General features: G+C 41.0%; 2 protein-coding genes across 6 annotated transcripts; one reads left to right on the top strand and one right to left on the bottom strand.

Annotated features, from left to right (window-relative positions):
• Positions 1-10,484: 10,484 nt before the first annotated feature.
• Positions 10,485-35,984, bottom strand: LOC132605041 (protein BEARSKIN2-like). The gene is made up of 3 exons (XM_060318352.1): positions 35,588-35,984; positions 12,097-12,374; positions 10,485-11,216 (listed from the first exon to the last, which is right to left on the bottom strand). The coding sequence occupies exons 1-3, from the start codon at positions 35,748-35,750 to the stop codon at positions 10,662-10,664; spliced, it is 996 nt and encodes a 331-aa protein (XP_060174335.1). The 5' UTR covers positions 35,751-35,984; the 3' UTR covers positions 10,485-10,661.
• A 2,807-nt stretch (positions 35,985-38,791) lies between these two features.
• On the top strand, positions 38,792-45,754 carry LOC132606089 (uncharacterized). 5 transcript variants are annotated; one of them, XM_060319424.1, is made up of 11 exons: positions 38,794-39,087; positions 39,721-39,864; positions 40,013-40,106; positions 41,434-42,479; positions 42,556-42,879; positions 42,958-43,064; positions 43,150-43,420; positions 43,645-43,922; positions 44,136-44,191; positions 44,283-44,385; positions 45,325-45,754. In XM_060319424.1, the coding sequence occupies exons 4-6, from the start codon at positions 41,476-41,478 to the stop codon at positions 43,046-43,048; spliced, it is 1,419 nt and encodes a 472-aa protein (XP_060175407.1). In that variant the 5' UTR covers positions 38,794-39,087; positions 39,721-39,864; positions 40,013-40,106; positions 41,434-41,475; the 3' UTR covers positions 43,049-43,064; positions 43,150-43,420; positions 43,645-43,922; positions 44,136-44,191; positions 44,283-44,385; positions 45,325-45,754. The 5 variants fall into 5 exon arrangements, 4 of the variants coding, with proteins under 4 accessions (XP_060175408.1, XP_060175407.1, XP_060175406.1 ...); XM_060319425.1 differs by having other exon boundaries at positions 38,792-39,087; positions 39,704-39,864; positions 43,150-43,922; XM_060319423.1 differs by having other exon boundaries at positions 43,150-43,922.
• Positions 45,755-72,089: the final 26,335 nt, after the last annotated feature.

Here is a 72,089-nt window from a genome sequence, read left to right on the forward strand (position 1 = left end):
ATCTACCGGAGGAGGAGAATAGCCGATAAATAGGCACAGTCAGAAATAGTGACTCCTTAAAGACGAACCGACAATTTGGGCGGAAATCATAACAAACATTTATTCGAAGAAAAGAATCAAGGAAAATACATGTTCTATTTATACAAAGGATTTTACATCGGAATCCGCTACGAAAGCAAAAATTTAAAAGGCTAAGTACAGGCCCTAGCCTATCCAGAATGGCTGGAGCCGGAGTGTTCGGACACTGTCCGCTCAGAGTCGTCAGAGTCATCCCCGAGGGCACCCTTAGCCTCTTCCTCGACTCTTTTAGCCTCGAGAATAAGGGCCGGAAGATCCGTAAAGCCATGCTCGGCTTGCTCAAGAGTGATCCTCCGAGTCTTCCATTTTTCGTACTCGGCAGCGATAGTGGCATGAGCCTCGGCGGCCCACGCTTTTCAGAGCCTTCTCCAAATCAGCCTCGGCTTGGGCTAACTTTGCCGCCAGAACATCCCGAGCCTCTCCGAGGACATCTTGCATGTGGATGGCCGACTCAAGATCGGCCTTGAGGACGTCATTAGCATCGGCCGTCTCCTTAAGCTCGATTTTCAGATCATCGCATATCCGGACCCTCTTCTTTGCCTTCTCCTCGAACACCCTCATGCGCTCTTTGTACCGAGCACTCTCAGATTCGAGCAACCGGTTCTGTGACACCTTAGAAATTTTTCGTGAGCAAACAATGAATAGACCAACGAAGAGTATGAGTGTACGATGTTTTACTAAGAAGGGAATGACTACCAATGAGTTTTGAAAACGCGAAGGTTGTAAATTTGCATTGCGACCCAGTGGTCGTAAAACACAATACGGCCCGTAAAGTGATTTACGGACCGTAATGTTCCATCGTCCTCCAACTATCAAAGCTTCAGCTTTCTGTGAAATGTTGAAATGGTTAAATACGACTCAGAATACGGACCGTAAATCGAAATACGACCCGTAAACTGCGACCGTAAACCACCATGGCCTACAACAAACCTTTCTGTTTCTGATATGCTTAAATACGGTCGTGGAGGATGGACCGTAAACTAGAATACGGCCCATAAACTTGGTTTACGGCCACTGTGCATCCCGACTATTGTTCACAAAAATCAGATTTTTATGTTAAGTATAAAGGACCCCAAGCTCATTTCATTTCATTTCTCATCTTCACAATTCAAGAATTCTCTAGAATACTCCAAAACACTTCATCCACAAGAATTCAAGGGAATCAAGGGAAAATCAAGATCAAAAATGCCAAATTCATGAAAACAAGAGTGTGATACCTAGTTCAAGTTCATCTTCCTCAAAGAAAACCAAAAGAGGTGAAGTAGGGTTTTGGTGCTAGAGTAGAAACTCTACTAAAGGCTTGTTCCACCATCATCCAAGGTAAGTTTCATGACCATTTCATGTTGTTTAAGGTATTGGATGGTTAAGATACCCGAATTGTAGAAAAGTATAGCAAATGGGTCATAAATGAGTGAATAGTGCCCTGAGTGAATGGTAGTTGAATTGAATCATGAATGTTGGTGTATTGTGAGTATGAATGCGTTATAAACGACATGTAGACCATGAGATAAGTGTGATACATGAGAAAATACGATAGCGAACCCAAAACCATAAAGGTGGTAAAAATGAAGAGAAATGGTGGATCATGGTCATTGTATATGAATAAATGATTGTTAAACAAGCCTAAAGAGTACTAGTACGAGCGGTGCTCGGCGGTTAGCCCCGGGTACCCGTCGCGGCCCTTAGCCGGGTCGTGACAAATGTGGTATCAGAGCAGTTCGGCCCTAGGAAGCATCTACGAGCCGTGTCTAGTAGAGTCTTTTTTATGGTGTGTAGCGCGCCACATCAATAAACAAGAGGCTACAGGGCATTTAGGAAAAATGACCATCTTTCTTCTATGAGATCGTGCGATAGAGCCGTGTATAAGATTTTGTCCTACCTAATAGTGTGTTATGATTTCAGAATGCCGCCAAAGGGAAAAGCTACAGCCGCCCAGAAGGGCAAGACTACGACAAAGAGGCGGGTAGAAATAGAGCCCCCAATGAATATTGAAGAGGGTGAATCACACAACGAGGCCTTGTCTAATACTTCTTCTACCCCGCCTAATGTGGAAGAGCAAGGAGGAGCCCCAGCTCCAATTCCTCCGCCGGCTGCTTTGGGTCAACAAATGACCGAGGCCATCCAGTTGTTGACACAATTGGTTGCCGCACAAGCACAATGACATAATGTGGGTTCAAGTGACCGGGCAGCAAGTACAAAGGCTCGATATTTTATGAGCCTAAATCCTCTGGAGTTCTTCGGGTCAAATCCGGAGGAAGACCCATAAAGTTTCATTGATGAAATGTTGAGGGCATTGAAATTGTCCATGCTTCCGAGACCGAATCCGTGGAGTTGGCGTCTTATAGACTCCGGGATGTGGCGGTGTTATGGTACAACAATTGGGTATTATCAAGAGGAGAGAATGCGCCTCCTCCGGTTTGGCAAGAGTTTGTAGATGCTTTTATTCATCACTATTTGTCACCCGAGGTCCGCCGAGCTAAAGTGGATAGATTTCTGAATTTGAGGCAAGGAAACATGAGTGCCCAAGAGTATAGCATACAATTCAACTCTTTTGATAGATATGCCCCGACTATGGTGGCTGACATGGGAGACCGGGTACGTAGGTTTGTGAGTGGCCTAAGGCCACATCTATTCAGAGATTGTCTGACCGCTTCCTTGCAAGACGGGATGAATATTTCCCGAATACAGGCCCATGCTCAGAATTTGGATGGGTGACAACAACAACAACGGGGTGATCGCGATAGTGATAGAAGACAGGGCAAAAAGGGCTAGATCAATGGGCACAGGCAGTGATTATAGAGGGGGATCGAGGCAGACTTATTCCCGACATTCAGGCCAGTCAGCGACTAGCGCACCTCCCAGATTTCCAGATAGAAGATTAGACCGCTCCTTTCGCTCGGGATAGGGTCAGAGTTCGAGAGCTTCAGGTTCCCAGTTTGAGGGTGATTATAGTCAGGGGAGACCCCAGTTCCACGATGTAGTCGGTCCCGCAAATTACACTCAGGGCCATGTCATCAGGACACTAATGCTTGCTATGTTTGTGGGCAGACCGGACATTTGATGCGAGATTGTCCCTCGCGATATGGCAGAGGTGGGGTTCAGCCCACAGGCTCAGCAGCGGGTTCCTCATCAGCACGCTTAGCGGGGCAGACTCCCCAAATGACAGCAGGCCTAGGTAGAGGCCGAGGGGCAGCATCTACTTCAGGTGCCACTCAGCCCCGTGTATATACTTTAGCCGGACGGCAGGATCTCGAGTCCTCCCCGGATGTGGTTACAGGTATATTGTCTATACTCTCCCGTGATGTGTATGCGTTGATAGATCCGGGTTCTACATTCTCTTATATTACTCCATATGTTGCTGGTTGTATTGGGGTGAAACCCGAGTCAATAAAACCCTTTGAGGTGCTTACTCCTGTTGGTTATCCCGTGATAGCAAGACGAGTGTACATGAATTGTGTCATTGTTATATATGATCGATAGACAAAGGCTGATTTGATTGAGCTGGAAATGATAGATTTCGATGTAATCATGGGTATGGATTGGTTGGCTTCGTGTTATGCAAATGTTGATTGCCGCACAAAAGTGGTTCGATTTCAATTTCCGGGAGAGCCTGTGCTTGAATGGAAGGGTAATAAAGCATCTCCAAAGGGCAGGTTTATTTCCTACCTCAAGGCAAGGAAGATGATAGCCAAGGGTTATATCTATCACCTAGTTCGGGTTCACGACACCGAGGCAGAGCCGCCGACTTTCCAGTCAGTTCCGGTAGTGAATGAATTCCCAGATGTGTTTCCAGACGAACTTCCAGGACTTCCTCTAGAAAGAGAGATTGACTTCGCCATTGATGTGTTGCCGGATACTAAGCCTATTTCCATTCCTCCTTATCGAATGGCCCCGGCGGAATTAAAGGAGCTAAAGGCGCGGATGAGAGACTTGCTCGAGAAGGGATTCATTAGACCCAGTTCATCATCGTGGGGAGCACCGGTCTTGTTTGTGAGGAAGAAAAACGGTTCCCTGCGAATGTGCATCGACTATAAGCAATTGAACAAGGTGACGATAAAGAACAAATATCCTCTCCCAAGAATTGATGACTTGTTCGACCAGTTGCAAAGTGCCAAGTGGTTTTCCAAAATAGATTTGAGGTCGGGTTACCATCAAGTGAGAGTTGGAGAAGCAGATATTCCTAAAACAGCCTTCATAACGAGATATGGCCACTATGAATTTCAAGTGATGTCGTTCGGGTTGACTAATGCTCCGGTTGTGTTTATGAATTTGATGAACAACGTATTCCGGCCTCTCTTGGATCTATTTGTGATAGTATTTATTGATGATATTCTGGTGTATTCTCGCACGGAATCGGAACATGCAGATCATCTGAGAATTGTTCTTGGTATTCTTCGAGCACGAGAATTGTATGCAAAATTTTCAAAGTGTGAGTTATGGCTGAATTCTGTGACGTTCCTGGGCCATGTCATTTCAAATGATGGTATTCGATTCGACACCTAGAAAATTGAAGCTGTGAAGACTTGGCCAAGGCCTACGACGCCCACAGAAGTCCGTAGTTTTCTGGGTTTGGCAGGTTATTATCGAAGGTTCGTAGAGGGCTTTTCGTCTATTTCAGCCCCATTGACGAAGTTAACCCAAAAGTTAGCAAAGTTTCAATGGGACAATGCCTGTGAGCGCAATTTCCAAGAGTTGAAAAACAGGTTGACCTCAGCCCCGGTTCTAACACTTCCAGAAAGGCCAGATGGCTATGTTGTGTATTGTGACGCTTCCGGTGTCAGATTGGGATGCGTATTGATGCAGCATGATAAGGTTATTGCATATGCTTCGAGACAATTGCAGAAACATGAGAAGAATTATCCAACTCATGATCTCGAACTAGCTGCGGTCATTCATGCCTTAAAAATGTGGAGACATTATTTGTACGGTGTGCACGTTGATATCTATACAGATCACAAAAGTCTTCAGTACATCTTCAAGCAAAAAGAGTTGAACCTGCGACAGAGGCGGTGGTTAGAATTATTAAAAGATTATGATGTTAACATTTTATACCACCCCGGGAAGGCGAATGTAGTAGCCGACTCACTTAGCCGCCGATCAATGGGCAGTTTATGTGAAGCCCCTCCGGAAAGGAAAGAGATGGTTCAAGAACTTCATTGATTGGCTAATCTTGGAGTGCGTGTAATTGATTCGGGCGATGCCGGGATTAGTATAAATGATTCCATAATTTCATCCTTGGATATGGAAGTGAAAGAACGGCAGTGCGAAGATCCGCAGTTATGTCGTTATAGAGACACATCTCATGGGAAAGAAAAGTCTCTGTTTGAAGTTTCCATGGACGGAATTCTTAGGTACCAAGGCAGGTTATGTGTGTCGAATGTGGCAGAAATGCGCCGACAAATTTTAGAAGAAGCACATTGCTCTCGATATTCTATTCACCCTGGTGCAACCAAATGTATCATGATCTCAAGATGATGTACTGGTGGGATGGCATGAAGAGAGACATAGCAGAATTCGTAGCACAGTGTCCAAATTGCCAACAGGTAAAAGCTGAACACCAGAAGCCGGGAGGCTTATTGGAAGCAATGGAAATCCCTACTTGGAAATGGGAAGTGATCAACATAGATTTCATCGTGGGATTACCCCGTTCCCGTGGTAGGTATGACTCTATATGGGTGATCGTGGATAGGCTGACGAAAGCAGCCCATTTTCTTCCAGTCAGGATCACGTACTCAGCAGAAGACTATGCAAGGTTGTATCTCAAAGAAATTGTGCGACTCCATGGAATCCCATTATCTATTATTACAGATAGAGAAGCACAGTTTACAGCTAAGTTCTGGAAGTCTTTTCAAGAAGGTTTGGGCACGCAAGTGAAGTTTAGCACGGCATTTCATCCGCAAACCGATGGGCAAGCCGAGCGCACTATTTAGACCTTGGAAGATATGCTACGAGCGTGTGTGCTAGATTTCGGTGGTAGTTGGGATGATCATTTGCCACTAATTGAGTTTGCATATAACAACAGCTATCATTCTAGTATACAAATAGCCCCATATGAAGCTTGATATGGAAGGAAATGCAGATCTCCAATCGGATGGTTCGAAAGAGGAGAAGCACAATTAGTGGGCCCCGAATTGATCCAACAAGCGATAGAAAAAGTCCAGGTGATCCAAGATCGGTTGTTGACAGCCCAAAGTCGCCAAAAATCCTACGCGGACAACCGTCGACGGGACTTGGAATTTCAAATTAACGATTGGGTATTTTTGAAAGTGTCACCCATGAAAGGGGTGATGAGATTTGGTAAGAAAGGGAAGCTAAGTCCTAGATACATTGGACCCTACAAAATCATCCGCAAGGTGGGCCAGGTAGCCTATGAATTGGATTTGCTTTCGGAGCTTTAATCAGTCAATCCAGTCTTTCATGTTTCGATGCTCCGCAAGTGTGTTGGATATCCCACAAAGATTGTCCCGATAGATGATGTGCAAGTAACGGAATGGCTAACCTATGAAGAGGTGCCTATTGCCATCCTAGATAGGCAAGTGCAAAAGCTTCAAAATAAAGAAGTAGCGTCAGTCAAAGTATTGTGGCGAAACAACAATCGGGAAGAAATGACTTGGGAAGCGGAAGAGAATATGGAGTCCAAGTACCCACACTTATTCCAACCCCCAGGAGAGATCCAAGATGAAACACCAACAATATAAGGTATGTATCCTTTATCTTTATGCTTTTGGTCGTGTGTGGCCATAGATATGTCGATGTTGTGTTGTAGCCCTGTGAGGCAGTGACGCGATATTATGGGTTGTCATGGCAGGATGGTAGTACCATATTATAAAGGAAACTTTGGCGAAATTTTTCTAGAATCCCCAATGATCTAACATTCGAGGACGAATGTTTCCAAAAGGGGGGAAGAATGTGACACCTCGGAAAATTTTTCGTGAGCATACAATGAATAGACCAACGAAGAGTATGAGTGTACGATGTTTTACTAAGAAGGGAATGACTACCAATGAGTTTTGAAAACGCGAAGGTTGCAGATTTGCATTGCGACCCAGTGGTCGTAAAACACAATACGGCCGGTAAAGTGATTTACGGACCGTAAAGTTCCATCGTCCTCCAACTATCAAAACTTCAACTTTCTGTCAAATGTTGAAATGGTTAAATACGACTCAGAATACGGACCGTAAATTGAAATATGGCCCGTAAACTGCGACCGTCAACCACCATGGCCTACAGTAAACCTTTCTGTTTCTGATATGCTTAAATACGGTCGTGGAGGATGGACCGTAAACTGGGTTTACGGCCACTGTGCATCCCGACTACTGTTCACAAAAATCAGACTTTTAAGTAAAGTATAAGGGACCCCAAGCTCATTTCATTTCTCATCTTCACAATTCAAGAATTCTCTAGAATACTCCAAAACACTTCATCCACAAGAATTCAAGGGAATCAAGGGAAAATAAAGATCAACAACGCCAAATTCATGAAAACAAGAGTGTGATACCTAGCTCAAGTTCATTTTCCTCAAAGAAAACCAAAAGAGGTGAAGTAGGGTTTTGGTGCTAGAGTAGAGACTCCACTCAAGGCTTGTTCCACCATCATCCAAGGTAAGTTTCATGACCATTTCATGGTTTTTAAGGTATTGGAAGGTTAAGATACCCGAATTGTAGAAAAGCATAGCAAATGGGTCATAAATGAGTGAATAGTGCCATGAGTGAATGGTAGTTGAATTGAATCATGAATGTTAGTGTGTTGTGAGTATGAATGTGTTATAAACGACATGTAGACCATGAGATAAGTGTGATACATGAGAAAATACGATAGCGAACCCAAAACCATAAAGGTGGTAAAAATGAAGAGAAATGGTGGATCATGGTCATTGTATATGAATAAATGATTGTTGAATAAGCCTAAGGACTACTAGTACGAGCGGTTCTTGGCGGTTAGCCCGTCGCGGCCCCTAGCTGGGTCGTGACAGGTTCCTCTCAGCCAAGCTCGCAACATCAGACTTCACCGAATCCAGCTCCCCCTGGAGTTGAGAAAGGGTGGTTTCGAGCTCATCGAGCCTCCAGAAAAATTGAGCGTTATCTCGGCTAAGGCCGATCTTGTCCGCTTCGAGACTCCGGTTGTATTCAACCATCTCAGCCAGATCACCCTTTAATCGACAGTTTTCAGGGTTTATTGCATCGAGCTCGGGTCGGAGGTTGGAAAGAGCAACTGCTCGGTTCAGCTCCTCCTCTTTCTCCCCAAGAAGGTGCAGATATTTCTTTGTTTCCCGGCCTTGGGCATGCAGTTGGCCCTTGGGATCGTCCACCTCTTGTAGGGCACGGACGAAGGCTTCGTTAACAAGTACCACACTCTGCAAAAAGAAGCAAGTCAAACACTTTTCATAAAACGAGACAAAAATTCTCAAGAAAAGCATGCAGGGACAGTTGACAAAACTTACCCGATTGCCCGCGTGCATACCCTCATTGATGAGGAACTGCCAAGAGACCCCGTTCATCTTTCGTTTATCCGAGTCCGAGATAAAGGGCCTTAAGTAGCTCGCCACGCCCACTGGGCGAGAGAGAAAGCTGCAATCCTCGGGAACGGTGATCACAGCCGACCTTATCCTTTTCGGCTCCACACTTGGGGCCAGAAAGGTTCGGACCAAGCTATCCCTAGCACCGGACTCGGTGGCCCGACCAACTGCCCTCGTGGCTCGAGAGATCTGGAGATGTCCGAAACCCGCGGCTTCGCTGGTTATAGGAGGAGTGATCGAGAACATGTCCTCAAACTCATCCGGCCTCGAAGCCGGAGTAGGAGAACCTGGAGCGTCCTCAGCAGCTTCAGTAAAGACAGGGGGCTCCGTAGTTGCAGCAGTCTCATAGTCGGGTAACGGGCCAGTGACCATTGGAGCTTCGCTCTCGAGGGCAGGCTCTGTTCTTTGATCAGCTTCGGCAGCCGCCGCCCCCCCAAATCTACTTGCCCTTTGCAGGGGGGTTTCTTCGGAAGAAGCTTCACCTGAAATGTCGACGAAATCAATCGACCTTAGAGGTGTCGGGTAAAGAATTTCTTCCGCACCTGTGGGTAACGCCGGAATCAAAGGTCCTTCTACGGCTGAAGGAAGGGGTGAAGCGGCGATAACCTCTTCCAGAATAGGAGCCACGGAAGGGGCCACACTGATACTCCGGACGAGGAGCTCGGGCTCTGTTTCATCCCGTAAAGTCCTAACGACGCTCCTCACCCTTTTCTTTGTTTTCTGCCCTTTGTCCGAGGGCCTTTTCCTCTTGGTGGCGGCAGCAAGGATGCGAGATGCACCCGCTGAATCAAACTCGGGTACCGACGTTGTGGGTTCAGCTGAAGACTCCGGTCTGGGATCCACCGAGCCCTTTGGCAAACCTGAAAATCGAAGACGCAATGAATACGGGTAGTAGAAGACGCAATGAATACGGGCAGTAGAAGATGTAGCGAACACGGGTAGCAGCAGAGTATTACCGTGGTTCTGGGCGACCCATCGGTCGTGTGACAGGTGGCCCCACGTCCGGTCGTCGTGGACATACTGGCTAAGGAGTGCAGTAACCCATTCGTTCAGATTCCGTACTATCGGGACAATCAATCCATTGGCTAATATAAACAATAAAAGCGGTGAGAAAGTGGAACCAAAGTTCGATAAAACATGCAAAAGCAATTACTTAGAGTTCAGGCTTACGCTTGTTGTTCCACGCTTCCGGAAAAGGCATGTAATTGTCCGGAATGATGTCTGAGGTCCTCACCCGGAGTCACCGATTTCTTGATTCATCCACTTCCCGTTACTCTGATAAATCTACGGTTCGGAAAGTGTGGGGACTAGCTTTATATGGTAAAAATCGGATATGCGTTAAACCGGTGAGACCGGGAACCGATGGAAGAAGGGGACAAGAACATGCACGAGGACTTTTATTCTGAACCGGAGGAACGCATAGACCAAAGCCAGGGAAGGGCGTCATTTGATTCGGTTTCTTCATGACCGAGTTGGTCGTTGCCGTTGGTCCGTTCAGTCGTGGCCGTTAGTCCGTTTATTCGTGGCCATTGGTCCGGGAGATCCGTTGCGCGATTGCCACGCGTCGATAACGTCCTGCCATGTTCAACTTCCAATCGTACGGATGTTAGACCGTACGGCCAACCTAATCCAAGTCAGAGTTTTTCTTTATTTTTAGTTTTCTCTTATTGTATTGAGCCCATGAGGCAATACTATAAATAAGGGCCATTGACCACTTTTAAGGGGTTGGCTCCTTAACATCAAGAACATTCTTTTGTACTTGAAATATATACAAATCTCTCTCATTCTCGTGTTGCAATCCGAATTCATTGTGTTCATCTCTATTACATTTCTTCAATCAAGTAACACTCATATATTAGTAAACATACAAGTATATAGCAAACCACCGATTATTAGTTGCTTCTTCATAGCATATTCATATATTTCTTTTCTCTATCAAAGGGATTGAAGGCACAACCACATATCCTATATACCTCAGCCACAAATTTAATTGATTATCCAAATTCGGGGTAAACAAGAGTCACTCTACTTATACATTTAATAAGAATCCAGAGACCAAGTGTGGGTATTATTTATTATAACCCCAGAAATCCATTTCTTCCCCACGTACGGAAAGCTGATTGATTTGATTCATGGAGGAAGTATTTGCATCATGGTCGAACCTGACTCCGGCAGTTTTAGCTGAATCGTCATTCGCAATCATTCCCCATTCATTCAAATTCTGATGATCACAACTACTTCCCACCTCCTGCTGGTAAGGGAGGTTCTGGTCACTGCAACCGCTATTGGTGCTAGACATTAGTTGCTTCAACATAATAGGTGATTCAGTAGTTGTCCCAGAGAAGTCATGATATCCCAATGGCTTGTTAGTGGGAATGAAGTTTTGTGCTTGAAGTTGGACGTGAGAATTATATGGTGGCAAAGCTAGAGGGATGTGGGAATAGTTTAGGCCATGCCCCTGCGCCTGCGCCTGTTGTTGTAGCAGATATTGGCTGTTGAAGGCACGAGAGTGATGGCTTGATGTGCTGTTCAGTTGATCTGATGAGGCTGCGCCACCCCCTTCGTTACCAACTTTGAATAAGTGTTTCTTCTTGAAAACTCTGCAAATCACCCAACCATCATCCTGCATGCGCCGCATTTACAATGAAAAGATAAATACTTATATCAAAGGCTTCAAAACTATAAGGATTGTTTGATATTTTGATGAGTAATATTTTCCCGTTATGTGTTCTATTTCACTGCTAACCACAGGATATAAAGATATATGATTTAATTGTTTTGACTTTTTAACATGGGTTCATCCGATTGACATATTATACTTCAACAGATACCTACTACAATATTGGACGAATCATATCACACGGTTTTACAAGTAACCTAGCTTTCTATCTTAGGACAACAGCTACAATTGAATCTGAGTCTTAAATCCAGTAATTTTCTAAAAATTGATGCTCAGTTATTTATTTTGTACTTTTCCCTTTTAACAATCTAAAAGTAAAAGAAAAATACAAGTAACATTTAACTATATTAGCTCAGAACGTGCATGCATGCATTGACTTAATCACCGGTGTTCAACCGTTCAACGGAATCCCTACTCCATTAAATGATCCTCACTGTTTTTACCAGTATTCTGGCTTTCTGTATCTTTTTCTTTTAATTGAAAAAAATAAAAACTTATCCCAGCCAAGTTTTAATTAGGTATTGTAGGTTAAATACATAACTAATTAAATAAAAGTGGGATCTTTCTTACATTACAAATTTTTAGATGAGGTAGTCATATAATTTAACTTAATATCAAAGTAGAAAGAAGTCCTGAATTCGAGTCTCATCCCTATTCATTATCAAAAAGAGTTTTCACATGTTTTGGCACATAAAAATAGAATCAAACACATATGTTAGAGACGATATAATTAAGTAAATAAAAATATGCTCTTAAAATTTTAAATAAGCTTGACACACAATTCAAAATTTTGTTTGGGAATAAATAAGGAAGAGCGACTTACATTTTGATTTCCTTGAGGGTCATCAGCACCTTCAAGCCTGTACTCATGCATGATCCAGTCAGTCTTTTGGCCATGGGGAGCTCTTCCTCTGTAGAAAACTAGGGTTTTCCTCATACCTATCTTCTTGAAGCTATTCCTTATGCATTTGTCCCTACCAGTAGCTTTCCAAAATCCAGCATTTGTTGCTCGGTTTGTCCTTGAACCTGTCGGATACTTTCTGTCCTTGTGGCTGAAAAAGTACCACTCATTCTGTGGAGTTGATCCAATCTTGCACTTCTCTGTACATGAATGCATATGTATTAAATTAGTGTTGAGACATAATATAATAACTAATTAAAAGTATGTTTCATCTGAATTTAAACTTTTAGATAAAATGGTTACACATTTCAACAATTAACTTGACCTCTATGAGATTAAGAAAAGATATGAGATTAAGATTTCTTTTCTTCCTAATTAGGGTGGTATTATATTAAAGAATTCCTGAATTATTACATGCTCTGCTAGCCTAGATATAAGATTGGTGCCTCATGGAGCAAATGACTGCATACTAACTTTATACTCCCAAATTAGGTGTCATGTTTCGCTTTTCGGGAGTCAAACTATATTAGCTTTGACTAACATTGTATACGGTAAAAACCGGATATAAGCCAGAACGGTGAGACCGGGGACCGGAGATAAGAACAGACAGGCATGATCACTGAGTCTTCCCTTAGAACTGGTGATATTGCACCGGCTGCGGTTGACCTGAGAAAAGTGAAGCGAATTTTTTTGGTCCGGTATCACCGGACCAAACTTCGCATCACAGCCAGTCCGATTTAAGCATGACCGAATTGATCGTGGCTGTTGGTCCGGTTTCAGCATGACCGAGTTGATCGTGGCCGTTAGTCCGGTTAATCAGTTATAAATCGCCACGCGTCAACATCGTTCTGTCACATTGTATCGACGACCGTACGGGTGTCAGACCGTACGGCCCAACCTTATCCTTTTAGGGTTTACTTTATTCTGAAAAAGGCTTTATGTAGTATGCAAGGCCCATAAGGCAAAACTATAAATAGGAGGCATTTCTCTACTTTTAAGGGTTAGCTTTTTCAATATCAAGAACATTGTAATAGAAATTATATATTGAAGCTCTCTCTCCTTTGGTCCGGATCAGAGGCATTTTATGCTTATTCTTCCAATATAGTTGGCTTAATCATAAACATTTGTATCTTGATTCGAATCACTAACGCATATGTTCACATACACATGCTATAACACGCAAATTTATAATTATTTCCTATAAACCCAAAATAGATTAAAGTTCATCCACATATCCTATACCTCACTTACAAATTCAATTGATTACCTAAATTCGGGGTAAACAGTTTGGCACCCACCGTGGGACTAGGATAATAGTGGTCTTTGATCTTGGTTTCTATCTCCTACCCATTAAGATTGAAAAAATCTTTTGTTCGTCTCTGTGAAAACAGACCAAATGGCAAGCAGTGGACAATCTGGTCACGTCAACAACAACGAGATTGTGGCCGAAAATGAGAACTGTGGGCTACGGGGCTTACCAGCAGAACCCATTGACCCAAACTCCGTCGATTCGAGGGAGGGCCTCAACCGACAGAACACCGTGAACCGGGAGAATGCCGCCCTACCGGCCACCGAAACCTTAAATACTCCCAATTCAATTACTTTGTCCGAGGCACAAAGACGGAAAGTGCTGGATACCCCAGATGATATTAACTTACATTTAATTTTTGAAATATTGCAGGAACAGATGCCAGCTATTGCCGAACAAGGAGTCGCAATAGCCCAGTTGCAAAGCAAAAATGATGAAACGTCCCCGGAGAGGACGAAAGGTGTTGCCGATCCCAGAAGGGACGAAACACAGATGGTAGAAAGTAATGGGTCCGGAGCTAGTTCATCCACCGAGGTTCTAAGAATGCTCGAAACATTGGCAAAGCGGGTAGACTCGACTGAGAAGAGGGTGGAAACATATAACTCTCGGGTGGACCAGATCCCGGGGGCTCCGCCTATTCTGAAAGGACCGGATTCGAAGAGGTACATTCAGAGGCCATTTCCTCCGAATGTTGATCTGAAATTGATCCCGAAGAGGTTCAAAATGCCGGATATCCAGAAATATGACGGCACAACGCACCCTCAGGAACACGTGACTTCATACAGCTGTGCCATAAAAGGCAATGATGTTGAAGAGGATGAAATTGAATCCGTGTTTTTGAAAAAGTTTGGGGAAACTCTGTCGAAGGGAGCATTGACTTGGTACGACCATCTTCCCGAGCATTCAATCACTTCTTTCGAAATGCTCGCGAATGCATTCATTAAAGCTTATGCCGGTGCCAAAAAGATTTAGGCCCGTAAGGAGGATATTTTCTGTATAGCCCAAAGCGATGATGAGTTATTGCGTGAATTTGTCAACCAGTTCCAAAGGGAACGGATGGAGCTCCCTCCGATTCCGGAGGAATGGACTGCACAAGCTTTTACCAAAGGGCTTAATCCTCGGAGCTCGACGGCCTCGTTCAAACTAAAGGAAAACTTGCTGGAATACAAGGCTGTGACCTGGGCGGATGTCCATAATAGATACGAATCAAAGATTCGGGTAGAGGATGACCAACTCGAACTTCCCCCAGGGCCCGTAAATATGAACAAACTCTGAGAGATCGAGGAAAAATTACGATCCGGAGTCAACACCATCGAGGGAAAGATATCGGCCGTACTCTCAGTCGGAAAAGCTAAGCTTCAGGTCGGAAAAATATAGGGTTGGCCCGAGCTAATCCTCCGGTCGGGGTGATAAACGGACCGAGCACCCGTCAAACAGTCGAGGCCTCTCATTTAGGAGTGTTTTCGGAAGCTCAGCCAGCAACAAAGACTTGCCAAGGATATCGGAGTACAACTTCAACGTCAACACTTCGGACCTCGTCTCGGCTATTAGCCGTATCGCAGAAGCAAGATGGCCGAGACCACTGAGGTCAGACCCGGGCCAACGGGACCCGAGCGTGATGTGTGAATAACATGGAACCCATGGGCATAGAACTGAGGACTATCGCCAACAAAGAGTGGAGGTGGCTCGGTTACTGAAGAATGGCCACCTTCGAGAATTGCTAAGTGAATGAGCTAAAGGCCACTACAAGGAAAGGGAATCTCATAAATGAACCGAACCAGTGGAACCTCAGCATATAATCAACATGATAATCGGGGGTACCGATACCCCTCGAAGGTCGGTGATGAAACGGACAAAGGTTTCCATTGTGCGTGAGAAGCGCAGCCGGGATTACGTACCCGAGGGTTTCATCTCTTTCAACAACGAGGATGCAGAAGGCATCATTCAATCACACAATGATGCATTGGTAATCTCTATTCTTATTTTTAAATCGCAAGTTAAACATATTTTGATAGACCCAGGTAGCTCGGCCAACATCATCCGGTGGAGAGTGGTTGAACAACTAAGGCTACTCGATCAGATCGTACCGGCAGCCCGAGTGCTCAGTGGATTCAATATGGCAAGTGAAACCACGAAGGGGGAGATTTATTTGCTAGTCAACATTGACGGCACCATTCAGCAAACGGTGTTCTATGTAATCGAAGGGGATATGAAGTATAATGCATTGCTGGGTAGACCGTGGATACATAGCATGAGGGCCGTGCCATCGACATTACATCAGCTGCTGAAATTCCCGACCCCGTAGGTGATGAAAACCATCTGGGGAGAACATCCCGCTGCAAGAGAGATGTTCGCGGTGGAGGAAACATCACCTCTTCCCAAAAAACGGGATAAAAAAATGGTTAATCAGTCGGCGGCAAGGACCCTAAATAGCAACTAAAGTACACGGATTCGACAACGGAGTAGAATAGGTCGGACCCGGGGCATGAGGAGGATGGTTTCGGTGTACCCAGATCGTTCGTCTTTTCGGATGACTCGGATGCAACCAAGTCAACAGTAGAGGAGTTGGAGCAAATCATCTTGTTCGAATATCTACCGGAGAGAAAGGTATACCTGGGCACGGGGTTAACCTCGGAGCTCAAGAACAAGTTAATTAAATTTCTTCAAGCTAATGTCAATTATTTTGCATGGTCCCATATAGATATGACAGGTGTACTACCTGGAGTGACGACTCACAAGCTCAGCCTTGACGGAAGGTTCCCCCCGGTTAAGCAGAAGAGAAGGCCCATGGCAGAGGCAAAACACGCCTTCATGAAGGATGAGGTAACAAAGCTTTTGAAAATAGGGTCTATCCGGGAGGTAAAATACCCGGACTGGCTAGCTAACGTAGTAGTGGTGCCGAAAAAAGGTAATAAATTCCGAATGTGTGTTGATTATAAGGATCTAAACAAAGCATGCCCGAAGGATTCATTTTCGATGCCTCACATCGATAGAACGATCGATGCGACGACCGGACATGAGATGTTAAGTTTTCTCGATGCTTACTTCGGGTATAACCAAATCCGGATGCACCCGGAGGATCAAGAGAAAACATCCTTTATTACTCGGTATGGGACTTACTGTTACAATATCATGCCCTTCAGATTAAAAAATGCCGATGCAACTTACCAACGCCTAGTTAATGGAATGTTCGAAGAACAAGTAGGGAAAATACTAGAAGTTTATATTGACGACATGGTGGTCAAGTCCCTGGAAACAGAGGACCATTTAAAGCATTTGCAGGAAACCTTGGATGTACTCCGCAAGTACAACATGAAGCTTAACCCGGAAAATTATGCCTTCGGTGTCCGATCTGGAAATATTTTGGGCTTCATGGTGTCAAACCGAGGGATTGAAATCAACCCGGATATGATCAAAGCCATCGATGATATTGAGGTGGTGAATAATGTCAAAGGAGTGCAGAGGCTCACCGGAAGGACTGCGGCGCTGAGTCGTTTCATATCAAGGTCTTCAGATAAGAGTAACCATTTTTTCTCCATACTATGGAAGTAGAATGACTTCATTTGGACACTGGAGTGTCAAAGAGCTTTGCAAGAATTGAAAAGGTACTTGTCCAGTCCGCCTCTACTGCACACACCGAAAGCGGACGAGCAACTTTTTCTCTACCTTGCCATATCCGAGGTAGCGGTAAGTGGTGTTTTGGTCCGAGAAGAATCAGGTACGCAATTCCCTATATATTGTGTGAGTGGAACTTTAGGGGATGCGGAGACCCGTTATCCCCACCTAGAAACGTTGGCATTGGCATTGGTAAGTGCTTCTAGAAAGCTCAAGCCTTACTTTCAATGTCATCCGATATGTGTAGCGACTACTTACCCTCTAAAGAACATCATACGTAAACCAGAATTATCAGGTAGACTAACTAAATAGGTTGTAGACATTAGCGGATATGATATCGAATACAAGCCTCGGACGACCATCAAGTCCTAGATCTTGGCCGATTTTGTGGCAGACTTCACCTCGGCTATGATACCCGAGGTTGAGAAAGAACATCTGCTGACCTCGAGAAAAATCTTCGGGTATTTGGTCGTTACACACGGACGGGGCCTCGAACCTCAAAGGTTCCAGGCTAGAAATTGTCCTTAGAACTCCCGCCGAGAATGTCGTTAGACAATCCATCAGAACTATTAAATTGAATAACAATGAAGCCGAGTATGAGGCTATGATTGCAGTTTTGGAATTAGCTCGGAGTATGGGGGCTGAAATAATTGAAGCAAAATGGGACTCTCTCTTGGTCGTTAACCAGGTGAATGGCGTCTTCGAGGTTAAGGACGAACGGATGCAAAGGTATCTGGAAACAATCCAAGTGATACTACACCGGTTTAAAGAATGGACCATGCAGCATGTACCCACGGAGTAGAACAGCGAAGCCGATGCATTGGCCAATTTGGGATCTTCAGTTGAAGGGGAAGAAATCAACCCCGGGACTTTGGTGCACTTGATGAATTTGGAGATAGAAAACGGACATGCTGAAATAAACACAATGGGTTTAACTTGAGATTGGCGCAACAAATACATCGACTACTTGCAAGATGGAAAGCTCCCGAGTGACCCAAAAGAATCACGATCACTAAGGACAAAAGTAGCGCGGTTCTGTTTGGTAGACGGGTACTTGTATCGACGGTCTTTCTTCGGATCCCTGGCCAAGTGTTTGGGACCCTGAGAAATCAAGTATGTGATGAAAGAAGTACACGAAGGGACCTGCGGCAATCACTCCGGTGCTGAAGCCTTAGTTTGAAAAATTATCAAAGCCGGTTACTACTAGAACCGGATGGAGAAAGATTCGAAAAATTTTGTCCGGAAATGTGTCGGGTGTCAAAGACATGCCCCGATGATTCATCAGCCCGGGGAGTTGCTGCACTCGGTGATATCACATTGGCTCTTCATGAAGTGGGGAATGGAAATTATTGGTCCATTGCCATGGGCACCAGGTAAGGCCCGTTTTAGTTTATTTATGACTGAGTATTACTCCAAATGGGTTGAAGCGCAGGACTTCGAAAAGATTAGAGAAAAGGAAGTTATTGACTTCATATGGGACCACATTATTTGTTGTTTCGGCATCCCGGCCGAGATAACTTGTGATAACGGTCCTCAGTTCGTTGGCAGCAAAGTCAATGATTTCCTCGAAGGGTTAAAGATCAAGAAAATCGTATCAACTCCGTATCACTCGAGTGCGAACGGACAGGCGGAATCCACGAATAAAATAATAATTCAAAATCTGAGGAAAAGACTTGAAACATCAAAGTATTGCTGGAGGGAAGTACTACCGGAGGTATTGTGGGCTTACAGAACCACATCGAAATCAAGCACGGGAGAAACACCTTTCTCGTTGGTCTACGGGGCCGAAGCCCTCATTCTCGTAGAGGTCGGTGAACCGAGTCTCCGATTCAGGTACACCACCGAGGAGTCAAACGAGGAGGCCATGGCCGTAAAACTCGATCTCATGGATGAACTTCGCAAAAACGCGTTGGTCGGTATTGCAGCCCAGAAGCAGAGAATGGAAAGGTACTACAACCGGAGGGCAATTTTAGACATTTCCAAGTTGGGGACTTGGTGCTTCGGAAAGTTACCTTGAACACCAAGAATCCCAATGATTAAAAAATGGGTCCGAACTGGGAAGGGCCATACAAGATAACCGAGGTAAAGGGCAAAGGATCGTATCAGCTGGAATCCATGGACGGGAAACGGTTACACAATAACTGGAATGTGGCTCATTTGAAGAGATACTACTGCTATGGTATGGACACTTGTGTTTATTTATTAACCTTTTCTTTTTTGTAGGAAGTCGAGTACTGGATAAAGGTAGGTGCTAGGTCTGAAAACACGTGTTGCACTCTTTTCCTTAGTACGGTTTTGTCCCAAAATGGGTTTTTCTGAAAAGGTTTTAATGAGGCAACAAGTACAACGCGTTACTAGATAAAGACGAGGACAAATGCCCGGAAGTTCGGGGCCACACCCTACGAGTGGGGACTTGATAGTGCTTACCCGATCTTGCAGTTCGGATAAGCTCTAGGTGACTACTATACCCACATCAATGTTTACCCGGTTAGTCGAAAACGGAGGAGGTCAACAAAGCAAGTGAACGCTAATAGATGCTACCCTCGAAACATCCTCGAGATTTTTATATTTCCCATCTCCGCCTAAAACCGGACCTTCTATATTAGGTTTCGATGTAAGGACCAAACGATCAGAACGAATCATGTCCACTTAGTACTTGCTACGGCAAAAACAGAAGGAAACTGTTACACCTCGGAAATTTCCAATCTCGTACAGTGAATAGTCTAACGAAGAATATGAGTATACGATGTTTTAATCAGAAGGGTATGATGTTTGACGACCCTAAGTAATATTTCAATGGCAATGGGAAGAAGAGGCTGGTTATGAGCCCAACGACTATTTATAGGTTCTGAAAATATGAAAAGTTGCAAATTATCACTTTGGCCCAGTCGATCGTAAAATGAAATACGGACCGTAAAGTGGTTTATGGGCCGTAAACAGCCTTGTCGTCTTTCAACATTCCAAAACTTCAACATTCTGCCAAAGACTTAAATGATTAAATACGACTTGAAATACGGACCGTAAACTGAAATACGGCCCATAAACTGAGTTCGTAAACCACCGTGTCCTCAGCCTGACTTTCTGGTTCTGTTATGCTTTAATACGCCCACAGAATACGGGCCGTAAACTAAAATACGGACCGTAAATTAAATTTACGACCACTGTTGAACATTCAACTACTGTTCATTCCAAATCAGATTTTTAGTCATTAAAAGGAGACCCAAGCTCATTAAATTCATTTCATTTCCACACCACTTCTCCCTAGAAACCTCTAGAATATTCTTCAGTCTTCATCTACAAGAAAACCAAGGAAATAAAAGATCAATATCAAGAATTCAAGTGAATCAAGTGTATGAAACCTAGCTAAAGTTCACCTACACCAAGAAAACCCAAGAGGAGTGAAGTAGGGTTTTGGTGCTAGAAGAGTATTTTCATTCAAAGCTTGATCCACCATCATCTAAGTTAAGTTTCATGACTATATCATGTTGTTTACGGTATTGGAAGGTTAAGACACTTGAATTGAAGAAAGACATAGAAAATGGGTCATAAATGAGTGAATAGTGTCATGGTTGAAGGGTAGGTGGATTGAATCATGAATGTTGATATGTTGTGATTATGAATACGTTGTCAATGATGTTTAGACTATGAAATAAGTATTATATATGAGAAAACGCGATAGTAAGATATAACCAAAAATGTGGAGAAATTGAAGAGAAATGGTGGGTGGTGGTAAGTGTATACAAATGATGATTGTTGTTGCGATATTGTGAATATTGATATGAACGTTTGGGAGTTGATATAGAATATGAGAAAAGTAGTAGAAACAAAGGACATGCTGCCCAATTTTCCCTAGAAATAGTAGCTCGTTCTTATAGTCGATTAACTGACGTTAGTGCGAATTCTCTCTTGAAGACACGTGATATTGAAGGAAAACAAGCGAACGATAGCTTAGCTAAACGAAAGAGGTATGTGAGGCTAGTCCTTTCCTTCTAATTGCATGAATCCTACATCCTGACTCTTCATTCCTTTTCATGAATTCTTAAATTCCGGAAAGCTAAAAGTCTCTGTCCATGAATAGCTACATAAGATAAGAGACATATTATGAGCCCTTTAATGATGATTATGAGTTAAAGTATAGAGATTATAAAATGTATGATATGATGAATCCTATAACGTAAGTGAGATTATTTATTGTTTACACTCACCTTACATTCTAGTTCCTTCAAGGGGAGGAAGAATGTCAATGAATGCTCCATAATGAAATCGGGGGATCACGACCTTATGTCACCCCGATAATATATAGTTGTCTTTGAGTTTACATGTATGTATATATTATGATAAGCATAATGATGATCATATTACACTGCGCCTATATGGCCGGGCAGTCACCGCTAAGGCGGGCAGCTATACACCATGGCCAAATGGCATGGGCAGGCACCACTAGTGGGCAGCGTGAGATGATACCCCGGACGCGGGAGGCCTGGACGCAGGCTAATGCTATTGATTATTACACCGCTCTGATATAGACAGGCAGCTTATACATTTATGCTTATATGATATGATGATGAGTATGAGTAAAACAGCATGACTTATTTTCTATATACTTGACAGTCAGATATAGTTGTTTCGTATTGATATCTCCCTTTGTATCATTGTCTTATTCCATTGTTTATGCCTCTCATACTCAGTACAACGTTCGTACTGACGTCCGTTTTCTTTGGACGCTGTGTTCATGCCCACAGGTAGATAGGGAGGTGAGCTTAACCCTGATTCGTAGTAGCTGTCAGCTGATTAGAGAGCACTCCATTGTTCCGGAGGTGCTTATGATTTTTATTTTGTGTACATATATATATTTTGGGCTTGACGGGGTCTTGTCCCATTCTTATGTGTAGCATTCCAGTAGAGGCTCGTAGATACGCAGTGTGGGTTAGATGGTCTCACGAGAGGTTATTATGTATATATATTATTTTGATGGCCGAGAGGCATATATATATAAAAGTATTTATGTTTCCATATGAAATATGATTTTCCTACAACTTGAGTATAAATGTGATAAAAGAGCTAAATGAGCATGAAGAGAAATAGAACGAGCGGTGCTCGGTTGTTAGCCCCGGGTACCCGTCGCGGCCCTTAGCTGTGTCGTGACAAAAGTGGTATCAGAGCAGTTCAGTACTAGGAAGTGTCTACGAGCCGCGTCTAGTAGAGTCTTCTTTATGGTGTGTTGCGCGCCACACTAATAAATAGGAGGCTACAGGGCATTTAGGAAAACTTACCATCTTTCTTCCTATGAGATCGTGCGATAAAGCCGTGTATAAGATTTTACCCTCCCTAATAGTGTGTTGTGATTTCAGAATGCCGCCAAAGGGAAAAGCTACAGCCGCCCAGAAGGGCAAGACTACAATAATGAGGCGGGTGGAAAGAGAGCCTCCGATGAATGTAGAAGAGGGCAAGTCACATAATGAGGCCCTATCTAATACTTCCTCCGCCCCGCCTAATGTGGAAGGACAAGGAGGAGCTCCAGCTCCAATTCCTCCACCTGTTGCTTCGGGTCAACAAATGACCGAGGCTATACACCTATTGACACAGTTGGTTGCCGCCCAGTCACAGCGGCAAAATGAGGCCCAAGTGATCGGTCAGCCAGTACTAGAGTTCGTGATTTCATGACTTTAAATCCTCCGGAGTTCTTCGGGTCGAAGCCGGATGAATTTCCGCAAGGCTTTATTGATGATATGTTGAGGACCCTAAAGATTATTCATGCCTCTGAGACTGAATCCGTGGAGTTGGCCTCTTATATACTTCGAGATGTGGTGGTATTGTGGCATAATAATTGGATAGCATCGAGACAAGAAAATGCGCCTCCTCCGGTTTGGCAAGAATTCGTGGATGCTTTCATTCGTCACTACTTGCCTCCCGAGGTCCGCCGAGCTAGAGCGGATAGATTCCTAAATTTGAGGCAAGGAAACATGAGTGCCCGAGAATATAGCCTTCCATTTAATTCATTGGCTAGGTATGCCCCAACTATGGTGGCCGACATGGGAGACCGGGTACATAGATTCGTGAGTGGCTTAGGGCCACATTTATCCAAAGATTGCTTGACAGCTTCGCTACAAGATGGGAGGGATATTTCCCGGATACAGGCTCATGCTCAGAATTTAGAGGGGCGACAACAATGACAAAGAAGTGATCGTGATAGTGATAGAAGACAAACCAAGAGGGCCAGATCTATGGGAGCAGGCAGTGATTATAGATGGGGATCAAGGCAGACATATTCTAGGTACTCAGGCAAGTCGGTGACTAGTGCACCTCCTCGATTCGCAGGTAGGAGATTTGATCACTCCTTTCGTTCAGTATAGGGCCAGAGTTCGAGGGCCTCAGATTCCCAGTTCAGGGAAGATTATAGCCAGAGGAGACCCCCAGTACGGCGATGGAGCCAATTCGGTAGATTACATTCCGGACAGTGTCGCCAGGGTTCGGATGCTTATTATACTTGTGGCCAAGTTGGATACATGATGAGAGATTGCCCGTCGATCAGTGGTAGAGTTGGGGTCCAGCCTACAGGATCAGCGGCTGGTTCTTCTTCAGTGCGCCCGGTAGGGCAGACTCCCCAGATGTTAGCAGGCCGAGGTAGAGGTAGAGGGGCATCATCTACTTCAGGTGCCACCCAGCCCCGCGTATATGCTTTAGCCGGACGGCAGGATCTTGAGTCCTCCCCGGATGTAGTTACAGGTACATTGTCTATATTCTCCCATGATGTATATGCGTTGATAGATCCGGGTTCTACATTCTCTTATATTACTCCTTATGTTGCTGGTTGTATTGGGGTGAAACCTGAGCGAATCAAACCTTTTGATTTGTCTACTCCGGTTGGTGATCCCGTGATAGCAAGACAAGTGTATACAAATTGTGTAATTATGATATGTGATCACCGGACCAAAGCTAATTTAATTGAGTTAGAAATGCTAGATTTTAACGTGATTATGGGTATGGATTGGTTGGCATCATGTTATGCTAATGTCGATTGTCGATTGAAAGTAGTTCGATTCCAATTTTCGAGAGAGCCCGTGCTCGAATGGAAGGGTAATGTAGCATCTCCAAAAGGTAATTTGCTACCTTAAGGTGAGAAAGATGATAGCCAAGGGCTATATGTATCATCTAGTTCGGGTTCATGACACCGAGGCAAAGTCGCCAACTTTCCAATCCATTCCGGTAGTGAATGAATTCCCAGATGTATTTCCTGATGAGCTTCCAGGTCTTCTTGCAGAAAGAGAAATTGACTTCGCCATTGATGTGTTGCCAGACACCAAGCCCATTTCCATTCCTCTTTATCGAATGGCTCCGGCAGAATTGAAAGAGTTGAAGGCACAGCTGAAATATCTGCTTGAAAAAGGGTTTATTAGACCCAGTTCTTCACCGTGGGGAGCACCAGTCTTGTTCGTGAGAAAGAAAGATGGTTCCCTACGAATGTGCATTGATTACAGGCAGTTGAACAAAGTGACGATAAAGAACAGATATCCTCTTCCAAGGATTGACGATTTGTTTGATCAGCTACAGGGTGCCAAGTGGTTTTCAAAAACAGATTTGAGGTTGGGTTATCATCAAGTGAGAGTTAAAGAAGCGGATATTCCCAAAATAGCCTTCAGAACGAGATATGGCCACTATGAATTTCGAGTGATGTCGTTTGGGTTGACTAACGCTCCGGCAGTGTTCATGAATTTGATGAACAACGTGTTCAGGCCACTCTTGGACTTATTTGTGATAGTATTCATTGATGACATTTTGGTATACTCTCACACAGAACCAGAACATGCAGATCATTTACGTATCGTTCTTGGAATTCTTCGAGCCCGAGAATTATATGCAAAATTTTCAAAGTGCGAGTTTTGGCTGAATTCTGTGATATTTTTGGGCCATATCGTTTCAGATGATGGCATTCGAGTTGACACTCAGAAAATTGAAGCAGTGAAGACTTGGCCAAGGCCTACGACACCTACAGAAGTTCGTAGTATTCTGGGATTGGCAAGTTATTAAAGAAGATTCGTAGAGGGATTTTTATCTATTTCAGCCCCATTGACGAAGCTAACCCAGAAGTCATCCAAATTCCAGTGGAATGATGCTTGTGAGCGCAATTTCCAAGAGTTGAAAGGCAGATTGACCTCAGCTCCGGTCTTAACACTTCTAGAAGGGTCAGATGGCTATGTGGTGTATTGTGACGCTTCCGGTGTTGGATTAGGATGCGTATTGATGCAGCATGGTAGGGTTATTGCATATGCTTCGAGGTAGCTGCGGAAACATGAAAAGAACTATCCAACTCATGATCTTGAATTAGCTGTGGTTATTTATGCATTGAAAATATGGAGACATTACTTGTATGGAGTGCATGTAGATATCTATACAGATCACAAGAGTCTTCGGTATATTTTCAAACAGAAGGAGTTAAATCTGCGGAAGAGGCGGTGGTTAGAACTTTTGAAAATTTACGACGTGAATATTTTGTACCACCCCGGAAAAGTGAATGTAGTAGCTGATGCGCTTAGCCGCCGATCAATGTGCAGTTTATGTGAAGTCCCTCCGGAAAAGAAAGAGATGGTTCATGAGCTCCACCAACTAGCTAATCTTGGAGTACGTGTAATTGATTCGGGTAATGCAGGGATTAGTATAAATGATCCCACAATCTCATCCTTGAACATGGAAGTGAAAGAGCACTAGTGTGAGGATCCTAAACTGTGCCATTACAGGGACATATCTCATGGAAAAGAAAAGTCTTCATTTGAAGTTTCTAGGGATGGAATTCTTAGATACCGAAGCAGGCTATGTGTGCGGTATGTGGCGGAATTGCGCCAACAAATTCTAGAAGAAGAACATCGTTGTCGGAATTCTATTCACCCAGGTGCCACCAAAATGTACCGTGATCTCCAGTTAATATATTGGTGGGATGGCATGAAGAGAGACATAGCGGAATTTGTAGCACAGTGTCCAAATTGCCAACAAGTAAAGATTGAACATCAAAAGCCAGGAGGCTTATTGCAAGCAATGGAGATCCCTACTTGGAAATGGGAAGTAATCAACATGGATTTTATTGTGGGGTTACCCCGTTCCCGTGGCAATTATGATTCCATATGGGTGATCGTGGATAGATTGACGAAGGCAGCCCATTTTCTCCCAGTTAGGACTACATACTCAGCAGAAAATTATGCGAGATTGTATCTCAAGGAAATTGTGCGACTTCATGGTATTCTATTATCCATTATCACAGATATGGGAGCACAGTTTACAGCCAAGTTTTGGAAGTCCTTTCAAGAGGGCCTAGGCACCCAAATTAAGCTTAGCACGGCTTTTCATCCGTAGACAGATGGGCAGGCCGAGCGTACTATTCAGACCTTAGAAGATATGCTGCGAGCGTGTGTGCTAGATTTCGGTGGCAGTTGGGATGATCACATACCCCTTATTGAATTTGCATATAACAATAGCTACCATTCCAGTATCCAAATGGCCCAGTATGAAGCTTTATATGGAAGAAAATGTAGATCCCCAATCGGATGGTTCAAAATAGGAGAAGCACAGCTAGTAGGCCCTGAATTGATTCAACAAGCAGTAGAAAAGTCAAGGTGATCCGAGATCGATTGTTGACAGCCCAAAGTCGCCAAAAGTCTTATGCGGACAATCGCCGACGAGACTTGGAATTTCAGGTCGATGATTGGGTATTTTTGAAAGTGTCACCAATGAAAGGGGTGACAAGATTTGGCAGGAGAAGGAAGTTAAATCCTAGATATATTGGACCCTATAAAGTCCTCCGCAAGGTGAGTCATGTAGCTTATGAATTGGATTTGCCTTCGGAGCTTGAATCAGTCCATCCAGTCTTCCACGTTTCGATGCTCCGCAAGTGTGTTGGAGATCCCACAGAGATTGTCCCGATAGATGATGTGCAAGTAAAATAAAATCTAACCTATGAAGAAGTGCCTATTGCCATCCTCGACAGGCAAGTGCGAAGACTTCAAAATAAAGAGGTAGCATCAGTCAAGGTCTTATGGCGAAACAACAACCGGGAAGAAATGACTTGCGAAACGGAAGAGAAGATGGAGTCCAAGTACCCGCATTTATTCTAACCCCCAGAAGAGACTCACGAGAAAACGCCAACGATGCAAGGTATATATGCTAACTTTTTATGCTTTTGGTCGTGTGTGGCCATAGATATGTTGATATTGTGATGTAGCCCCGTGAGGCGATGATATTATGGGCTGTTGTGACAGGATGGTAGTGCCATATTACAGGGGAAACTCTGGCGAAATCTTTCTAGAATCCACGATGACTTAACATTCGAGGACGAATGTTCCAAAAGGGGGGAAGAATGTTACACCTCGAAAATTTCCAATCTCGTACAGTGAATAAACTAACGAAGAATACGAGTATACGATGTTTTAATCAGAAGGGAATGATGTTTGATAACCCCAAGTAAGATTTCAAAGGCAATGGGAAGAAGAGGTAGGTTATGAGCCCAACGACTATTTATAGGTTCTGAAAATGTGAAAAGTTGCAAATTTGCACTTTGGCCCAGTCGATCGTAAAATGAAATACGGACCGTAAAGTGGTTTATGGGCCGTAAACTGCCTTGCCGTCTTTCAACATTCCAAAACTTCAACTTTCTGCCAAAAATTTAAATGGTTAAATACGACTTGAAATACGGACCGTAAACTGAAATACGACCCGTAAACTAAGTTCGTAAACCACCGTGTCCTCAGCCTGACTTTCTGGTTCTGTTATGCTTTAATACGCCCACAGAATACGGGCCGTAAACCAAAATACGGACCGTAAATTGAGTTTACGACCACTGTTGCACTTTCAACTACTGTTCATTCCAAATCAGATTTTTAGTCATTAAAAGGAGACCCAAGCTCATTAAATTCATTTCTTTTCCACACCACTTCTCCCTAGAAACCTCAAGAATATTCTTTAATCTTCATCTACAAGAAAAACAAGGAAATCAAAGATCAATATCAAGAATTCAAGTGAATCAAGTGTATGAAACCTAGCTAAAGTTCACCTACACCAAGAAAACCCAAGAGGAGTGAAGTAGGGTTTTGGTGCTAGAAGAGTATTTTCATTCAAAGCTTGTTCCACCATCATCTAAGGTAAGTTTCATGACTATACCATGTTGTTTAAGGTATTGGAAGGTTAAGACACTTGAATTGAAGAAAGACATAGAAAATGGGTCATAAATGAGTGGATAGTGTCATGGTTGAAGGGTAGGTTGATTGAATCATGAATGTCGATATGTTGTGATTATGAATACATTTTCAATGACGTTTAGACTGTGAAATAAGTATTATATATGAGAAAACGCGATTGTAAGCTATAACCACAAATGTGGAGAAATTGAAGAGAAATGGTGGGTGGTGGTAAGTGTATACAAATGATGATTGTTGTTGCGATATTGTGAATGTTTATATGAACGTTTGGGAGTTTATATAGAATATGGGAAAAGTAGTAGAAACAAAGGAAATGCTACCCAATTTTCCCTAGAAATAGTAGTGCGTTCTTGTAGTCGATTAACTAACGTTAGTGCGAATTCTCTCTTGAAGGTAGACACGTGATATTGAAGGAGAACAAGCGAACGATAGCTTAGATAAATGAAAAAGGTATGTGAGGCTAGTCCTTTCCTTCTAATGGCATGAATCTACATCCTGACTCTTCATTCCTTTTCATGAATTCTTACATTCTGGAAAGCTAAAAGTCTATGTCCATGAATAGCTACATAAGATAAGAGACATATTATGAGCCCTTTAATGATGATGATGAGTTAAAGTATAGAGATTCTAAAATGTATGATATGATGAATCCTATAACGTAAGTGAGATTATTTATTGTTTACACTCACCTTACATTCTAGTTCCTTCAAGGTGAGGCAGAATGTCAATGAATGCTTCATAATGAAATCGGGGGATCACAACCTTATGTCACCCCGATAATATATAGTTGTCTTTGAGTTTCCATGTATGTATATATTATGATGAGCATAATGATGATCATATTACACCGCGCCTATATGGCCGGCCATTCACCGCTAAGGCGGGCAGCTATACACCATGGCCAAATGGCATGGGCAGGCACCACTAGTGGGCAGCGTAAGATGATACCCCAGACGCGGGAGCCCTGGACGCAGGCTAATGCTATTGATTATTACACCGCTCTGATATGGACAGGCAGCTTATACATTTATGCTTATATGATATGATGATGAGTATGAGCAAGACAGCATGACTCATTTTCTATATACTTGGCAGTCAGATATAGTTGTTTCGTATTGATATCTCCCTTTGTATCATTGTCTTATTCCATTGTTTATGCCTCTCATACTCAGTACAACATTCGTACTGACGTCCGTTTCCTTTGGACGCTGTGTTCATGCCCATAGGTAGATAGGGAGGTGAGCTTAACCCTGATTCGTAGTAGCTGTTAGCTGATTAGAGAGCACTCCATTGTTCCGGAGGTACTTATGATTTTTCTTTTGTGTACATATATATATTTTGGTCTTGACGGGGTCTTGTCCCGTTCTTATGTGTAGCATTCCAGTAGAGGCTCGTAGATACGCAGTGTGGGTTAGATGGTCTCACGAGAGGTTATTATGTATATATATTATTTTGATGGCCGAGAGGCATATGTATATAAAAATATTTATGTTTCCGTATGAAATATGATGTTCCTACAACTTGATTATAAATGTGATAAAAGAGCTAAATGAGCATGAAGAGAAAGAGAACGAGCAGTGCTCGATTGTTAGTCCCGGGTACCCATCGCGGCCCCTAGTTGGGTCGTGACGGAAACGGACGAAGTCTTCATATCATGTACATGCAAATACTTGCAATATTAAGATAATTAAAAATTCATTGCGGATGTGTCTTCTTGTTAAAGCGGCCTACCCTGGTGATTACCACTGAAATTCGGCATCATTTTTGACTAAATACCCTATACCGGGGATTATAGTCGAAATTTGACAAAGGCAACAAGGTCACATTGAACCGAGCCAAAATCTTGTAAACACCCCAAATGGGGACTGCTGTATTAAAAATTGGTAAGGCAGGTATTCAGGAGTCCGAACCTAATCTATGATAACTGAATAGCCGAAAGAATATCGGCCTTAAAAATGCCTAACGTGATTCGGAGACGTCTGAATTCACAAAGCATAAATAAGTCCCACGGGAAAACCACTCGATCAAATTCCCGGACAAAACGTACCGGACGAAGAGAAAATCCAATATTCAGGCACAGTCCAAAAAAATGACTCCGAGTCTTTGTTTGTCCTTCAAACGGACTGACAATTCGGGAAAAAGTCTTAACAACAAGCATTCAAGCAAAAGAATAAAGAGAATCGGAACGAAAAATGCACATTTCATATATGGAGGTCTTTTACACCCGAAATTCCTACGAAGTAAAAAAATAAAAATAAAAAGCCAAAAAGGCAAAGGTAAAATAAAGGCTAAGTACAGGCTATATCTATCTGGTGCAGCTGGAACCAGAATGCTCGGATACTGTCTACTCGGAATCCTCGGGATCGGAATCAAGAGCTCTTTTGGCTACCTCCTTGGTCTTTCTGGCTTCGAGTATCAGGGCCGGGAGATCCGCAAAACCATGCTCAGCTTGCTCAAGGGTGGCCCTCCGGGACTTCCATCGTTAATACTCCACCGCAATCGTGGTATGAGCTTCGACAGCCTCCACACTCCTAAGGGCTTCTGCCAAATCGGCCTCAGCCTAGGCCAGCGTGGCCACTAATTCATCTCTCTCTTCATCGAGGACTCCTTGGATTTGAATGGCCGATTCGAGCTCGGCTCTGAGAAGGTCATTAGCCTCGGTTGTCTCCTCGAGTTCGGTTTTCAGCTCGTCGCATATCCGGGCCCTATCCTCGGTTTTTTGTTCGAATTCTCTCATCCTCTCCTTATACTTAGCACTCTCGGATGCAAGTAGCTGATGCCTCTTGGTCATGTTCACGGCATCAGTCTTGACCAAGTCAAGCTACCCCAGAGGTGAGTGATAATGGTTTCGAGTTCACCAAGCCTCGAAGAAAAACGAGCATTATGTTGGCTAAGGCCGACCTTGTCCGCTTCCAGAAGCCAGTTCTTCTCGACCATCCCGGCCAATTCGTCCTTAACCGAAGGTTTTCGGCCTTTGCTGCTTCGCGTTAGGGTTGAAGGTTGGAAAGGGCAACAACTCGGTTCAATTCATCCTCCTTCACTTGCAAAAGGTGCTGGAACTTCTCCATTTTTCAGTTCTGGGCATCCAGCTGGCCCTTAAGATCGTCAACTTCTTGCTGAGCATGGATGAAGGCTTCATTGACGAGCACCACACTTTGTAATAGAAACGAGCAGTTAAACTTGGATAAACGAGAAACTAATATTCATATTGAATTATGCAAGGATAGGCTGATAAGCTTACTCGATTGCCTGCGTGCGTGCCATCGTTAATGAGACTCTGCCAGGGGACTCCGGTCATCTTTCGCTTATCCGAGTCCGAGACGAGGGGCCTCGAATAGCTTGCTACTCCCACCGGAAGAGATAAAAAGCTGCAATCCTCAGGGACGGTGACCATGACCGATCTGGTCCTTCTAGGTTCCACATTCGGGGCCGGGAAAATACGCACCAGGCTATCTCTCGAACCAGTCTCGGTGGCCTGGCAGGCTTCCCTCGTGACTCGAGGGATAGGGAGATGTCCGAAACCGTCAGCTTCCCCGGTTGCAGGAGGTGTATCCAAGAACATATCATCTAGGTTATCCGACCTCGAAGTAGGAGTAGGAGAAGCCGGAACAGCTCCGGCAGCCTCGGTAGGAGCGGGTGCCTCGGGTGTTGTAGTTGGGTCCCTGGCAGGTGTTGAACCGGTATCCAATGGAACCTCGATCTCGGGGACCGACTCAGCCCTCTGTTCGGCCTCGACAGTTGGTGCATGCCCGGATCTGGTCCTTTGCAGGGGGGTCTCCTCGGATGAGCGTCACCTGAAATGTCAACATATTCAATTGACCTTAGAGGAGTCGGGTAAAGAACTTTTTCCCCACCTGTGTGCAATGTCAGAGCTGACGGTTCATTCCCAGCTGAAGGAAACAGCGGAATGGTTGTATCCTCCTCCGGTATAGATTCAACGGAGGGAGTCACACCGACCCTCCAAACAAGGAAATCAGCCTCTGTTTCATCTCTTAGAGTCCGAACGACGCTTCTCGTCCTCTTTTTCGGTTTCTGCCCTTTATCCGAGGGTTTTATCCTCCTTTTGTTGGCAGCAGCAATAATACTGGATGTACTTGCTAAATCAAATTCGGGTGCCAGCGCAGCGGGTTCGGCTGATGGCTCCGGTCTTGGGTCCACCGAGCCCTTGGGTAAACCTAAATACCGAAGATGTTATAAAAGGGAAAAGAAAAATATAAGGATATAATGTGTTCCAAATCAAGCAAAATATTACCGTGGTTTTGGGCGATCCATTGGCCGCGCGATAGGATTCCCCATGTCAGTTCTCTATCGGTGTGCTAATCGAGGAGAGCTCCAACCTATTCATTCATGTTCCGAACAGCCGGAGGTATCCATGCCATGGCTGATATAAAGAAGGGGAGAAATCGTTTTAATACGAGGGGACAAGTGTTTAACAAAGCGGTTCAAGGGTAGTTATTGAAGAAGGAACCGAGGAACTTACAATTATCATTTCACCTCTCCGGAAAAGGCATATAGTCGGCTGAAATAATATCCGCGGTCCTCACCCGGACGTAGCGCTCTACCCAACCTCGGTCCCTGTCTTCGTCCATCTTCGAAAAGATCGGATTTCGGCTTCGCTTGGCGAGCTTGATTACACCCCCTCGGAACAACCTCGGAGAATATAAATGGATGAAGTGAGCCATCGTAAACTCCCTTTTTACGTCGTTGGCCAAACACCGGAGGCAGGCCACAGTCCTCCAGATTATCTGGTCAATTTGGGCCAGGGTCACATTATATGTCCGGCACATATCCAATATAACCAGGTCGATTGGGGGGGGGGGGGGGAGCGAACTTGAGTGTAAAGGGATAGGTATAAACGTACACAAAGCCCTCCCTGTAATCGGTGATCGATTCGTCAGGCTCGGGTGCAAACACTTGCACCGGACGGTTATCCCATCCGCAGTCAGCCCGGACTTGGTCGAGTTTATCCTCGGTAATGGACGATGGGTATCGCCTTACATCGAACCCTCTATCCGCAACCGGAGAAGGTTTCTCAACTTTAAACTCTTTGTTATAATTGGGTTTGGACGGTACTATGTCCAAAGCAGTGGCCTCAACGATGGTCTTGCCCCTGGGTTGTGAAGTTGGCTCGGCCCCTTGAGAGGAAACCGAGGGAACATCCTGGGAGGTGGTTTTGGTGTTGGCAGACATTTGAATTAGATAATAAAAAAGGAGGTTCGGTGAACTCAAATGAGGGAGAAGGAACAAGTTACAAAAAATAATAAGAGTGAAGAGGCAGTTGAGAGAAAATTTCAAAATAGAAAAGTGAGGAGAAACGCAACAGCACTTTCGTTCAAAGAACAGCAATGGAGAAGTTGACAAAGTTGGTCTGTTTTGGCAATCAAAATAAGTAAGAAAATGGAAGGGGAAGACGATCAGAGGTGGAGAAGTAAGAAGTAGAAGTGAAAGTGGTAAAATGAAAGGGTTAAAAGCCTTATATAGGCATGGGGGACTGAAATGGTTACAGAAGCCAGCCAACCGGGGGTGCCACGTGTCCCACAATTAATGAGACGTGCGTTACGGCGGTTGCCAAAGTCGACCACTCGGGGTGAGACACGTGGCTGACGGCTGAGAGACGTGACACAACTGTTCCGGCCAAAACTTTAAAGATAAGAACGGGCTTATGGCACCATCGGTTTGTTGATTCATCCACTTCCCCTTACTTCGGTAAAACTACGGTTTCGAAAGTGTGGGGACTATCTGTATGCGGTAAAAACCGGATATAAGCAAGACCGGTGAGACCGGGGACCGGAGATAAGAAGAGATAGGCGTGATCATCGAGTCTTCCCTTAGAACTGGTGATATTGCACTGGCGGTGGTTGACCTGAGAAAAGTGAAGCGAATTTTTTTGGTCCGATATCACCGGACCAAACTCCGCATCACAGCTAGTCCGATTTCAGCATGACCGAGTTGATCGTGGTCGTTGGTCTGGTTTCAGCATGACCAAGTTGAACGTGGCCGTTAGTCCGGTTAATCAGTTATAAAATCGCCACACGTAAACATCGTTCTGTCACATTGTACCGACGACCGTACGGGTGTCAGACCGTACGGCCCAACCTTATCCTTTTAGGGTTTACTTTATTCTGAAAAGGGCTTTATGTTGTATGCAAGGCCCATAAGGCAAAACTATAAATAGGAGGCAGTTCCCTACTTTTAAGGGCTAGCTTTTTCAAGATCAAGAACATTGTAATAGAAATTATATATTGAAGCTCTTTCTCCTTTGGTCCGGATCAGTGGCATTTTATGCTTATTCTTCCAATATAGTTTGCTTAATCATAAACATTTGTATCTTGATTTGAACCACTAACGCATATGTTCACATACACATGCTATAACACGCAAATCTATAATTATTTCCTGTAAACCCAAAATAGATTAAAGTTCATCCACATATCCTATACCTCACTTACAAATTCAATTGATTAACTAAATTCGGGGTAAACAAACATGGCAAAATGTTTTTTTCCCCTTATATTGACATGAGAAAAATTTACAACTTATAATACTTCTCATATAGTTTTTTAATATATAAATCTTAATTTTAAAATATTGTGTTGATTTAATCCAATTTAAAAAATTAGTTAAATTGACTCTCGAAAAGCAAAACATGACAACGAGTCGAAAAGCAAAACATGACAATTAATTTGAGATGGAGGGTGTATCGTACTATAGCATTCTGCACGGACACATTTGAAGGTAGAGCGAATAAAAAGGTTTAAGTTTACTAGAGCTCTACAAATCTTGGAAAAAATAACATTTGGGCACAAATAAATCTTGTTTGAATAGTTTTATTTTTTCTGAAGAATTTTCTTTGGAAAATACGTCAAACTAACCATTTCTTCAAAAAGCATGTATTTTGAATAACTTCTTGATAAATTTAAATATATAAGATTGCAAAATATATTTTGTTAGATTTCCTAGAATTTTTCCACAAAAAGACCACCTTTAATTTGATCTCAAATTTGAAATATATAAAACTAACTTTGCCCAATGTATATGAATATCATGCCTTTGATCCTGAAAAGCCAAGAGCAGCTCAAAATAAAAATATATACTAATGTGTCTGTGTCTGTGTCTTCGTTTGGATATGAACTATGCTCAAATGATTCTAATCCTTTCAAAAGAACTACATATGCAAATCCCTAACATCACTTCAACTCGTTTCTAAGTTGTCCTAGAATTAAAACTATAGCAATTGCCGTGTATATATATTAAAATGATAAAACTAAAAATATGTATTAGGTTGTTTACAAATGATGGTATATACCTTGCAATTCCCAGGGCTCAATCTTGTTCAAGTCGACCTCTCTGATAACTTCCATTTCAAACTTCTGAAATGAAACTTTCTTCTTCAAGTAGTAGTGAAGAAGCTCTTCATCCGTGGGATGGAACCGGAAGCCGGGCGGAACACCGCCACTAGATGAAGCCATGCTAGGTCTCTCTTCTCTCCAAGGTCCTTTGAGTCAGAACTCTCGACGTTGACTCCCAATATATATATCTTTTTCTAAGGTATATTTGACTGTACGCAGCTGGAGCTATAAAATTGCATATGTGATCATCTTTCTTTATATTGTTTGAAATGAACTTATATATTCAACTGTCAACGAGGTCTTGTGAGGGGAGAAAGTTGACAGCCGGTCACTACGCCGGCGCCAAAGCATAAAGCAAACGTAAACTGCAAGTTAGTACATGAGTTATTAGTATTTCCTACGCTTTATTCCCCAAATAATCGTTGCGCCTACATCTCCACGCGCGTGTGTAGAGTTTGAGGTACGTGTACACTTTTCTTCATTTCATGGATGTTACTTCCCCCGTTGCTTATAACATAAAAATATTCATTTTATTTTCATCTTTGTGGATACATCTTTGCAAAATAACACGGGTTGCTTTATACACCATTGCGACATATGTACGAGAGGGATGAATTGGGTCGTTATAAATGTTTGCACTCTCTTAAAATTATCTTAATTGTTGCTTTGCTTACGAAATTACTCAATGAACCCGCACTACCAAAAATAAAGGTCAAAACCGACCACAAAAACCGATCATTTTTTGGACAAAGTTGGTCGGTATAGTCCTGGTCGATATCAAAAACTTACCGCACATGGTTGGTTTTTATTTTCCAAAAATAATCAATTTTCTGACACACGACCACAAAAATATCAGTATTCTGTAAAAAAATTATTTATTTTTGAACAAAAGGTCAGTATTCCTGAATTATTTAAAAAACAAATTGTCCGAGGTTGGTTCGTTTTTTCAACTTTTTGGAAAATAAAATAAAAATAAACCGACCTAGGTCGATTTTCTGCAATACAACAACAAATGCCTATTTTACAGTTATCTACCTGTCAATTAAAAATAATTACAGTATACAGCCAATTCCAGTACAACGTACTCAAACAACAACAAACTAGTATAGAACATCCTCCGATCCAATCCACCACAAAATCCAACCCGAAACTTTTTCAATTGTCATACAAAACCCACTAAGTTATAGTGACTTTAACAAGCCATAGAAGACATTCAACAAACAAACAAGTCATAAGAACTTAAGCAAGTATCTAATAGTTGGTCTACACAAGTATCTAACACAAATCAAGGGATTTAAGCCCTTCATACTGCTCGTCCGTACGCCTCTCTCTAGCCTCTATCGCTTGAAGTTGGCTAGATAGCTCCATAGCCATCATCGTCTCCCTATCCATTGACTCGACCTCTGATCAGGAAGTTCTATGCCTTGCAATCTAGACTGGTAGCGGTGATATACTTGTTGAGAAAGGCCGTAAGCTCTCCCCCTTTTTTTGCGCCACCAACAATACCTAATAAAAGTTTCTCAATGTCCTCATCCGAAATTTGTGTTGGCGCATCCTGCTCATTGGTTGGCTTAGTCCGATGAAACTCCTCCAAGAAACTTTAAAATTGACCCTAAAATGAAAATATAAATTAAGAAATAGCTAGCAATCACTACAAGAGAACAGGCTATTAGCTAGGGATTCTATCTAGGAAATACAGATCCGTAGCTAATATTCAACAATAGCTAGAAAACTGTCATTCCCTTGCAAAAAAGTTCGACTAAAAATTTAGTCAGAATATTGCTAGGAATTCGCTAGGGCCGATTCCTAGCTAAACTGTAGCTAGAACATTTTCCTAGAAATATCTATGGCTAATTCTCAGCGGGAATTCCAATTTGGCGCCAATTTTCTTTTTCCAAATGACTGTGGTTTAGCTAGGATACAATCCGTGGCTAATTCCGGGCAATATGTTAGCTAGGATGTTTCCTAGCTAAATGTTAGCGGGAATTCTATTTTGGCGCTAAAAAAACGTCTCAAAAGATTGTGATTTAGCTAGGAACACAACCCCTAGCTAATCGCTTGCTAAAAAGTTGCTAGGACGCTTCCTAGACAAATTTATGGCTAAATTTTAGGGGATTTCTTAGATAATGCTAATTTTTGTCAATTGTTTTTAGCTGGGATGAACTCCATAACTAATCTCTAAAAAATATTATTATTATTATTATTATTATTATTATTATTATTATAAAATTGAAATTAATATAAATAAATAAAAAAATGTATAGACGACGATAATAAGAGTTTAATAGCCGCTTTTGGATTTCTTACTATAATTAGCATATTTCTCTATATTTACTCCATTCTTTCTAATACATGTGCAGTTTTTAATAGGGCAAGGAGATTTAGAAAGTAATAAGGATTTAAGAATTTTTTTTATCTAAAACAAACCATAGACATTATGAGTGACGGTAAATCATTTAATCAAGTATAAAATAAGAAGTTTAAAGTTAGTTGATTTTTAAATACTAGTATAAGATAGTGTCATAATTTTGGGAAAAACTAATAAAAGAAAATTGTCGCATAAATTAGATAAATTAATTCTATAAATATCTATTTATTTGTTTTTCTTTATTTTGAATCTCTTCGTTTGTTCCGTGTGGTAATTAGCGTTTATTCTCTTCATTGTCGGTAGTTTGTACAATTAACAATAAATTAGAAAAAGGAAAAAAAGAAATACAACTAAAAATATAAAATGCAGAACAAAGACCCCGATTCCCCTAACCTGTTGAACCCTTTTATCTCTATATCCCCAATAATGCTCCTTTCGTCCACCACTAGAACCTATTCAACCTCACGCTAGTAAAAATTGTGTCTGCTTTAATACAACGATTTAACTTTGCAAGCAAGGGTTCATTGGCCTAGACTTGCTGTCGGGGGGTGAAGCTACACTATGTAGGACGGAAGTAATATCGCGAGGACTATGTTTGGCAATGTCATGAGACAATCATGGGAATATTATGAAAGACACACATGACAAAAGTGAGTAATTTTTCATAGCCCCCCCAACCACACCACCCCGCCTCCCCCCACCCCCAAACCAAATTTTATAAAAAATGGGAACTTTTTTCTTCTCTCCCCCACTACCAAAAACACGGCCTTTAGCCACGGGTTTTTAGCCACGGTTTCAAAAACCGTGGCAAAACTAACAAAAAAATATAACCTTGCCTACAATGTTGCAACCGTGGCTACAATTTCGTGGGAAAATGAGGCGGGTAATACAATTTCACTCCCTCCCTTTATTTTCTTTCTTTCCCCCCATTTATTTTCCTATTTTGGTTTTTAGTTTTCCTCTTTCCACAAAATCTGTCCAAAAGTTCACTCCTTCACCCCAATTCCAAAAATCCACTACTTCACCCCAATTCCAAAAATTCGACTGCTTCGAATAGTAGCAAAAAAATGGTAGAATCACTTCTTTCAGGTAACAAATTTCTGCTACTCAAGGTTTTTAAGTCAATTTTTTTGTTCAATCTTCAATGGGTTCCTTTTAGGGTTTCTGTTTGTGCAAAATCTTGGATGTATTTAGGGAAAGGAACAATTTTGGAACAAAAAATTCCCTGTGCATGAAGAAATTTGATGTTTTATTATCTTATTGTTCATAAGAGTCATGAATGAAGATATTTTGTGTTAAATGGGTTATCTGAAATTTTGTGTTAAATAGGTCAGTGATTTCTCCTTTTCTTTTGGGTCCTGAAATTTTGAAATGTGTTCAGTTCAATTCTTATAGCTTTGAAGATTAAAAATTTGAACTTGTATGAGCTTTAGGCTAAAGTTCCTTTTTTTTTTCAATCCTTAAGTTGGGGAAGGCTTCATCCTAGAATGCATCTAAATGTAAGTGAAAATCCCTAATTCTTCTTGCAACTGTTTTTTGCATCAAAGCTACCAGATAGCTATTGATTTCTTAGCCTATCAAGGTACAATATGATTTCTATTTTGCACTTCTTTATTTGTCTCTTATTTTGGCTTAAAATTATAGGTGAGGATTATTGGCAAGAGAGGATTTGTACTCTGTTAACTTGTCTTATCCATTGATTCAGTTTTTCTTTGGTAACAGGAGTAGGAAGAAGATTGAACGAGATCTAAGCTATGTCTGATTGGATGAGAATAGCTGTAGCTTGTGCATTTCCTTTCATGATCTTGGATTAAGCTTAATTTTGTTCGTACATGGAAAAGATGAAACTTCATTCTACTTTGATATGTAAGTGCATAGACATATTTACTTACATATACTGATTTATAGGGCTCTGCTTTGTAGCTAGAGTATTCATGTCTTGCTTCCTGTATTGCCCTTGCATTTGTTTTCTCGATCTGCAAATTTGTTATAAGGGTACACATTAATTTGGTAGGTGTTGGAAAACCAGCTAACTGATTGGGGAAGAAAAAACGAAAAAAACAAGTAAAGGCCAGCTAACTTGTTCTTAATCTGCTTCTTCTCAACTGGTTAGTATCTTATTGATGTAATTTTCATCCTTTAGTTTATTAAGAACTTAGCCCTATTTCTCAAGTATATTGTTTGTTCAAATCTGAAACAACTTTATTCCAACATGATCGACAAGAGTTGGATTGCAAAGTCAATTAGATCAGATGAATTCTTGGATGGTGTAGTCCAATTTTTGGACTTCGCCTTTTCGAATGCATCCATAAATGGAAAAATCTTATGTCCTTGCACTATATGTGGATTTAATGTTATGTGCAATAGAGCTGATGTGTTTAGGCATCTCCTTCAACATGGGTTTCCAGAAAAAGTACACATGTTGGTACATGCATGGGGAAAAGCATATTCAATCCAATGTAGAATCATTATCCCGAGTACAAGATGAGTGGGTTAGACAATATCCGATGAATGATATGTTGAATGATGCTTTTGGAAACGTCTTTGATAATAATGACTTTCAAGATTCTGGTTCATCCAATTTACCAAATAATGACCTTCCTAGGGTTGCTGAAGATAAAAGTCAAGAAGAGAGAGACAAAATTAAGGAGTTGTTAGAGGACGGGAATCAAGAACTTTATGATGGTTGTGCAAAATATAGTAAATTGTCATTTATTGTTCACCTTTATCATATTAAGGTCTTATGTGGTGCAACTGATAAAACATTTTCGATGATTCTTGACCTTTTAAAGGATGCTTTTCCTCATGCGAAACTACCATCATCATTTTATGAGTCAAAAAAGATGATTAAGAGGTTAGGTTTGAGCTATGATAAGATCGATGCATGTCCAAACCATTGCATGTTATATTGGGGATTATCCGAGGATAAGAAGAGAGATAAATGCAAGAAGTGCAATACATCCAGGTATGTATCAAATGAAAATGATGTTGGTGCAAATGTTGTGATTGATGACCAACAGAAAAAGAAACCAAAGGCAGCGAAAGTATTGCGATACTTCCCACTTATACCTAGGCTAATAAGGCTATACATGTGCTCGAAAACTGCAGAACTTTTGAAATGGCATGCTACAAAGGCTAACCTAGATGGATTATTACGACATCCTAGAGATGGCAAAGCGTGGAAACATTTTGATTCTTTCTATCCTGACTTTGCTTCAGAGACTCGTAATGTGCGACTTGCTTTAGCTACAGATGGTTTCAATCCGTTTGGAAATTTAAGTTCCAATTTTAGCATTTGGCCTGTGATGTTGTATATTTATAACTATCCTCCATGGTGTTTTATGAAGCAAACTTCTCTTGTCATGGCGATAATAATTTCTGGTCCTAAAATGCCTGGATGTTTACTTACAACCTTTAATCGCTGAATTAAAACAGTTGTGGGGTGGTGTACGTGCTTATGATTCCTCAACTAAGGAAATGTTTCAGTTGCGTGCTGCATTGATGTGGACCATAAGTGATTTTCCAGGTCTTGACAACTTGTCTGGGTGGAATACACATACATCACTTGCTTGTCCATCATGTAATTTTGATACAGAATCTATGAGGCTAAAGTTTGGTAGAAAAAATTACTTTATGGGACATCGTCGGTATTTGCCACATGATCACAAGTATAGATACAATAAGCAGTCATTTAATGGTTTTGAGGAGCATAGACCTGCCCCTATCCCACCATCAGGTTCAACCATGTTAAGGCAAATTGAAGAGAGCCGGAAGAGGCCTCGTGATGATGCTACAAATGAGGTTGGGCCAGAACAATGGAAGAAAAAACGTATCTTTTGGAATTTACCTTATTGGAAGAACAATCTTATTCGTCATTGCCTTGACCTGATGCATGTAGAGAAGAATGTTTGTGACAATGTATTGTTCACCATACTTGGTGACAAAAAAAGATCAAAAGACAATTTGCAAGCTCGTAAAGACTTGCAAGCGATGGGAATTAGAGAAAAGCTTCATCCATATCCTAATTCTTCTAAGTTTCCTCCATCATGCTTTAACATGAAGAAAGAGCAGAAAGATAACTTCCTAAAAGTTTTAAAAAATGTGGTTTTTCCAGATAATTATGCATCAAACATTTCTAGATGTGTTGATCTTACGAAACGCAAGATCTCTAATTTAAAAAGCCATGATTCCCACATTCTGATGGAGCATCTTTTACCAATTGCTTTTCGAAAATCTCTTCCTAAAGAAGTTACTTCAGTGTTGATTGAGTTATGTAACTACTTTAGAGAAGTATCAAGCAAGGTTTTAGATGTGAAGTATATAGAGAAGCTCCAACAACGAATTTGGTTGAATCATTCCAATATGGAAATGATATTCCCTCCATCATTTTTCACTATTATGGTTCATCTGGTAATTCATCTTGGAGAGGAAGCAATTCTTGCTGGTCCAGTACAAGGTCATTATATGTACCCTGTTGAAAGGTATATCTTTGCTGTGTAAATTGATGTATTTTTATTTTTTTTTCTAATCTTACAATTAGTTTTAATATATTGTTAGGGAACTCGGCCACTTGCAATCTTATGTTCGTAACAATTCCGCACCGGAAGGTTGTATAGCTGAAGGGTACATTATGGAGGAATGTCTCACTTTTTGTTCTAGATATTTGGAGGGTGATATTGAAACAATGTTTAATCGACCAAGGCGTAATGATGATGACAACGAGATCAATGCTAGTAGTGAATCAACTATCTTGTCAAACTTGTTTCCTGCATTAGGCAAACCTGTTGGTGCTACTAAAACTCTACCCATACCTCCCTTGGAAATCATACAAGCTTACCGATATGTGCTAACCAATTGTGAAATAGTTGATCCATTTCGAGAGTAGGTTACATGATCTTTTATATTGTTCGTTTTCTTATTCTAATGTGTTTTCTTATTCTAATGTATTTTCTTATTCAGGAAGTTTAGAATTGAGGTCACTAGGATGCATCGTAGCAAAAAAAAACTATGCAAAAGTTGTGGAGGAATATGTGCACAAACATTTTCATGAGTGGCTTAAGCGATATGTAAGATTGCAATTTTTTCATTCTCTTTTAAACTGAAGATCTCATAAAGTATATATAATTGTCCTAATACATTTAAAAATAATAGGTTGCAAGAAAGGATGGTGCGGATATTACACCTGAAATTGAATGGCTTGCAAATGGGCCAAATAATGTTGTGAGGAGATTCAAGGAGTATAACGTTCATGGATTTAAGTTTCGTACTGTGAGGAAGGAGCAAGGGTTGAGAACACAAAATAGTGGTGTTGTTATGTCTGCGGTTACTAAGAGATTTTGAAGTGGCAGAGAATCTATTGAACAGTCAAGTGATGATATGTACTATGGTAAATTGGTTGACATCATAGAGTTAAATTATTACGGTAAGTTAAAGGTTGTGTTATTCAAATGTATTTGGGTAGACACTACACTTAACAAGGGAATCAAGATAGATCAATTTGGGATAACAAGTGTAATTTTTTCCCGTTTGATACACACCGGTACAAAAGAAACAGATGAACCATATATACTTGCAACTGATGCTAGAATGGTTTACTATGTTGATGATCCAATTGATGAAGGTTGGTGTTTTGTTTGTCATATGAAGCCTAGAGACATATATGATATGGGAGATGTGGATTATGTGGATTTAGAGGAGCCACCAATGGAGGACATACCTTTTCATGAGCAACATTTGGAAAATATCGAAAACTTACAATTAGTGCGGGATGATCGCTATGAACAAGAACAAGATGAACCAACTCATGATGATTATGAAAGTGGTAGTGATGGAGATGGTGATGATGGATATGGTGAAGGAATGGTAGACTAGTTAATACCCCTGTTATGGAATTGAAGACCTTTTAAGATGCATTTAATATCCCTGTAAGCTCCAAACACTTGTTCGTTTTCAAATTTCTGTTTTAGTAGTTACATTTATTGTGAGCATTCTTTGGTGAGGATTAAACCTGCAAGACTAGAATTTTGCTAATATTAAGAACTAGAAAGACACATAAAATGGTTAGCTACCTCTTTTTGATGTTTTTATTGTGGCTTCAAATTTTTACAATATGTCATGACCTTAACAACTAATTGCAGACTTCTCCCGCATTGCTAGTTATGAAAGATGCCATGATTGCTACTATTCTGAAGAAGTGAGCAAGTGATTTTTGTTTCCTATGAGAACAATCATATGCTCTCACAAATTTATATTGTATCTAATGCTATACACTTTATGAATATTAGCTCTGAGATCAAAGATGGGCAGTATATATTTTTCATACCAAGTGTAGCAAACAACACTGGACTGCAAGTTGTGGACTTGACAAACCATTTGCAAACTTTGAAGGTGAGTTCCATATTCAGCTATTATAAGGACAATGGTTCTTTTATGTGGTCTTTTGTGCATATTACTGAAATACTACGCACGGATGTAAGTTATGTGTAAATTTCCTGACTTCCTTCTATTCCAGATTGATATTGGTTGTTCTATGTCATGTTTTGATGGTTTTCTAAGGATTTAGAATTTAGAAACACAGATATATCATGAAATAATTCGTCAAGAACTTTGGTCCGGGTAAAATGAGAATGATGATGAAGATAGTGAGTATAACAGGAGTTGTTATGTAATTCTCTTCAGCCAGGGTGATTTTTTTTGTACAACATTGAATTACAATTTTACCTGAGCAAAATTCATCTCTAAGAAACTGACACGATAAATGAACAACATTATACTCTTCTGTCTTTGGATTCTGATAGTGGTAGTGTCATCTTCTGCATTTGTGGTGATCTTCTACCATGAATATGCTATGAAAGGAGTTCATGAAAGGTATTACATAATATTGCGATTTGAGGCCACAGTTGGCCATACAGATCTGAATTTCCCAAAATCGTTTATGTTGTGAATTTGGTATTGATATCTTTAATTGCTTTTGCATGTGCTTTAGAAAAACCCCATCTTTCTTTTTCTAGAACTGTGACTCATATAAGCGTTGGGCCTATGCTTCTTATTTTTGTTTAATAAGAAAGAAATATTAGTAGTAATCAGCAGTACTGCTTTACTTGACTTGGAATAAATAATCATGCACCAGCCAAATTCCAGTTTATAGTTTTAAGTTAATTCCAGCCATGATGTTGTACTTAAAAAAAATCACTTTTGTTCAGCCTATGATTCTTTTTTCTGGCACAGTACTTCTTAAGGGTTACCTTTTGAATACTTGGAAATATTAAAGGATGTTGTTCATGTTTCTTGTGGCTTTTGGTTGATGGTTGTCAATTTTTTTTGCAGATTTTTCCATGTCTGATAGTCAGAAAGAACATGTGGCATCCATTGTGCAGTTTGTGCCTGGACTTGAGTCCTTGAGGCAGAAGCTTTGCCATGAAATATCTGATAGGCAATTTTGGATGATCTATTTCGTTTTATTGCTTCCAAGGCTGAATGGGAATGACTTGGAGCTGTATATTATGGTCATTGTATTAGTGAATGCAGATTAGTTATGTATTGGCACCAGAAAAATAATTGTAATTTAAAAAAAAAAAAAAACTGTGAACATTAGCCACGGTTGAACCGTGGCTAAGTAATATGATAACAGTGCATGTTTGCTACGGCTAAACCGTGGCTAATTTATATGATGTGAACAAATTTCCTACGCCTTAGATTAGCCACGGTTGTAGCATGGGTAATCTGAAATTCCAAAATATAATGCCTTTTTCTTGCAGTCAAATTTAACCACGGTTTGATCGTAGCTATAGCTATATTAAACCGTGACTAACTTAGGGTTGCCACGGACGGTAAAACCGTGGCAAATTCACTGGCGACGCCTCGTATGGGCACGGCCTTAACCGTGGCTAACTTACCGTGGCAAAGTAGTTTTAGCCACGGTTTTGGTACCCTTTAGCCACGGTTTTGCGCGTGGCTAAATCCCGCATTTTTTGTAGTGCCCCCACCTCCTCCATGACCCCTCTGCCCCCCTCCCCTCTCTTTCCCCACCCCAACCCTTGAAGTTTCTATTTCATAATATTCAATTATAAATATATGAAAAAATTAATTTAATTTGGCAAAAGAAAAAATTATAAACATTACACTTGAAATAATATTGCACTTGCATAATATGGTTTAATCCATAATCAACCTGTTTATCACCCAACCTATATTTTACCCACATGAAATATGGGAGGATTGAAACTCAACCCATTTTTGTTTAAACTATTTCAACCTGCCCAAATCCAAGGAAACCCACCCATTTGCCACCCCTATCTAGAACCAAAACAAGTAAGATGAATAAGTCATCAACAAGAGACAAGAAATTATAAATATATAATTTCCAAATCTAATGTGGGTTCCTTCGACCCTCTTCTTTCTCTCTAATGCGAGGAGTTCTACGTGAACTTAATTAGGATGGGAAGAGTGAGGAACTAGAGATCACATAGACAAAGGACAAAATTCGATATTGTTACACCTCAGAATTTCAGGTTGTTGTGCGGTGAATAAAATAACGCAAGTTAAGATGCATATGATACCCTACAAGTAAGAAGGGATGCTTAATAATTCTAATTAAGATTCCAAAGAAATTTGAGGCGATAGAAGAGAGCTCGTTGGAGAAAGTTAAGGTAGAAAGTTCCTTACCCAGTGTGCAAATGTACCAGCAGGTATTCCCAGTAATTTACGGGGTTAGAAGGTGAACGGATCGAATCGGTGAAATCAGAACTGAATCAGGAATAGTCTGCAGGCACCAGTCACGGCTGATGGGCCGTCGACATGTCGACGGACCGTCGATGTGTTTTTGCAATCGGTGATCTGCAAGCACAAGTCGACGGACCGTCGACACGTCGACGAAAACGTCGATCCGTTGTCGAACCGCCTCTCTGGAATTTTCTGGTGTCAGCTATAAATAGATGAGCCATTCTCTTATTTTTCAGAGTTCCCTTCTCTCCAAGTCCTGAAAACTCTAGAATACTCTCCATATCATATTATCACAAATCCAAAGAGGAATTAAGGAGTAAGAACCAAGAAATTACTATAATCAAGTGCAAGGATGTTCAATAGGGCTTGTGGAAACCAAGAATCGCTTTGGTATTCAAGTAGGGTTTCTCTCGAGTGAAGTATTTTCATCCAAAGACCATTCCTATGTGATCAAAGGTGAGTTTCACATTTTATTCATGTTATTAAGAATATTGAGTGGTGGAAAGACTTGGATTATGGAAGAAAGTACAGTATGAAGTTCAAATATGGAAATAGTGGAATTCTTGAATGGTAACTTAACTTGAGTCATAGTTCTTGACATACCATGAGTGTCATTTTGTTGTGAATAATGCAAATGATGTTAAAGGAGTATTATATGAGAATATATATGGTATTATGTCATAGTTATGGTTATGGACAACATTGGAAGGGCATTGTAAGGATTAAATAATGTTGAACTTGATGAAGTTTATCGATTGTAGTATCGTGGGTGTTATTATCGACGTTTGGGAGTTGTCTATTATATAGAGAAGGTTGTTGAAACAAAAGAAATGCTGCCCAATTTTCGTTAGCCCTTAGTTGTTTTAGTTGAGGACTAAGTATGTTCCCAGTTATCTAATCTTCGTACGAATTCTCTTGAATGTAGAATCGTCAGCTGGGAAGGAGAACGCTAGTTGTTGAGGAGACGTGAAGGTATGTAAGGCTAGTCCCTTCTTTTCTAAGGCATGATTCTCATAACATGATTTCTTCTATATTTTCATGATCTCATTACATTCCGAAAGTTACAAATCAATGATCATTAAGAACTTCCCATGAGATATGGATAAGAGTTGTGTTACGATAATGTCAATAATAATGATGATTCTATGTCCCAAGATTCTAATGCTTATGAAAATATGCTATTATGAGATTAAAGATCTTGATGTATTATTTCTCTGGCAGTTATTCATCATTGATAGTTTCACCTCATAATGCTATTTCCTTTGAGGTGAGGCATGAGGACTATGACTGTTCCATAAGATAATCGGAGGTTGTCGACCTTACGTCACTCTGATAGAGCTATGACTTTTACTTGAGCTGTTATGCATGCTTCTTGTTATGTATATGATGATTATTACACCGCGCCTATTTTGTAGGACATGATACCGCTAAGGCGGGCGGCTTATGATTACACCGTGCCTATTTGGACGGACATGACACCGCTAAGGCGAACGACTTATGATTACACCGTGCCTAGATGGCCAGACATGACACCGCTAAGGCGGGCGGCTTATGATTACACCGTGCCTATTTGGCCGGACATGACACCACTAGTGGGCGGCGTGCGATAGTTACGCGGACGCGGGTTAATGATGATGGTATATTTGATATGCATGACATGTGTTTTGTTTAAAAAGTTAAGCAGGCATAATATTCGCCTTAAGAGGCAATTGACGTACAAGTTATATCTTTGCCTCATGTTTCATTATTTCTTTATTATGTTAGTATTATTCATGCCTTGCATACTCAGTACATTGTTCGTACTGACGTCCTTCTTCTTTTTGGACGCTGTCTGCATGCCCACAGGTAGACAGGGAGACGGATCGGATTCCTAGGAGCCTGTTCAGCATATATATATAGAAGCACTCCACTACTCCGGAGTTGCAGATTTTGGGTATATTCTTTTGTGTACATATCGAGGGCATAGTGGGGTCTTGTCCCGTCCTTATGTTCAGTACTCTAGTTAGAGGCTCGTAGATACATATGTGTGGGTAGTAGAAGCTATGCAGTCTTATCAGTGTATATTCTGTATATCATTCTTGTAGCATTGTGGGCCTATGCATATCGATATGTTTAACTTGGGAGATGTTGGCGATTATTTCATAGTAGGTTTACTTTGAGAATCATGTATGTTTGAGTCGAGTATGATAGCAAGAGGATATGTGGTGCTCGATAGTCAGCTCCGGGTACCCATCATGGCCCCCTAGTTGGGTCGTGATAAAAGTGGTATCAGTGTAGTTCCGTCCTAGGGTGTGTCTACGAGCCTTGTCCAGGTGAGTCTTGTTTATAGGTGTGAAGCGTGCCACATTTATGAACAAGGGGCTGCGGGGCATTTAGGAATGATTGACCTTCCTTCTTGTCATAGATCGTGCGATAGAGCCATGATTTAAGAATTCTCTTTTTCCCTAACTGTGCGTTATGTTTTCAGCAAAGTTGATGAGAGGAAAAGCTAAAGCAGCCCAGAAGGGCAAGATAGTGGTCGAAGAGAGGACTGAACGGGAGCCACCTAAGGATATAGAGGAGGGCGAGCCCTAGAGTAAGGCCCTATTTCAGTTCTCTCATACTTCGCCCACTCTAGAGGAGCGAAGGGGAGTCTCAACCTTAGCTCCACCACCCCCCAGTTCCTCTACCAGATACCTCAAGCAGGGAGATGAGGCAGGCCATTATTTTGCTGACCCACTTAGTAGCCGCTCAAGCTCAGCGGTAGGATGCGAGCCATGGTAACAGGAGTTGGAGGAAGAGAGTCGAGTCTTCAGGGTTTGATCGTGAGTTTAGGGGCCCTCCGAGGCAGCAATTCTCTAGGCACTCAGCCCGTTCAGCAACTAGTGAGCCACCATAGTTTTCTGGACCCAGGGTTGATAAATCTGCTTGCGTGGGGCCAGTTCAGAGTTTAAGAGTTCCTAATTCCCAGAACAAGGGCGATTCAAGCCAGATGAGATTACCTGTAACACGGTGCACTCGGTGTGGTAAGTTACATTTTGGACCGTGCCGCTTGGGTTTGAATGTTTGTTATGCTTGCGCTCGGCCAGTCCATTTCAGGCGCGACTATCCATCGCTACATGGTAAAGATAAGGTTAGGCCCAGGGGGTTAGCAGTTGTCTCTTCATCATCGGTACGGCCTCCGAGGCAAAGACCGCGGGTATTAACAGGTTGTGATAGAGACCGATGAGGAACGCCCAGCCCGAGTGGATCCCAGCTTCACACATATGAATTAGCTGGGCGACAGGATCTTAAGTCTCCCCCTTATGTTGTTCCAGGTATATTGTTAGTACTCTCTTATGGTTTATACGTATCGATTGATTCAGGCCTTACGATATCATATAACTCCTTGTGTTGTGGGGCGTATTGGGTTGAAACCCGAGCCAAATCAGCTATTTGAGATGTCTATACCTGTTAGTGACCCAGTAATAGCCAGAATTATGATATATGAGTAAGTAAACCACCACGAAGAGAGAGTTGATTGACATAATGTGTAAAACGATGGAATTCTAGAAAGAGTGTGTAAGTACAGCTTATGAGACAAGCCCTATTACTTAAATTCTTTTATAGTAGTCAGCCTTGTGCTTCTGAGCTATATATTATATGTGTTTCTATATGTGGCCTTTAAGGCATGGGATGTGTTTTCTGGGTTGTGTGCAGGTTCGGGAATGTTATGGCTATAATGGAAACTCTGTTGAAATTCTTCCAGGAATCCAAAGGAAATTAGGGGAACTGTAGGCAGGATTGTTGCAAAGAGAACGAAAAGGCCTAGCAATGAGTGATTAAGGACTGAGTTAGTAGTAAAGTGCGGAATAAACATAGTAAGTATGTATTAAGCTAAGGGAATGATGAATAGGTTAGGATGGAATAAGGAACATGAGAAGGGGAAAGTGATGTGCTTGGAATAAAAAAAAGTTTTATACTAAGGAGAATTAAAGAGATAAGCATTCCCAAAAAAAAAAAATGCGAGTTAGAAGAATTCGGCTGGTCCTTTTTAATGGTTTGGAAGATTGAATTATGAAATGAACTTGATGTATACGTATAAGCCGATGCATGATACGTCGAATCAGATTATTAAACTAGACTTCACCCGATGATTATAGCGGGAGAAAAAATTTCATATCACTATAAGCCAGCCATATTGACCCCGGTAAGACCTCGAGGAAAGAGAGTAAAAGAGATGTGTTCACAAAAGCTCCTTCCCTGGCAATTGGGTAACCTTATGATCGCAGTTGTGTTCTGTTTTAAATTTCAGGGTATATATATCCAGGAATTTACTCGAACGATTATACGATAGGGATTGCTACTACAGATATGAGGGAAAGCAAAAATAAGATAAGATTGATCGGCGAAACAAAAGGATGACAAGTGATGAATGCTCGGTATATGTGATGTGCGTAGTAGAAGTGTTGTTGAAACAAAGAAGAAAGGGTAGGAGCGAGGCAAATATGAGGGAAGTCCACTAATGCAGTAACTCGGTAAACAGAGGGTAGAAGGGAATTAAACCCTGTGGATATTCTAACATTAAAAGGGAATGTGATCAGGAGTCGTCAAGTGATAGAAATTTTGAATCATGCTGTACAGACAATGTGGCTAATTAAGTTATGACGAGAATTATGGAACCAAATGTCGAGTAAGATATTCTATGCGTGAAGAACGAGTTTACATGACATTCATACAAAGAATTCAAAAAGGACCATGTGTTACCCTGTTATTAATATGTTGGGATAACAGAGTACAATACTCCTATAGCAGTGTGAACTGATCAAAGAAGAGCGTAGAGGGATTGACGTTGAACCTTAAGTTACAGTTTTATCAAAACATGGTCTTCTGAGAGAAAAGAGAAGAAAGGAAAAAGGAGCCAATGGTACTCCGAAATAGGTTTAGGGTTATTGTCCCATGAATGAAACTATTTGAGGAAAGGATGAGGGTTAAGACGAAAGGAGGAACAAGGTTTGGTTGTGAATGATCAAGGGAATAACTTTATACGTATGTCAGGACAGCAACAAATGGAATTGTATCCCCGGTTGGTTATACGGTAAAGGTCCCAGGGAGAGGCTATTGAAGAAAAGTGAGTCTGGAGAGGGCGTGTTGGTAGACGATTCAGTATAGGGAGTATAGACTGGTTATGCGCTCCATCGATGGAAATGGTGAACATATAGGACAGTCTATGGGTATTGATAGAAGTAATGAAAGGAACATTGAGGTAAAGACAATTCCTTCATGGTTTAATAGCCATGGCAACAAAACGGTATTTCCATACAATAAAAGCTAATGTGAATGATTTCATAGTGAGAAGATACAAGCGATGAGAGTAAGATTCGGATTAGAGGGAGAAGTGAATGATGGACTATGACAGGAAATCAAGTGGAATAGCCACCGCAAGAAAGACACATGGATGCGAAGTTCCAATGTCGCATAACGATTGGGGAAGCATTGTACAGGGAAAGCCTTGAGGGAAAAAAATAATTGACTCAGAATTTGGTAATGTCTTCCAATGGAAGGATGCGGAGTTAACAATATAAGAAGATTGAAATGGAGACGAGCTATTTGGAAGTATGTCAATACTTGACGGTAGTAACCCACAATGAAGAGGAACAAATATGTATGTTCATTTAGAAGAGAAAGTGTGTGGGTGATACGAGAATTCCCAAGTTTAAAGTACTCAAACAAGAAGGAATTAGAGTCGCATCGTGAGGTAAATGCAGTAAGATGGATTTAAATGAGAAACTGAAAGTGAGGTTGTGATTAAGAAATAACAGGGGGTAAACTTGTGTAAGACAATTTCGTGGCACTAATCAAGAATAAGGATGAACCTAAAGCTGAGGTGGGTGTTGTAATTGTAAAAGAGCATATAAGCAATCTATGGAAAATTTTCAGTCTAAAATTCTTGGTTCTTTATCGGTACCTGAAGATCGATGCATTCCGAAAGATCTGGGAAAGCTAGGTCATTCTAGTAAACCCCCCCCCCCCTATTCTGAGATGGGTAAGCGGATAGAGCTCGTTTTCTAACTTTCCAAGGCGTGCTAGAAACACGTACGTTAGACCTTTAAAGACCTGTCAAGATGATTTGGAAATGATATATCCAAATGGCCGTATGAAGCTTGCAAGAATGGGAGAGTATCAAATTAGAGGAATGTGGAAATTTCATCTTGAAGCCAGATTTAGAAATATTATTAAAAGACTTTGTGAGGGTTTCTTACTACCCTCTCAAATAGTGTCACGTCCCAAAATAACCCCTAGACGTGATTGACACCCAGCACACACCACCGGCCAGGCGAACCACATTTTCATATCTTAATCATAATTTTGCAGCATTAACCAAATTAAATAAGCACTCAAATAATATAATAATTAATTGTGGATAATTAGTGTCTCAAAATAATAACCAAATACTCTTGCCCAAATCCCACACTAGACCATGGAGCATATAAGAGAATTATAAAAGGTTTGGGTTTTTAAATCCCCAAAAAAAAAACATTAATAAATAAATGATAATGACACTTTTGGTAGCCTCCACGAACAAAGCGGCTGCTCACCTTAACCAATAGATCAACTCTAGCAAACTCGTGAGCTACTAGCTTCGTCGTCACCAATAGTATCTACATGGACATGCAGGTAAGGAGTGAGCTATACGTAAATATAACCCAATAATATCCTCGACCCGCCACTTTAAATACCCTTGGAACAGGTGTTAGAAAATACAAACACACAACAAGCACTTTATATGTCACGACGCAACTGGGGGCCGCGACGGGTACCCTGAGCTAACCACCGAGCACCGCTCATTCTATTACTCGTCATACTCATAATGCTCTTTTACCATTCATAACTCATAATCATAAGACAATCATTTTTCATTTTGAAAAACATAATTGATTTTTTTTATATATACATACGCCCTTCGGCTATCAAAACAATATATACATACATATATACGTAATAGCAACTTCGTGAGACCATATGACCCACACTGCGTATGTACGAGCCTCTACTGGAGTGATAGACATAAGGACGGGACAAGACCCCGTCGTGCCAAAAATACATATACACACACACACATATATATATATATATATATACAAAAGGATAAACCCCGTTAGCACCTCCGGAATAATGGAGTGATCTTGAAAATCTGCTGATAGCTCCTATATGTCTGTGTCGTCTTCCTGTCTACCTGTGCGCATGAAAACAGCGTCCAAAGAAAACGGCCGTCAGTACGAATATTATACTGAGTATGTAAGGCATGTAAGAAATAAACATAATAGAGAAATCATAAGTCATAAGGTGAAGGCAAAACCTACGCGACCTTTAAGGATGAATACATTTCATACATATAGCATATATACATAATCGTCGTACATGAATCATCATAGCGTATACGTCATTATGTCATATAATTCATCATCGTAATACCGTATCTGCTCATACACATTAAACATTATCCGTATTCGGCCACGTAGTGGCTCGACAGTATCCGTATTCGGCCACATAGTGGCTCGACAATATCACATACACATCTTCCGTATTCGGCCACGTAGTAGCTCGACCATATCGCATACATCATAACAAGGATCAGTATATCTCATCATCATGATTGTCATCACATACATCTTATAAGCGTATCGTAACCTTTCATTAATGTATACACTTAAATTTAAAGACAATCCATGAAAATCACATCATATTCATAGCATGGACTTCGAATAAGTATCGTATGATAGTCTTTATAATCTTTTAGGCTTAATCTCATCATTACCATTATCGTTTCTATAACATATCTCTCACCTTTATCTCATATGAAATCCTCTATGAACATAGACTCATAATTTTTCGGAACATTGGTCATAGGACGTGCATTAAGGCTTATAGACAATCTATGACAATGTCGGGGTGGCATAAGGTCGAGAACCCCCGATTACATTATGGAGCATTCATAGGTAGTCTGCCTCACCTTGAAGGAATTAGTATATAAGGTGAGTGTATACAACAAGCAACACCAATAGATCATAGTTAATGTCGTTATCTTTGTAGAAACATTATACCATGAACTCTAGGATCTTTAGACTTAAGTTTGTCATCTTCATTATCGTGTTCATAGCATGCCTCTTTCCTTATCTCACGTGGCTATTCCTGATCTTAAACCCTTAGTTTTCCGGAAGGTAGGAAGGTCATGGAGAGGTAGGGAACATAATATCATAGAAGTCACATAAGGATCATTAGTTCCATAAGAATGTCGTATCCTAACTTTAGAACTTATAATGGCTCACAGCTATCATGGCCCAATATCATGGCTCACAACTACATTACATCACAAAATAATTTATAAAGAGAGTTTTGGATTTTTTGAAAATAAAGTATATGCCGTTGGCCTTAAGGAGCACCGATTCTGCCAAGCACACGCTCGCCCCAACACATGGACCAGGCAGACAAAACATATTTTTAAAACGGGTTTTGAAAAGAAAGTACCCAAAGCTTAAAGTCTCACTTACCTCAAATTCATAATTCAAGCACACTTCCCAATAGATCAAAACTGCGTTCTCGAGTGTCCGTATTGCCTCAAACTACACAAAAACGGATTTAGAATGGTCAAAGCCCTTAGGGTAAACCATTTCTATATTTTTAGAGGCATAAACGGTCAAAGTAGAATTTTAAAGGACGAAAACGCCCTTCGGTCAATGTGTTTAAAACCTGACAAGACATATGTTTTCGGGAAGGCTTTAACGAGAGGATTCCAATGATATATAGAAGTCTAAAATCTGATACTATTTTCCCTTTCAAATCAATGATTTAGGTTGAAGAACCCAGGGCTGAACTTTCTCGATTCCTCAAAATATCCCCATGGTTTCATCATAAAAATTTACCCATAATTATGTAATAAACTTAAATAAAATATTAGAAGCATTACCTTGATGATTTGGGATGAAATTTCTTATTTTTATCCCCTCTTTTCCTTTCTTTTTCTCCTTTTCATTTCTTTTTTCCACTGGTTTTTCTCCCTCTGTTGCTTGGTCTATTTTATTTCCTTTCAGCTGTCCACAATTAAACCTTCACGTCTGATGACCATCAGACTTTGAAGTCTTTAACTTTTTTTTTCCTTTTCCGTTTCCTTTTTGGGCTTAGCCCACTAAATTCCTTCTTTTCAAATTTTCTTTTTAATTCTAATTTCGAATTTCTTTTTCTTTTAAATTCCTTTTTAGCTAACATTACCAATTAAACACTTACTTAAAAAAAAAATTGGGTTATTACATTCTCCACCACTTCAAATAACGTTCGTCCTCGAACGGATCTAGATCATACCTGTCTCGTCAAATAAATGAGGATATTTATCTCGCATATCCGGCTCAGACTCCCAAGTAGCCTCCTCGGTTGGATGGTTACGCCATAACACTTTGACTGAAGCTACCTTATTTGACCTCAATTGTCGCACTTGCCTATCAAGAATAGATATCGGACTCTCCTCATAAGTCAAATTTTCATCGAGCTCCACATCCTCTGGATGAATCTTATGGCTATCATCACCAACATATCGTCTTAGCATAGACACGTGAAATACAGGATGAACAGCAGACAATCTCGGAGGTAAAGCAAGTCTATATGCCACCAACCCAATTCGATCCAAAATCTCATAAAGACCAATGTATCTAGGACTTAACTTACCTTTCCGACCAAATTTCATAATTCCTTTCATAAGGGATACTTTTAGAAAGACTTTTTCCCCCTTCGTGAACTCCACATCACGTACTTTCTTATCTGCATAGGACTTTTGTCCGCTTTGTGCTGTCTGAAGCCGTTCTCGTATCAATGCAACTTTCTTCAAGGCTTGCTAATCAAAGTCTAGACCCAACTATTCTGATTTAGAGTATTCAATCAACCAGATAGAGTAAGACTCTAGCATTCGTATAAAACCTAAAACGACAAGATTTGCATAATGAGTTAGTAAACTAATATCATACACGAACTCGGTCAAAAAGCAACTGATCATTAACCATTTATCCGGTAATATCCATCTGACTAGTGTTAAGACTGGGCACCCAAGGATGGTACAATCCAGGTGCCACAACCACGATCCTATGGCGAAACATATCCGCCAATCTTACATACGGGAAAGCTGAAACACCTCCAAGCACTCCTACATAATGCTCTCACGTACAACAATGTTAGAAATACATCCTTATGCTTCTACATATCTCTCACATGTACAGTGGTGTTGGAACACATCCATACACTCCTACATAAAACTTTCACATATAGCGATGCTGGAACACATCCACATGCTCCTACATAAACGTTCCATGCACTATTACTCTTGTCACATATGACAATATTGACGTCTCATGCCATTGAACTATCTCTGACACATAACACCATATAAGCTAGTATGATATATAAACAAATTGTTCAGCTTAAATCAGGTACACAATCTCGCTTAGTCAATCAATATCACCCAAGCTACGATCACGATTTTCTGAATGAACATATAGACCAGCTACAAAGTCTACATTGATCTATTTTTACTTTCTATTGGAGACAACCATGCATCGGAAATTTTGAGTCTCTCACACTCGTATTTAATATATTAACGATTTAAACACAAGAACAACATTTATGTACCCTAAATAACTTTTGTCAATTTTAACTCTCTTCCTACGGCCCAAATGCATATTTGTGAATCTAAAAAGTAATAAATATAATAAACGTTATATCTTTTCGAGTACAAATCTCCTTAAGTCAACCACCATAGGTGTACATACATTCAACTCTTTAATTAGAATGTTTCCTTTTTTTTTTCCACTATCAAGTAGCCTCGTCTTTAGAGACTATCACTAATCCCCAATAAGGTCAAGACTCTCGTATCGATCAACTGTGCATGTTCAAACAAAAACAACTGTAGCATAACACATGATAGAGCCTTAGTGTGTGTATTAAACTCAACCTTCCATCCTTTTACTAGACACCACAAGGCTCATAACGCCATGATGTAAAAATTAAACTTCACACTTTTAACCTCAGTTGTTTAATCAATATTATCCCGGCATCTTTTTCAACCATAGCATATGCTTGTATCAACTCAGAAGATATTCGTATATGTCAATAATGAACATAACCAATAGAGAGCTAAGGAACGTTTTTGAATACCCCAATCCTCTAGTGCATGACAAACACTAATGCATTCTTTATCTAAAAGATATCACCAGAAATTTACACTAGCCAAAATAAGTCTTGGTACATGTCTTCAGATTATCCAATCTTTTCTCCTACTACTCAGCATATCCTGATCACAAGTCTATCTTAGAATAGCATATAACACCCTGTAACTGAAGCCACATATCATGTAATTTAGGAAAAGACAAAAAGATACTTGTCCATCATATGATAAAAATTAAGTCATTTTTCTCTTAGTGATAAAAATCTGCATAGATTCAATGTTCTCCCCAACAAACAGAAATTAAGCACCTCCGAGCTCTATACTTGGTATAGTGACCTCTCAATCACGAAATCTTGTAACTTATAATTTACTTCCTTTGACTTTGCAGTCATTCTATAATTAAAAATAAAAATATACCAGATTAATGACAGCATATCAATACCAAGTTTTAGTCGACCTCCCCATTATATGGTATAATTAGTATGTTCGCTGAAAGAATAGTCAAAAACTTATTACCAACTCATATTAAAAAACTTATTAACTACTCACACTAACCCACTAGTTAGTTATTCAACTCAGGTGCCTCGAGTTAAAGTTATATACGACTTATATTATCGACGAGGTTGCTTTGTCTGTGGACATACCAATTGGATCCTTTAAACTCATTACAAACTCAATATTAGGCTCTATCGAAATGGAAAATGGAACGGTCTTTTTATGGCAATCAAGCTTAAGGCAAGACGAAGTTATTCAATCTGAATCAAAGATAACCTCAAGGTCAATAACGCCATGTTTTGTTTTTCCAGCACATAAACGTATCATGACTCTGAACTATGTATCATGAACGTATCATGACTTCGATAGACCGGCCAATAATAGTAGAATCCACCGCGAAATCACAAAGGGTACATCTAAGTATCAACTTTTCTCTTTATCCTCATCTATACTATCATCTCATTAACGTGTTTCTCATCATCCTCAAGCTTGTGCTTTATCGAAAACAATGTATATTAGCAAAACTGTGTGAACTGGTTATCTGTGGCAATCATATCATTTCTTATTTACTCCAACTTCTTTTATGGTTCATTTATTTTCTTGGTGCATGATAGTCTTTAATATTCCACGCCTTTCCCTTCAACAACTAATCAAGCCACTATACACTGCGTTTCATGCTAAACATCTTACTATCTTATTTCAATAATTCTTATACTTAAGTCTTATTCTCGCTCACAAACTGGAATTCACCCAGGGACCTACTCCACGAACAAGTTGTGCATCTCATAGGGCCATTATCATGCTCATACTTAATACACTTAAGAAATGTAATATTACGTCACAGTCACACTTATGACATCACCATCACGACGTTACTAATAATAGTGAATCGCTTTAAGAGGCATTAATCTTAGGGCCATTTAAGCACTTTCCTCAAAATATCTTTCACAATAAAGCCCAACAACTTAGGCATGGGTATGCAATTACACTTCTTACTTTCCCGCTACCCTCTTTCTCTTTACCGATAAGACTCATAATATAAAGTTATACCAACAACCCCAGATTTGGATGGTCGCTCTTACACAATTTTTTTTTTATATCATTTGACCACTTTTTTTTTATGACTAGGGAACCCGCAGTCGCTACCCTTTCATTCAACGATTTCTTAACGTTCAAAATATTCACTAACTCCTAAACATTTAAAAAAATATTTCGCAGAAGTTTCTTTGTAAATAAAACTATCCCAAAGTGTACACCGGTCCAATCTCAACTACAATAAACCCACACAACATTCCATGTACTCAGTATCACTCTCAGTTACACATATGACGTTAAAAAAACTTTCGAATCAACCGTGACATCTAGCAGAGGAGGATATGCATGTCCTAGCCGTCTGCGGAATAAGTATCACAACAATTAGACTAGATTCAACTCAACGCAGGAATAAGGAATGAAAGAAGGGGAACCATCCTAGATGTTCAGTAGCCTCAAGGTCATAAGTATGGGCGCCTACATACCCATGAACAAGATTCTACTAAACAGTGCTCCATGACCCGAGACTTAAAGCCTAGGCTATGATACCAACTTTGTCATGTCCCAAAATACCCCCTAGACGTGATTGGCACCCAGCACATACCACAGGCCAGGCGAACCACATTTTCTTATCTTAATCATAATTTTGCAGCATTAACCAAATTAAATAAGCACTCAAATAATATAATAATTAATTATGGATAATTAGTGTCTCAAAATATTAACCAAATACTCTTGCCCAAATCCCACACTAGACCATGGAGCATCTAAGAGAATTACAAAAGGTTTGGGTTTTTAAATCCCAAAAGAAAAAAAAAACATTAATAATAAATGATAAAGACACTTTCGGTAGCCTCCACGAACAAAGCGGCGACTCACCTTAATGAATAGATCAACTCTAGCAACCTCGGGAGCTACTAGCTTCGTCGTCACCAATAGTATCTGCATGGACATGCAGGTAAGAAGTGAGCTATACGTAAATATAACCCAGTAAGATTCTCGACCCACCACTTTAAATACCCCTGGAACAGGTGTTAGAAAATACAAACACACAACAAGCACTTTATATTATGCACAAGAATTATATCGTAACATAATATCCGACAAGGTCCAAACAATCGTTTTTCAAGAATAGTATATATCTCAACACAATTTACACCAAGGACCTGTCATAACAGCAGTTAAAGAATTTATCACCACCAGGAATCCACAACAACATACATAATGTGTCAAATATATTAAGAAGCATACACAATGCCTCAATAAAATCAAGAAGCATACACAATGCCCAGTAAAATTAAAAAGCATACACAATGCCAAAGGGAAGCATACACAATGCCCCAATATAATCAAGAAGCATACACAATGCTAAGGGAAGCATACACAATGCCTCAATATAATCAAGACGCATACACAATGCCCCAATATAATCAAGAAGCATACACAATGCTAAGGGAAGCACACACAATGCCCCAATATCATGTCTCACAGCTATATCACATCACAAAATAATTTATAAAGAGAGTTTTGGATTATTTGAAAATAAAGTATATGCGGTTGGCCTTAAGGACCACCGATTCTGCCAAGCACACGCTCGCCCCAACACATGGACCGGGCAGAGAAAACATATTTTTAAAACGGGTTTTGAAAAGCAAGTACCCAAAGCTTAAAGTCTCACTTACCGCAAATTCACAATTCAAGCACACTTCCCAATAGATCAAAACTACGTTCTCGAGTGTCTGTATTGCCTCAAACTACACAAAAACGGATTTAGAATGGTCAAAACCCTTAGGGTAAACCACTTCTATATGTTTAGAGGCTTAAACGGTTAAAGTCAAATTTTAAAGGACGAAAACGCCCTTTGGTCAATGTGTTCAAAACCCGACAAGACATATGTTTTTGGGAGGGCTTTAACAAGAGGATTCCAACGATATATAGAAGTCTAATATCCGATACTATTTGTCCTTTCAAATCAATGATTTAGGTTGAAGAACCCTAGGGCTGAACTTTCTCAATTCCTCAAAATTTCCCCATGGTTTCATCATAAAAATTTACCCATAATTATGTAATAAACTTAAATAAAATATTAGAAGCATTACCTTGATGATTTGGGATGAAAGTTCTTATTTTTATCCCATCTTTTCCATTCTTTTTCTCCTTTTCTTTTCTTTTTTTCCACTGTTTTTTCTCCCTCTGTTGCTTGGTCTCTTTTATTTCCTTTCAGTTGTCCATAATTAAACCTTCACGTCTGATGACCATCAGACTTTTGAAGTCTTTAACTTTTGTTTTCCTTTTCCTTTTCCTTTTTGGGCTTGGCCCACTAAATTCCTTCTTTTCAAATTTTCTTTTTAATTCTAATTTTGAATTTCTTTTTTTTTTAAATTCCTTTTAAGCTAACATTACCAATTAAACCGTTATTTAAAAAAATTGGGTTATTACAAATGGTTCTGAGGTAGTGAAGGAAGAACTAATAACACAAGCTTAATGAAGGTATTATGAAGGGGCGCGGAAGTAAAAGAGATGAATTGGAAAACGTTAGAAGATATGAAGACCAAATATTAGTACTTATTTTATATCCCCGAGGAGACACAGCGCGAGACGCCATTGTCCCCAACTATGTAATGTTTCTTTCAATGCTCTTGGGTCGTGTGTGGCCATGTCTTCTTGCTGCTATTGTTGTAGCCCTGTGAGGCGATGTTATTTTGGGTTGTTGTTACAGGATGGTAGTGCCATATTAGAAGAGGAGACTCTGGAAAAATTTCTGTAGAATCCTCGAGAACCTAACATTCGAGGACAAATGTTCCTAAGGGGGGGAGGGGATAGTGTTACACCTCAGAATTTCAGTTGTTGTGCGGTGAATAAACTAACACAAGTTAAGGTGTATATCCCTACAAGTAAGAAGGAATGCTTAATGATTCTAATTAAGATTCCATACACATTTAAGGCGAGAGAAGAGAACTCGTTGGAGAAAGTTAAGGTAGAAAGTGCCTTACCCCGGGTGCAAATGTACCAGCAGGTATTCCGAGTAATTTACGGGGTTAGAAGTTCAACGGATCGAATCGGAAAAAATCTGAACTGAATCAGGAATAGTCTGCAGGCACCAGTAACGGTCGAGGGGCCGTCGACATGTTGACGGAACGTCGATGTGTTTCTGCAATTGGTGATCTGCAAGCGCAAGTCGACGGATCGTCGACACGCCAACGGAAACGTCAACCCGCTTGTCGAACCGCCTCTCTGGAATTTTCTGGTGTCAGCTATAAATAGACGAGCCATTCTCTTATTTTTCAGAGTTCCCTTCTCTCCAAGTCCTGAAAACTCTAGAATACTCTCCATATCATATTACCACAAATCCAAGAGGAATTAAGGAGTATGCACCAAGAAATTATTAGAATCAAGTTCAAGGATGTTCAATAGGGCTTGTGGAAACCAAGAATCTCTTTGGTATTGAAGTAGGGTTTCTCTAAAGTGGAGTATATTCATCCAAAGCCCATTCCTATTTGATCAAAGGTGAGTTTCACATTTTATTCATGTTATTAAGAATATTGAGTGGTGGAAAGACTTGGATTATGGATGAAAGTAGAGTATGAAGTTCAAATATGAAAATAGTGGAATTCTTGAATGGCAACTTAACTTGAGTCATAGTTCTTTACATACCATGAGTGTAATTTTGTTGTGAATAATGCAAATGAGAATATATATGGTATTATGTCATAGTTTTGGTTATGGACGACATTGGAAGGGCATTGTAAGGATTGAATAATGTTGAACTTGATGAAGTTTATCGATTGTAGTATCGTGGGTGTTATTATCGACGTTTGGGAGTTGTCTATTATATAGAGAAGGTTGTTGAAACAAAGGAAACACTACCCAATTTGCGTTAGCCCTTAGTTGTTTTAGTTAAGGCCTAAGTATGTTCCCGGTTATCTAATCTTCATACGAATTCTCTTAAATGTAGAATCATCAGCTGGGAAGGAGAACGCTAGTTGTTGAGGAGACGTGAAGGTATGTAAGGCTAGTCCCTTCTTTTCTAAGGCATGATTCTCATAACATGATTTCTTCTATATTTTCATGATCTCCTTACATTCCGAAAGTTACAAATCTATGATCATTAAGAACTTCCCATGAGATATGGATAAGAGATGTGTTACGATAATGTCAATAATATTGATGATTCTATGTCCCGAGATTCTAATGCTTATGAAAAGATGCTATTATGAGATTAATGATCTTGATGTATGATTTCTTTGGCTGTTATTCATCATTGATAGTTTCACCTCATAATGTTATTTCCTTCGAGGTGAGGCATGAGGACTATGACTGTTCCATAAGATAATCGGAGGTTGCCGACCTTGCGTCACTCCGATAGAGTTATATCTTTGCCTCATGTTTCATTATTTCTTTATTGCGTTAGTATTATTCATGCCTTGCATACTTAGTACATTGTTCGTACTGACGTCCTTCTTCTTTTTGGACGCTGTCATCATGCCCACAGGTAGACAGGAAGATGGACCGGATTCTTAGGAACCTGTTCAGTATATATATACAGGAGCACTCCACTACTCCAGAGTTGCAGATTTTAGGTATATTCTTTTGTGTACATATCGAGGGCATGGCGGGGTCCTGTCCCGTCCTTATATTCAGTACTCCAGTTAAAGGCTCGTAGATACATATGTATGGGTAGTAGAAGCTATGCAGTCTTATCAGTGTATATTCAGTATATCATTTTTGTAGCCTTGTAGGCCTATGCATATCGATATGTTTAACTTGGGTGATGTTGGCGATATTTCATAGTAGGTTTACTTTGAGAATTATGTTTGTTTGAGTCGAGTATGATAGCTAGAAGGATATATGGTGCGCGGTAGTCAGCTCCGGGTACCCGTCATGGCCCCCTAGTCGGGTTGTGAAAAAAGTAGTATCAGAGCAGTTCCGTCCTAGGGTGTGTCTACGAGCCGTGTCCAGTAGAGTCTTATTTATGGGTTTGAAGCGCGCCACATTTATAAATAAGGGGATGCGGGGCATTTAGGAATGATTGACCTTCCTTCTTGTCATAGATCGTGAGATAGAGCCATGATATAATGATAAGACCCTACTAGGCACACCTCGCTTGACGGCTCACATTGAAGGGCATAACATGGGACTCAAATCCATTCAAGCTAGGAGGATGACCAAAGGAGCATTGGAGACCCATGGAGAGGCACACAAGCCCCATAAGAAGGCCTATGAAGTATGGAAAGCACCTTGGAGGGGAATGAAAGAAAAAGCTACAAGAAAGAAGGCCAACACTCAGAGTGGCTAGAGTCGCAAAGGGACAGAAATGCAATTGTGGCTAGTTGTGCAAAGGAGGGCCATAAATGCAAAAGGGTCACAATTGCAAGCTTGAGGATTGGATGATGACTATATGTGCAAGAGGAGCCTTTTTCGGATTTCAAGCCAACATCCAACTAGCCAAACAAGGCCCTTGCCTCATTAATGGAATTCTTGTAAAAACTAGCCTAACTCTTAAGTCTCTTAGCATATATACTAGACTTAGGTTATTTTCATCTTTAGATTATGTTGAATGAAGAAACTCTTATGAGAGATTGTAGTTGATAGCTGTAGATTACTATAGATTGTTTGGTTGGTTAACCAAGTGTTTCTTCCTAGTTGTGAAGTGAATTGCTTAATTCCATCGAATTCAATGTTGCTCATTTGTGGATTCATTTGAGTCGTTTGTTGATTCGAATTACTAAGGTTCTAGGGTTTGTAAATCCGATTGGATGTGTTAGGGTTTAATATACCCTTTCTAGTCCATAAATTTCTTGCTCTTTGGTAAAGTATCTATCCTCTATTCTCCTTAATCCCCAATTCTTAAACTATCTTTGTTTTCCTTTATTTTGATTTTCTTGTTCTTTTGTCATTCTTAGAGTTTCCTTAGGTTGAATCTTATAAGAGGAGCCATAATAGAGGAGCCAACTTGAATCGGGACATCTCTAAATCGATAAGGCTAAAGACTTATAATAGTCTTGAAGAGGCATTCCATGATGCATCCAAGGTTGAAGTGGATATAAAAGAAGAGGGGTCTTACAAAGATAAAAGCAAATCATCTTCAACTTGGAACCAAGGGAAAGAGAAGTGGAAGACGTTCACTTGGGAGAAGCCCAAGATCATTACTCCCAATCCTCAAGCTAAGATTGATGATAGGATAAAGGAGGTAACAACTCTAAACCCAACTATAATCGTTCTTCTATCCTCCAATGCTTTAAGTTCCAAGGAAGAGGGCACTATGCAAGTGAGTGTCCCAATCGGAGGACTATCACTATTTTGAGAGATGGGTACCTGACCGATGATGAAAATGAGGGAGGGGTTGGAGATTAACATGTGGGAGAAAGTAGTGAGTGTGATAGTGATTCAGAGGATGAAGTTGAATTGAGATATCAGGAGACTTTGAATCATGCTATTGTTGCTAGAAGGGCCACGGAAGCTCTAGCTAGGGAAGAGAGTAACCAACGGGATAACTTGTTTCATGCTAGGTGTAAGATTTTGGACAAGGTTTGTTCCTTGATCATTGATGGTGGGAGTTGCACTAATGCGGTTATCTAATTCTTGGTTGAAAGTATGAAATTCCCCACAAGAAAACACCCTAGCCCCTACAAGCTTCAATGGTTCAATGAAAGTGGAGAAATGCGGGTGACCAAGCAAGCGATTATCCAATTGATCATTGGAAGATATGAGGATGAAATCTTATGTGATGTGGTGCCAATGCAAGCCTGTCATAGTTTGCTTGGAAGACCTTGGCAATTTGATGTGGATGCTTAACATGGTGGGCGGACCAACAAGTATTCTTTTGTGGTTAAATGTAAAAAGTATGTCCTTGCTCCATTGACTTCCCATGAAGAGCGTGAAGACTATAGAGTCATGAAAGAGCTACGTGAAAAGATGAAAAGGGAGAAAATAGTTGTTAGTGAAAAGGAGACCTTGGTTGCTCAAGGAAGACAAGGTTCGACCCAGGAGAAGAGTAAGAAGTGTATGGTCACTAGAGGAATGTTAGGAGGAGAGGAAAGGTGTGGTGAAGAGCAGGACTTGGTACCAAGTCAAGCTAACCCCTCTAACCTTTCTATTTCTTCTAGTTGTCTTGTTCCTTTTGTAGGTACTTACGTGGATGATCACCCCAAAGAGGACATGGACCCGAGTTTCCAAGTTCCTTTGGAGGGTGACGTTGTGCTACCCTCTTCCAAAGAGGAAGGCCAATACAAGGAACTTGACCAAATTGACAAAGGTGATGTGCTTCAACAAAGAGGTAACAAAGCTAACCTTTCGACTTTAGCAAATGTGGACCACTTTGTGCTTGATGAACAATTGAGTAGAGGTAAAGTTTTGACTTTTGTGGGAATTAGAGACCCTTTCTTAATTGATAATGTCTTGGAGAAAAGTGCTTACACAATAGTTGATCCTTTTTATGACTATATTGACTCTTCTTGCAAGAGTAAATTGTGTCCATCTAGTGGTGGCACTTGTGTTGATATTGATTCTTTTGAGAGTGAACTTGATTATTTTGTATGTGATCTTGTGATTGGAATACTGTTTTCAAGGATGGTAATTTGTTTGATAATGATATAGTGGATGATTGTGAAATGCATGACCTTGTGTTTTGTGATGTTGAAATGAATCCATTCTTTGGAATCACAAAGTCACAAAAATTCCACTATGGTATGATGATCCATTTCTTGGTGAGAAAAACCTTCTCTTAAGGGATTTTTACTTGATTGCTAAAAGGGATTGTCTTGAAAAAGAGGGTAAAACTTGGCTACAAATTGCTAACCATCTCTTGTGTGATACCTTTCCTTATGACCTCTTTGCTTATAAAACCCTTTGTATGTTGTTGCTTAAGCTTATGATGGGTTCGCAAGTGGTATGTGTAGACCATGACTTGAGGCATATCTTTGTTTATGACCCCGGTGTAGTATCCTCTTGTTATGTCTTGGTAGTGAAACCATTGTTTGAGGAGACTTGTGTAGAGGGATGGGCTCTAGGTTGGAATGAACTTACTTTACATATTACACTTAGTCAAAATGAAGGTAGAACTTTCTTAGGAAGTGAGTTATTTCTTGAATTTTGGGGAATTCACCTTGTTGAAATCCTATGTATGCACTCTCTATGCATGATTACTATTGATGTGTGGTTGTACCACAAATTTGTTAATCCTTGGCATGATTATGTGGTTATTATTATATGTTCTAACCCTCGATCTGTTACATCCGACATTTTTGCATATTCAAAAAATTTGAGATAACTTGACTTGTAATGAATAAAGCTATATTTGGACCTTGCTTGGTATGAATGTGTCGGCTATGAATACATCAGTGTGGAATGTCGAAAGGAGGCCAAGGGCAAAATTGGAATTTTGGAAAAACTTGCCTCATTAAATACAAAATCTAGCCAATTGGACTCAAAAAAAAAATAAGAAAGTGAGGCCCAACAAGGGAAGGCCCAACCGGCCATGTACACTTAGCCTAAGCCCATGGGATTAAATTTCCATGTGATGATATATTCATCCATATCCTAAGAACATTCAAGAGAAAACAAGAAAAATCAAGAGGAAAAAAAGAAAGAAGGCCTACGGCGAAGAAGAGAGAAAAGAAAGAAAAGAAAGAAAAAAATTTGGGGCCTAATCTTGGATTCAAAAATTCATTCCTTGTGAAATAACTACTAAGTGCAAAGTCCTCTACAACTTGGTACAATTAGTTTGGCAAGAGGACAACTTTTGTAACAAGTGAAGAACTTGGAGGAAAGGTAAGAATTTTATGCTTTTGACATGTTATGAGAGGTGTATGTATGTTGTAGTAAGTTGAAATGAATGAAAAACATGGAAATTTTGTGTGTTGAGATTTATGCATGTTGGCCGTGTACATGTATGTGTTGTAAGTATATGATGACTTGAATTCATGTGGTTATGGTGGAAATTGTATTAGAAATGAAGGTTGAATGAATTAGTGAAAGTTGGAAATTATAAGGTATGGCCGTGTGGTGCTATGTGTAGGATGGAATATGAACTAAATTTCTCTAGTATGTTAATTGTGTTATTGTGAAATGAATGAAAGAATAATGGTTCTTGTTGTCATGGAAGAATAGTTGTTAAGTTGTTGTAGGAAATTATGCAAGTTTATTGTAACTTATGTAAATGTGGAAATGAAAGTAGTAAGAGGCAAATTATGGTTGGCATTGATGAAGTTGAAAGATAGAAGTATATCATGAACATGTTTGCTAAAAGATTGGAAGTTGCGAGCGAATTATACTTTTGGTAGGAAACTTGTATATGGTGTATACCCTATGTATATCTTGTGAAAATGGTATGATATGATTCCGAATGGTATTGTAATGACTTTGATTAGAATAAATGAGAGAATGTTGGTATTGATTTAGGAGCGTGAAGTCGAAATGAGGATTATTGTATTATGTCGTAAATTAGACTAATGGTGTATATTATGAATTATGATAACTGTTGATGTTGTTGATATTGTTGTTGGTTGTTTGGAGCCGAGTTGAATCTCGGGGAGGCTATATGTATAGGGGAGGTGCTGCCCAAATTCTTATAGACAAGTATTGGTTAAGGTTAGAAATGTTAAGTCTCATGAATAGTAACTGGTAAATGTGACCATTTGCAGTTTTTGAGCGAAACAGGAATCGAGTTTGGACGAGCGTAGGACGCAACCAAGGTATGTAAAGCCTGCCCCTTCCTTCTTAGGCATGTTCTGAACATAATAGGCTCGGCCGCGAGCCTTAAGTACGACTCCGTTCCTCGGAATTCGAGACGGAAAACCGCTCCAATTCCTTCAGTACAATTGAAACCATTTTCTTACAAGTTGCCTTTAAAGCGAACTTTTGTACGAAACTTCCCTAAACGGATTCGGAACACTTCCAAACGATTATGGATGACCTCATAAGGTCTATTATCCGTAATTTACATATGTTGCCTCGAGTTGGTCCGAGGCGGGCCCACAAGGCCCGATATCTTCTGTATAACTTTAAACACTTCCGTTTTGTCCGATTTTCTCAGAAAACATCTGGACTATTATTTTGGTTATGATATGACTATTTTTATGCAATTCTTACAAAATGACTTCTGAACATCTGAGAATCTGATTCTGATAATCATCTGTCGTGCCTTCCCAAGTAGGATATAGGCGCATATTATGAATGCTATCCGAATACTCTGATTTGACTCGCCATTTAGCCTACTTCAGTTTGATTGGGTTTGCATAATGATCCGTATGTATATGGTTTCTCACTAATCAGTTCGTGCATGTGCTATGATTCCTTTCACCAGATCCCGGGCCGGTTTATATCATGCGGATGGGCCGTCGAGTCCCTTGTCGGGGGCCGGGTCCCATGTATGAATTCTGAAGTATGATGTGTCCGGTTCCGGGGTACTGTGGTATATGTCGCCCCGGTTACCGTGTATATGTTACGAAGTATGATGTGTCCGTTTTCCCGGCGTGTGATCTGTCCCCGGGGTTACCGTGGTTATGATATGATGTGTTATGTGACGGAGATGTTCGAAGGTGTGAAATCTTCTGAAATATGATATGTTGTGGCGCCAAAGGCAGGAGTGGCGACCACGTTCTTGTGCCCTATTATGATTCTGTCTGTCTGATTGGATTTTGATTCTGTCTGTCCGTATGGATTATGATTCTGTCCGGTATCCTTCCGTCTGTCTGCCTGGACTACGACTCTGTCCGGTATATCTCTGTCTGTTCGTTGGATTACGATTCCGTTTGCTATATTTCTGTACTTCCGGTTCAGACTATGATTATGTTTGTTATGTTTCTGCTTTACATACTCGGTACATTATTCGTACTGACCCCCGGTTCTTCGGGGGCTGCGCTACATGCCCGCAGGTACAGACGCACTTGGAGACACGCCGCCAGTCTAGGGCTCAGATTCTGCTATTTTGGAGAGCTCATTTGATCCGGAGCGTGTACTTTTGGTATATATCTTCTGTCTTCTGTATATTCTGTATGTATGGCAACTCCGGGTACGGCGGGGCCCTATCCCGTCATATGACTTTGTATGTCTGTTAGAGGCCTGTAGATATGTTTGTGGGTTAGGGTCTTTCTGTACGGATGTGTGTGTATGTTGTGTTTGGGGCGACCCCATTCGCCGCGGCGGCCGGTCCGCATATGTTTATATGTGGCTTTGTTGGCCGGTGTGGCCTTTGTTGGTATTTTCTGTGCGCAGGGTTATTTTGGATAGTCTGTAAAACAAAGGAAACTCTGCCAAAATATTTCTGGAAATTATCTAAATTTGAAATATAGCCTTGACGGCTTCTGCTTTATACTTGAATGCGTTTGATAACCTTTGAGATAGCATTGGATAGATGTGTTTGGGTGCCCAGATCGGGTACTAGTCACGGCCTACGGGGTTGGGTCGTGACAGAAGTGGTATTAGAGCGGTTAGTCCTCGGTATGTCTACAAGCCGTGTCTAGTAGAGTCTTGTTTATCGGTGTGTTGTGCACCACATCTATAAACAGGAGGCTACAGGGCATCTAGGATGTTACCTCTCTTTGAATCTTAGATCGTGCGATAGAACTGTATTAGTAGGATGATCCCCTCCTGACGATTTGTTATGTTTTCTGCGATGCCTCCAAAGAAGGCAACAGCCGCCCAGAAGGGTAAGTCTACAGCGGCAGGTGAGACCAGCCGAGCTCAGGTGACTACTAGGGCTCGTGCCCAGATTGAGCCAAATGTTGTGCCTTCGACGGCTAGTTCTGTTACGCCACCAGTATCGGAGGGACTTGGAGCAGCCGCAGCTGCAGCACAGGGGGCGGCTCCACCGCCAGCTCCAGCAGCACCAATACCTGTACCTCCGGCCCCCCAGTCAGGGGCGGAGGACAGGGCCATGCGAGATGCGGTTCAATTATTGACCACACTGATGACAGAGCAGGTTCGTAGGCATGGGTTTGGGGGTGGTCGTGCAGACAGATATGAAAGCTCCAAGGCTCGCGAGTTCTTGACATGTAATCCTCCAGAATTCTCCGGGACAAAACCCGAAGAGGACCCCCAGGAGTTTATTAGAAAGATGGAGAGCACGATACGGTTGATTAAGGCGTCGCCGACTGAGTCCGTTGAATTGGCCTCGTATCGGTTATATGAGGTAGCGGTGAACTGGTATGAGTCCTGGCAGCTATCCAGGGGTGACGATGCTGCCCCAGCAGTATGGGCCGAGTTTACTAAGGCCTTTCTTGATCATTTTCTACCTCCAGAGCTACGGAGAGCCAGGGTTGATCGATTCTTGCATCTGAAACAGAACGGTAGGAGTGTTCGAGAGTATAGCCTAGAGTTCGACTCGTTGGCTAGGTATGCACCAGCTATAGTAGCCGAGATGGCCGATAGGGTGCACCGGTATGTGATGGGGCTAGACCCTTATTTGATCGATGGTTGCCTGGCGGTGGCTTCTCAGCCAGGGATGCATATTGCCCGGGTGCAGGCGCACGCCCAGGGCATGGAGGACCGGCGTAGGGAACGTCGGCCTGATAGGGGCCATGACGGGAGCCGGCCTAAGAGAGCTAGATCGGCCGGGTACCCAGGGGGATTTCAGAGTGAGTTTTCTCAGCGGCAGGGTAACAGGTATTCGTCCCAGCCAGCACACAGTACGCCCCCGTAGTTCTTGGGACAGGACTCCATGGCTTCGAGTTCGCAG

This window comes from Lycium barbarum, chromosome 8 (assembly GCF_019175385.1).
Source record: "Lycium barbarum isolate Lr01 chromosome 8, ASM1917538v2, whole genome shotgun sequence".
NCBI lineage: Eukaryota > Viridiplantae > Streptophyta > Magnoliopsida > Solanales > Solanaceae > Lycium > Lycium barbarum.

What these genes read in the sequence shown, in the direction of transcription:
- LOC132605041 (XM_060318352.1), bottom strand. Translation starts at nt 35,750, where the DNA reads ATGGCTTCATCTAGTGGCGGTGTTCCGCCCGGCTTCCGGTTCCATCCC. An exon ending in TGAGCCCTGGGAATTGCAAG is followed by an intron (nt 12,375 to 35,587) that starts GTATATACCATC and finishes ATTCATGTACAG; the next exon opens with AGAAGTGCAAGATTGGATCA. An exon ending in ACCCTCAAGGAAATCAAAAT is followed by an intron (nt 11,217 to 12,096) that starts GTAAGTCGCTCT and finishes CGGCGCATGCAG; the next exon opens with GATGATGGTTGGGTGATTTG.
- LOC132606089 (XM_060319425.1), top strand. Translation starts at nt 41,476, where the DNA reads ATGTTTCAGTTGCGTGCTGCATTGATGTGGACCATAAGTGATTTTCCA. An exon ending in TATATGTACCCTGTTGAAAG is followed by an intron (nt 42,480 to 42,555) that starts GTATATCTTTGC and finishes ATATATTGTTAG; the next exon opens with GGAACTCGGCCACTTGCAAT. An exon ending in ATAGTTGATCCATTTCGAGA is followed by an intron (nt 42,880 to 42,957) that starts GTAGGTTACATG and finishes TTTCTTATTCAG; the next exon opens with GAAGTTTAGAATTGAGGTCA.